Source organism: Bidens hawaiensis, unplaced genomic scaffold, assembly GCF_021521415.1.
Source record: "Bidens hawaiensis isolate Kalapana, Puna unplaced genomic scaffold, B.hawaiensis_p1.1 tig00016042_1, whole genome shotgun sequence".
In the NCBI taxonomy this organism is placed as follows: domain Eukaryota; kingdom Viridiplantae; phylum Streptophyta; class Magnoliopsida; order Asterales; family Asteraceae; genus Bidens; species Bidens hawaiensis.
The window spans coordinates 135,500-207,588 of NW_027492455.1; the positions used below are offsets into that span (position 1 = coordinate 135,500).

At 38.2% G+C, this 72,089-nt stretch overlaps 5 protein-coding genes across 7 annotated transcripts; 2 read left to right on the top strand and 3 right to left on the bottom strand.

Moving 5' to 3' along the window:
- Positions 1 to 6,349: 6,349 nt before the first annotated feature.
- LOC143550483 (uncharacterized) lies at positions 6,350 to 12,963 on the top strand. 2 transcript variants are annotated; one of them, XM_077041124.1, is made up of 9 exons: positions 6,350 to 6,680; positions 8,205 to 8,248; positions 8,427 to 8,544; positions 8,637 to 8,757; positions 8,837 to 9,640; positions 9,736 to 10,003; positions 10,129 to 10,293; positions 10,834 to 11,292; positions 12,316 to 12,963. In XM_077041124.1, the coding sequence occupies exons 1-9, from the start codon at positions 6,491 to 6,493 to the stop codon at positions 12,637 to 12,639; spliced, it is 2,493 nt and encodes an 830-aa protein (XP_076897239.1). In that variant the 5' UTR covers positions 6,350 to 6,490; the 3' UTR covers positions 12,640 to 12,963. The 2 variants fall into 2 exon arrangements, with proteins under 2 accessions (XP_076897239.1, XP_076897238.1); XM_077041123.1 differs by having other exon boundaries at positions 6,351 to 6,680; positions 10,126 to 10,293.
- Positions 12,964 to 13,449: 486 nt separating this feature from the next.
- Positions 13,450 to 16,042, bottom strand: LOC143550465 (coatomer subunit zeta-1-like). Of its 2 annotated transcripts, none has more exons than XM_077041102.1 (7): positions 15,946 to 16,042; positions 14,634 to 14,793; positions 14,348 to 14,495; positions 14,159 to 14,236; positions 13,976 to 14,060; positions 13,834 to 13,889; positions 13,450 to 13,696 (listed from the first exon to the last, which is right to left on the bottom strand). In XM_077041102.1, exons 1-7 carry the CDS (start codon positions 15,946 to 15,948, stop codon positions 13,690 to 13,692), a joined length of 537 nt encoding a protein of 178 aa, XP_076897217.1. In that variant the 5' UTR covers positions 15,949 to 16,042; the 3' UTR covers positions 13,450 to 13,689. The 2 variants fall into 2 exon arrangements, with proteins under 2 accessions (XP_076897217.1, XP_076897219.1); XM_077041104.1 differs by having other exon boundaries at positions 14,634 to 14,790; positions 15,946 to 16,038.
- A 10,969-nt stretch (positions 16,043 to 27,011) lies between these two features.
- On the top strand, positions 27,012 to 35,280 carry LOC143550484 (protein BIIDXI-like). The gene is made up of 3 exons (XM_077041125.1): positions 27,012 to 27,186; positions 31,388 to 31,882; positions 34,566 to 35,280. The coding sequence occupies exons 1-3, from the start codon at positions 27,117 to 27,119 to the stop codon at positions 35,153 to 35,155; spliced, it is 1,155 nt and encodes a 384-aa protein (XP_076897240.1). The 5' UTR covers positions 27,012 to 27,116; the 3' UTR covers positions 35,156 to 35,280.
- Positions 35,281 to 36,498: 1,218 nt separating this feature from the next.
- Positions 36,499 to 42,164, bottom strand: LOC143550486 (la-related protein 6A-like). The gene is made up of 10 exons (XM_077041126.1): positions 41,890 to 42,164; positions 39,597 to 39,678; positions 38,389 to 38,483; positions 38,174 to 38,245; positions 37,966 to 38,045; positions 37,748 to 37,880; positions 37,419 to 37,484; positions 37,220 to 37,345; positions 36,991 to 37,096; positions 36,499 to 36,884 (listed from the first exon to the last, which is right to left on the bottom strand). Exons 1-10 carry the CDS (start codon positions 42,088 to 42,090, stop codon positions 36,763 to 36,765), a joined length of 1,083 nt encoding a protein of 360 aa, XP_076897241.1. The 5' UTR covers positions 42,091 to 42,164; the 3' UTR covers positions 36,499 to 36,762.
- A 27,949-nt stretch (positions 42,165 to 70,113) lies between these two features.
- On the bottom strand, positions 70,114 to 71,817 carry LOC143550454 (cytochrome P450 710A11-like). Its single transcript, XM_077041094.1, has one exon. The coding sequence runs from the start codon at positions 71,551 to 71,553 to the stop codon at positions 70,114 to 70,116; it is 1,440 nt and encodes a 479-aa protein (XP_076897209.1). The 5' UTR covers positions 71,554 to 71,817.
- Positions 71,818 to 72,089: the final 272 nt, after the last annotated feature.

Below are 72,089 nucleotides of genomic sequence, written 5' to 3' on the forward strand. Positions count from 1 at the left end.
TTAATGAAATTCTCATTCTTGCACAAATAAACCATCGAAATATAGTGAAATTGTTAGGTTGCTGCTTGGATTATAAAGTCCCCTTATTAGTATACGAGTATTTGGCCAATGACACTCTCTCACAGCATCTTCATGATGGGATAGTACTTGCGAAATTTTCATGGAAAGATCGTATAAGAATCGCAAGGGACATTAAGCCGGGAAACATCTTACTAGATCAAAAACTACAAAGCCGTGGTAGCTGATTTTGGACTTTCAAGGTTAGTACCTCTTAGCAGAAGCCATCTAACTCCTAAAGTTGAAGGCACATTTGGTTACTTAGATCCTGAGTACTTCCAATCGGGAAAACTTACCGCAAAAAGTGATGTTTATTCCTTTGGTGTGGTCCTTATTGAACTCTTAACCAGGAAAAAGTCTATTTCTTCAAGTGACTGGGGTGAAGGCTTTGTGCCAAGATTTAAATATTTGGTGAATCATAACCGGTTTGTTGAAATTTTGGACAATCAAGTTGTGCAAGAGGCTATGATGGAAGATGTAGTTCTAGTCACTAAGCTTGCCAAGAGATGCATGAAAACGAATAGCAAAAAAAGACCAAGCATGGAAGAAGTGGTCGCGTATTTGGACAAGTTAAGACTGGAACAACTAGAATAAGTGCATCATATAATATGATCTCACAGATAGTTAATTATAGTACATAACTACATCTCAATACTTCTAATATGTGATGGTGTACCCATACTGTTGATGATGAGAGACACATTAGGCTTGGCTACTTGAATTCTAAATTGAATAGTCCCAGGTTTGACAAAATGAAACATTTAGATTCAAAAACATCCTTTTAGGAGCGGTTTGTAGCTCCCTTGGGAGCGGCTTTAAACCACTTCTAAGGGGATTGCTCCTAAAGGGTGTATCCCTCTTTAGGAGCGGTTTTATAACCACTTATAATACGCTTCTAAAACCCTTTAAAAAAACAAAAAAAAATGATGGAAACTGGCCGGAATCCTAGCCACCATCATCGGAGTTTCCAAATATTTGTAGGATATTCTTGTGAGAGTTAAAAAAGAAATGAATGCCTCTTTCATTTGGTTGCTCCGGTAGGTGTTCTCAAGCCCCATCTTTAATGGTCTTTTCTCAACACCTTCATACTTGGCTGGAACCCTAGCCGCCATCACCACTACCTGGTCCATTGTATCAAATCTTAGTGACCGCCACTTGGGCCTCAGTTTTTTTAGATAGATATGTGTAGGGTTGTAAACGATCTGAACGTATAGTGAACGTACGATGAAACGTTCTGCAACAAGTTTTCATTTATGTTAGTTCGTTTAATAAATGAACGAACATGAACAAAAAAAATTCAGTCTGGTAAGCTTAATAAATGAACATAAACAGAGGTCGCATTCGTTCAATAGTGTTCGTGAATATTTGGTAATATATTTGTTTAAGTCTGCCTGGTTAGTCCGTCCAGTTATGTTCGTTTACGTGGCGTCTAGTTAGGTTCATGTATTCACTTTATTATTAATATTTTTTATTTATTTGTTTTAGTGTGTAGACTGTTATGTTCTTATTACTATGTGAACTAATAAATTATGTTTGGCTATTTTGGGTGTAATTCCGTATTTGTGGTTCAATTTGCGTGAATTTATGATTATTATTCTAGAAATTACATTTAATCGTTTATGCTCATTTGTCTTTTAGTGTCATTTCTATCACACATTCACACCCTCGGGACAAGACGCAATTGCCCATGGCCCGTAACACTAATTTAAGTGGCAATAAATATTATTTCATATTAGAAAAAACAATTCATTACATTCCCAGAAGTCAAAACAAAACAAATAATCCAACTTAAGCAACCAAAATAAGTTCTATGTCTGTTAAATATCCTAGAAGTTCATCTAAGCGTTCTAATCATGAGCATCTTTAGCCTGTAGCATATATAAAATAACTTGTCAACACAAAGTTAGTGAGCAATCATAGGTTTAATATTATATAACATGTAAAAAAACGTTACGATTCATATATCACAAGACCAAAATACAACATAATGTAAATGCATAAAAACAACTAAAAACTTTCGTTCATTCTTTTATAGTCAATCTACTAGGAAGTGTAGGTTCGTCTCAAGGATTGTCCCACTATAGTGTTTGTGTTTGAGTATCCGTCATCAACAACTTGAAAATAGCATTTAATCATATAGCATGTAGGCATGAACAAATACATAGAGATCAACACTTACTAATATTGTCATGAATTGTATTTGAAGAATATGAAATAAACGATTTTGTAATGTAAATACAAGCTACACCCCAATTATATTTAAAAGCATAAAGGCCATGAAATACTCATTTGGAAAATGCGTATAGAAGTGATGAAACAAACTATGAGCTTAATCGAGTAGATTGACTTGGCTTGGTTCAACAACAAATCCTAGATTAAATAATCTAAGTCTTAGAAAACATTCAAAGGAAAAACAGTGAATATGGAAAACTATAGGTTCGGTTATTAAATAGGGGTTTAAACAAAACTAAAAAAACAAAGTTAGTTTAACGTGTGGTAATACTCAAAGTTCGGCTTTTATTATGAAATTTGGTTAAAATAGTTATTGATAAATTTTAGATTGCTTACTTTAATTACAATAATATTATTTGGATGAAAAAGTTAGGCTACATTAAAGATGCTTAAACGATAAAACCGCAATTTGAAAGAACATAAGCCCTAGTTTTAAGATTGGCTAAATTGGATGTTCAAACTCCCCTCAAATCACTGGAATTGATAGACGGATTTTGATTCATATATGTAAACAAAGAACAACAATTAAAAATTACCTTGAAGATTTAGAGAAATATGAAGAAGAAAACTCGATTTGACTTTTGGAAGTCAACTAGCAAGAACACCAAACGCAAAGCTTGAATTCGTGAAAGTGGGGAAGAATTGAGAGTGAAGAACAGTTGAACATGGCTTGTGATGTGGTCATATACAAGAATTTGTTTCATGATCGAATCATATCGTTTAATTTGAAAGATCTGTTCGAAATTCAAACTTGGAAGGAGATAATCTTAACGGATTAAATGGTAAACTTGAGAAAAAAGATAAATGATTTGCGTTAGAAAAGAATCTAGAAACATCCTAAGTCGGCAAAAATCAAAATCTTATCGAGTTTGGAAAGGATTTAGATAATAACTTGGAGTCTTGTCCAAGTTTCGCGTTCAGATGTATGTGGCGTGTATTGCGAAGACTAAAGGGAGTGGCCTTCGTGTGTCGCCACCCAATTATGTTTGCGACTGTTCTCGATGTCGACTGCACATCGCGAAGATCATCACAGGAGTTCGTCACGTAGCGCGGCCCAATTGAAGACAGCTGCAAGCCCTAACATTTTCATTCGTTGCCCATTAGGGTCGTTTACAATATTAGTATCAGTTTGCGTCCATTTACAATATTAACGAACCAACATGTACAAACTCAATTCAATTCTTTAATAAACAAACACAGACACAAATTTCCGTTCATTAGAGCATTCATAAATCATCCATTTATCCAACAAAAACTTAACGGGCAAACAAAAACAATGTATCACCCGATTCAGTTCAATTCAATTCGTTTATAACCCTACAGAGAGACATATATCATATATACTATATATAATACATGAGACATGGGCAAATTAAGACACCTACTTTTTAAGTATTTGCAACTTGTAAAGCATAATATACACCTTCTATAGCATGTAAGATAGAGACAAACTTTTCCATTAGAAACTATGGATGGAAATAGTTATAACATTGTCCCTCAACTTTATTCAACTTTTGTAAATTTAAGAAATTGTTGCAACTTTGAACCTTCATCTTTACCCATATACCTTTTGATCTTAATTGTAACCAACTTCCCACCAACGATTTTCAACGAGCGTAACTTTTTCATACGGTTAATATATATATTTTTTTTAAATTGCACCAACAAAATGAGCATTTTATCGTCTTTAATTTGGGTATGGTATGACAATAGTTTTTTTCAATTTAAAAAATTAACATGTTACGTATGGGCGTTTACAATTCGGTTTTAACGGTCTCTAAGTTAAACTATGAGACAAACCGTTGGTTTGATTTTTTATTATTGAAAACCAAAACTGAATCTTCGAAGGTTTAAACTGAATCGTTACTAATGGTTTGGTTTCACGCATGAGCTTCATTAATAAGTTTGAAGTCTGGTTCGGTTTTATATGGCCTATTTATGGTATAAATTGTAAACCGAAATGTTTGCTATGGGTTGAACATTCAGAAACCTGCTAAACAAAAGTGGTGTTTGGTTTAAACGTTTTCAAGGTTTCAAACGAACCTTGAACATCCGTAATTGTTACATAATTACTAGGATTTTTGTTTCCCGCCGCTTCGTGCGAGCACCCGTCTAGTATATATATAAAACAAATTATAATGATCCCATCTAATAAAATTTAACCTAATCCATGACACACCTCAGTTTGGTAACAAAATTTAAAATCCAAAATATAATCCCATCAAATAAAAATTTACCAAAAGTAACAAAAAATCAAAAACCAAACCACAATAATAATAATAATTACATGGAAGATGTAGAGAAATATGAAGAAGAAAGCTCGGTTTGACTTTTGAAGGTCAACTATGCAAGAACACCAAAACAAAGCTTGAATTCGTGAAAGTGTGGAAGAATTGAGAGTGAAGGACAATTGAACGGAGGCTTATGATGTGGTTATATACAAGAATTTCGTTCGTGATTAAATCGTATCGTTTAATTTGAAAGATTTATTCAAAATTCAAACTTGGAAGGAAATAATCACATTTGACGAGTTAAATGGAAAACTTGAGGAAAAAGAAAGTGAGATGCGTTAGAAAAGAATCTAGAAACATTCTAAGTCGACAAAAATCAAAATCTTATCGAGTTTGGAAAGGATTTGGATAATAACTTGGAGTCTCGTCCAAGTTTCACGTTCAGATGTATGTGTCGTGTATCGCGAAGACTAAAGGGAGTGGTCTTCGTGTGTCACTACCCAATTATGTTTGCGGTTGTTCTTGGTGTTGGTCGTGTATCTCAAAGATCATCAGAGGAGTTCATTGCGTAGCGCCAGCTGATTGAATATTGGTGCAAATCCTAACATTTCCGCGCATCGCGAAATGTTGGGTTAAGATTACGAGTGTAGTGCGAATGATAGAATTCTTAAGAATTTTTTAAGATTTGACAACTTTGGCCCCTAAACTTTGATTACGTGCAATATAAGATATAAACTATTTGAAATGGTATCTGTGATCAAGTTGTACCCATACAATAACATAAATAAATATACACCATAACTGAATAATGCAAACTTTGTTAATTAGGAGAAATCCGAGTTACATTACCAGTCGGATAAAAGAAATGGGAAAAATGACAAATGTCACAGTTTCCGTTCGTTTACCCATTAGGGTCATTTATATTTGTTTATCCATTAATGTCAGTTATCTCCTGTTAGTATCCAGTTACATCCACTAGTTTTCATTAGTATTTGTTTGTGTTTGTTTACAATATTAACAAACCAACATGTACAAGCTCAGTTCAATTCCTTAATGAACGAACACAGGCACAAATTTCCATTCACTAGAGCGTTCGTTAACCATCTGTTCGTCCAACAAAAACTTAACGAACAAACATAAACAATGTCTCACCCAGTTCAGTTCAATTAGTTTCCTTTACAACCCTAGAGAGAGACATATCATATATATTAAACAAATTATAATGATCCTATTTTATAAAATTTAACCTAATTAGAGGTGCGCAAATAAACCGGTTAACCGAACCTACCCGAAATTCGAACCGAAACCGAACCAATTTGAAACCGATTATGCATAAACCGGTTTGAAATCGTAGGTTCGAAACCGGTTTGTAATTTTCTCCACCAAAACCAGTTCCAACCCGGTTAACCGAACCGAAACCAGCCAAAAACAGAGCAAAAACCGGTCAAAACCCTAACCGAACCGATCAAAACCCGAACCAAAACCGATCGTACATAGTCAAAAAAACAGTTTTAACCCAAACTAAGACCGATCATAAATTGGTTTTGACTTTTGTTGACCAAACCAAACCAATTTTGAATTTTAAACCGATTTGTGCACCTTTGAACCTAATCCAAGAAACCCCTCAATTTGGTAACAAATTTTAAAAATCCAAAATATAACCCCATAAAATAAAACTTCACCAAAAGTAACAAAAATCGAAAACCAAACCACAATAATAATATTATAAAAAGCAAAGAGAAGTGGGCGAGTGGGAGGGTTTGGTTTATAATAACTTTATATTATTGTTTCGAAACCTTCTTCTTCTTCTTCTTTATATCTGGTCGCCTCCTTCCAACTGCAAACACACACAAATTCACTCACCGATTAATATTAATATTATTATTATTATTATTATTATTATTACCCAGTAACTGAATCGCCTGTGTTAGAGTTTAGATCTGACAGTATTAATAATAATAATAACAACGATGGGTAGCAGAGGCGGCGGTGGTAATAATAATATTAATGAAGGAGTTAACGGAATACCGACGGCTTCTAGGAAGATGGTACAGAGTCTTAAGGAGATTGTTAATGGAGTTTCGGATGCTGAGATCTATGCTGCGTTAAAGGATTGTAATATGGACCCTAACGAAGCTGTTAACCGTCTGTTGTCTCAAGGTTTAATTTTTAACGGGTTTTTTTAGGTTAAAAGATGTAATTGGTTTTATGTTGTGTGTGTTTTATGTTTTGTTTTGTGTAAATTTGAAAAGGGTTAGGTTAAAAATTATAGCTTTGTGGTGGTACTGTTCTTTTTTTAATTATATGTTGTGTGTATTTATGTTTTGGTTGTGAAAATTTGGAAAAGATTAGGTTAAAAGTTATAGTTTTGTTAATTTGTTATTATATGTTATGTGTTATTATGTTTTGATTGTGCAAATTTGAAATATATTAGGTTAAAAGTTATAGTTTTGTGGTGTATATACTGTTAATTTGTTAAATATATTTTATGTGTTTTTATGTTTTGATTGTGCAAATATTAAAAAGATTAGGTTAAAAGTTATAGTTTTGTGGTGATGTTGTTAATTTGTTAATTATATGTTATGTGTTGTTATGGTTTGGTTGTGCAAATTTGAAAAAGATTAGGTTAAAAAGTTATAGCTTTGTGGTGATACTGTTAATTTGTTAATTTTATGTTATGTGTTATGTTTTGGTTGTGCAAATTTGAAAAAGATTGGGTTAAAAGTTATAGTTTTGTGGTGTATATATACTGTTAATTTGTTAATTATATGTTATGTGTTATGTTTTGATTGTGCAAATTTGAAAAGGGTTAGGTTAAAAGTTATTAGTTTTGTGGTGTATATACTGTTAATTTGTTAATTATATGTTATTGTGTTCTTATGTTTTGGTTGTGAAAACTTGGAAAAAGGTTAGGCTAAAAGTTATAGTTTTTTGTGGTGATGCTGTTAATTTATTAATTATGCGTTTTATGTTTTGGTTGTGAAAACTTGGAAAAAGGTTAGGTTAAAAGTTATAGTTTTTTGTGGTGATGCTGTTAATTTATTAATTATGTGTTGTTATGTTTTGGTTGTGAAAATTTGAAAAAAGGTTAGGTTAAAAGTTATAGTTTGCACATTTGAAAAAAAAAGGTTAAAAGTTATAGTTTTGTGGTGTATATATACTGTTAATTTGTTAATTATATGTTATGTGTTCTTATAATTTGTTAATTATACGTTATGTGTTTTTATGTTTTGATTTGTGCACATTTGAAAAAAAAAGGTTAAAAGTTATAGTATTGTGGTGTATATACTGTTAATTTGTTAATTATATGTTATGTGTTCTTATGTTTTGATTTGTGCACATTTGAAAAAAACATTAGGTTAAAAGTTATAGTTTTTGTGGTGATACTGTTATTATTAATTATATGTTATTTTTTGATTGTGAAATTTTGAAGGAAAAAAAAATAGGTTAAAAGTTATAGTTTTGTAGTGATTAATTTTTTATGTATATGTTATAGAAGAACATGATACTGTTGATTAATTTTTTGGATTCAAGTTGATTTGTTTTGTGTTTAAAGAGGCTGATGCTGTTATTGTACATGAACAATGAAGGATTCTGGTTTGTTTCTAGGTTTTGTAATATTATAATATTTACAATTTCAAAATATGTTCTTTGGATATAAAGTTTTTATTTTTTTTCCCGTAGATCCATTTCACGAGGTGAAGAGCAAGCGAGAGAAGAAAAAAGAGGTGTGTTTGCTTGAACGATAACTAAACTTGTCTTTATCTGCCTTGCTGTTTGCATTAATACTTTTTGTAATCTGCTTATGTAAATCTTTTACTGCGCTCATCGTCTATGCAAGTTCGTTATTTTGGTGTTCTATGACTTACTGAATGAGTATTTTATTTCTTCTTTTACTTGCATCAGTTTAAGGATACTACAGAATCTAGGCCTCGTGGTGGCGGTAGCACTTCAAACCGTGGTGCTAGAAGTGGTACAGATCGCTATTCTGGGCGTGGTGGTTCATCACAGTTTAACTCTTCTGGTATGTATATAAGTATTATGTTTTGTAAAATCAAACATTTTATTGGTTCTATGCGAAATTTATTAATTTTTATTCATTGCATTTTTTTAAAGAATCTGGTGGTTTACATGGAAAGTCCAAGAGGGAAAATGGTTCAAGTTCTTACACAAGATCTTCTGCACCAGCTTATGGAGGTGCACCGACTAATACAAACCGAACCCCTCAAACTTACAGGTATTTCAATATTACAGAAAATTAGTTGGATTTTATGTGTTTTGCGTAAAGGTTTAATTTTTTCACTTGTTAACTGCAGTGGGTCTGCTAGCTATGAAAATAAAGCACCAACTTTCAGTGTAACTGATGGTGCTGCAACGGGCTCACGACCACCATCTTCCGGTTTCCAATCTGCTTGGTTGGGTGCACCTGGTCAAAAGTCGATGGCTGACATTGTGAAAATGGGTAAACCACAAAACAAGGTTTATAGCGCCCCGGTTCCTCCTCAGCCACCATCAACACATTATGAGCCAAATTCTTGGGAGGACAATACTTATAAAGCTCCAGAGACGTATCAAGAACATGTTGATGACTGGCCCGTTATGGAGCATCCACAAACAGTTGTCGTACAATCTGTCGTGGGGCCTGGGACCGAGTCTCATGTTGAGCCTGAGAATGTGGATTACGAAAGAAACGAGCAGTACGTTGAGTCTCGGACGGAAGAAGTTGAAGCGGAAGATGAACATGTTTATGAAGAACACGAGGATACATCTGAGAGTGCACCTCTTCATGACGATACGTATAATGATTCCTTTGAGCATAATGAAGAACAGTTTACGCATCCAGTTGATGAAGTTGATGCTTCGGTGAGTGCAAACATGCAGCAACTAAATATTCAAGAAGAAAGACAGTATGATGAACCGGAAGAGGATACCCCGTCTGTAGTGATTCCAAACCATCTGCAAGTTCAGACTGCTGATTGCTCACACTTGAGTTTCGGGAGCTTCGGTTCCACCATGAATCCCGGGTTTCCCGGATCTTTCGGATCTCGACAGTTGGAAAACAAACCAGAAGAAACACTTGCTGAGCCCGAGTCTTCATCTGTCGGGCCGTCTGAAATTAGGTACAACCTTAATCTTATATTACAGGTGTCACAATCGATGCGTTTATTGGTTTTTTTATAATTTCTAAAACTTTTTTTTAAAACTATTTTTGCAGAAGTTCCGAGTATTATGGTAATGAGTCAATGATAACGCCAGAAAACAATGCGGTCCACCAGGCGGGGCCAAATTCTGGGAGTTATGATTTGCCTTCTGCTTCACAAGCAGAGGTGTTGAAACAAGAAAATGCTGAGGTGGCACATGGGAATCAATATAGTTTTCCTTCACCGACACCTGGATCTGGTTATTCGTTTGACAGTACCCATTTATTGAATCCCGGTTTTCCTCAGACTCAGAATCCCGCAGCTCCCTTCTCGAATGTTATGGTACAGTTACAGTTACATTAGCAATAGTTATATATTTTATATATTTTTTGTAATAGCATATGTTCTTTTCTTGTACTTAATTTATTAACTTTTTCAGCTGAATCTGTTTATGATTTTTACAGCAGGCTGCATATACAAACTCGTTACCAAACACATTGTTAGCAGCAAATGATCATCCTGCTAGAGAATCTGATCTGGCATATTCACAGTTTCCTATTAGTCAGTCGATGGCCACTAAATATGGTAACTCGGTCCCGTCCATCAGCGGTTCAACTATTTCTATGGCAGAGGTATTGTACTGAATTTAACTTGCTGTCATTCATTTGTATGAATAATTAGGGGTGCAAACGAGCCGAGCCCGAGCTCGACTAGGCTCGAGCTTGGCTCGTTTCGAGCTCTATTTTTAAAGCTCGAGCTCGGTTCGTTTATCATTTATTAATTATTTTTTTATATAATTATATCTATGTTATATATATTTTTCTATTATAGTTTTATTTATAAAAGAATTTATGTTATTTAGTTATTTTTATTTATTTTTTCATAAAATTATATTTATTAATTAATAATTATTAGATATATATTTTAAAAAAAATTATATAAACGGCAGGCTCGTTTAGGCTCGCGAGCCGGCTTGAGCTCGATAAGTGAAGCTCGGGCTCGGGCTTGTTTATTAAACGAGCTTATTTTTAGGCTCGAGCTCGGGCCGATCAAGCTTTTTAACGAGCCGATCTCGAGCAGCTTGGCTCATTTTCACCCCTATGAATAATCAATTAAAATACTTTTGGTAGTTAAAGTTGTAGAATTTACGATTACGTTCATTGTTATTGCAGGCTTTAAAGACTGGTGTGTTCTCATCATCTCAACCAACACAACAGACTTCACCTGGCAACACAATTGCAACCGGGCCCGCTCTTCCACAACACCTCGCTATGCACCCGTACTCTCAACACACGCTTCCGTTGGGTCCATTTGCAAACATGATAGGCTATCCATTCTTACCTCAAAGTTACACATACATGCCGTCAGGATTCCAGCAAGCGTTTGCTGGAAACAGCACTTATCATCAACAGTTGGCTGCTGTTCTTCCTCAATACAAGAACAGTGTTTCTGTCAGCAGTCTGTCTCAATCTGCAGCGGTTCCATCTGGTTATGGCTCGTTTGGTAATTCTACTGTGATTCCTGGAAACTATCAAGTTAATCAACCTGCGGGCCCTTCAGGGTCGACTTTGAATTATGATGTGTTGAATGCCCATTACAAAGATAACAGTCAGTTGCTCTCACTTCAGCAGGTATTTTATGATTTTATCTTTTCCCGTTTATCTGAAATAAACAAGAATATGAAAGTAAACAGTCGAAAGTTTTTGAAAGTGTCTAATTTCATATATGCTTTTACAAATTTAAAAATTTTCATATATACCCAATCAAAACTAAAAATATCATATACACTGAACTTTGGTGAATCTTTACTTAATGACCATTCTACCTCTTATTTTTATTATCTTTGTTTTATACCGTATTTTTATTTGGATTTTGATCGACATCGAAGATATATTTAAAAAAAACATTGTTTGCGGGTAAAAAATATAAAAAAGAAAAAAAATGTTTTCAAATAGTTAAAAATATTAAGCTAAAAATGGATAAATTAAAATTTTGAAGTTAAAGATGGGCATATATGAAATGTTATAGTTTCAGAAAAATTAAGTGTAACATGGCATACATGATATTTTTAGTTTTATATGAGCTTTTATATGAAATAAGGTTTACTTTTAGTTGTAGGTTTTAGTAATTTTAAAATGTTATTCTTTTTTTTACACTTTATTCTTGGTGTTTTAACTTTTGCTATAAAAAGTATTTCCACCTTCTTTTTGTTTTTTTAATCCCTTGATAAAATTACAAGTCTTACCCTCAAAGTTATAGTTTTAATAAAAACTAAACTAGATGTTGAATCTATAGTTTTTTGGTTGTGCATATAGGTTACTTTTAATATAAATCATATATAAAACTTAATTGTAATAATGTCTTGAAGCTCATATAGTTTATTTACTTATTTATAATACGAAATATATATACAACTTAATTTTAATACTGTCTTGAGGCGTATGAGACTTAGACCTTGAGAGTCAACGGAAAATGTTTCGAGGCTCGTTTCCGCTTTTTAAACCTTGGGTATATCTGATATTTTAACTACTTTGTAAGGGCATATATGGTATTTTTAGTTTTCCATGGGTATATATGATACTTTCAAGTCAAGTTTTTTCTCAAATTTTGTTTATTAATCTGTTAAATTTACTCACGCAACGTTTTTTCCTCAGAACGAGAACCCAGTAACATGGGTTCATGGAGCTGGTTCAAGACAAATGCCCGGTGTTCAAGCCAGCACGTATTACGGTTTCCAGGGTCAAAACCAGCAGCCAAGTGGGTTCAGGCAAGGTCAACCACAGCAGCAACAGCAGCTGTCGTCACAGAACTATGGCGGGGCCAGTCTTAACTACCCAAATTACTATCATTCCCAAGCGGGAATATCTCAGGAGCATCAACTGCAGCAAAACACCAGGGACGGGTCTCTTGTCGGTGGGTCTCAAGGGCAACCGAAACCTCAGCAGCAGACACAACAGCTATGGCAAAACAGCTACTAATGGGTTCATGCCTGACTCGGGTTTTTCAGGGTCTTGTAATGAGTTTGAAAGTGGCAATGAAATAATGGAATGATAAAAGCTTGGCTTTAGCTGCTGCTGCCCTGTGCCTTGAGAGGTTGTATTCTACAGTTTCTACTACCAGTGTTTTGTGGTTTCAGTTCTAAGTTAGTTTGATGTAGGAACATGCGTGCGTGCGTGCGTGCTAATTTTTTGTTAGTTTGACTTTTATAAATCGTTCTGTCGTTTTCTCTGTTTCTTTCGTTGGTGTTAATTCCTCGTTCGTTATCAAGTAATTTATAGTTTTTTCGGTTTTAGTCTAGTTTAGTACTACTGTCTTTTTCAAATTAAAAAAAAAACAATTTTCGCTTTCTGGTTACTGGCTAACCATGGCTGGTTAGCTTGATTTATGATTAAGCTTATCTAAATTAAGATAAACCTGTACAAATTAAAGTCTAAAATCTTATAAACTTGAAACAGTTATATAGTTCTCACAGTTTTCTACTTAAAATGGTTAAATAATGTATTTTCCAACTGTATTTGGCACCCATTACCCGCCTATGCTCTTTACTCGCAAGTCTGTACGCATGGTTTTCTATTTAAAATTTGCTTTTATATTGAACACGCTGACAAAAATGGCGTAAGTAGCAAAATAATAGTAATACGATAAAGTGACGATATTGATGATTTTCGCAATTTAATCCCCTTCCAAATGAACTAGTTACAAAAAGCCTCAAACCTTGAAGAAAAACTAAAACAGGAAAGAACAATAACTCCAAAAGAATATTCAAAATACACAATCTTTTCTCACTATAGAAGACATAATATTCAAATTCAGAAAACAGTAAATTAAACAAAAACCAACTTTAATGAAAACCCATATAAAGTTGATGAGAATGATCTATAAGAAACACAACAAGAATAAAATATGCCATTTCATGTCTGATTTTTAATAAACCACTGCATTCAATGTCCAAATTGTTCTCCATTTAGCTGCGGAATCTAATTTGAAATCAAGAAACTCGGCTTGCTTAACTTCAAACTGTAGCATCATCATACACTGAAATTAAAAAATTCAATTAATCATACACTGAAATTAAAAAATTCAATTCAAGGGCAGAATCTTTTAAAGCTTTCTTTCAGTTATAAACAAAAAAAGATCAACTTTTTTCTCTGATTAATTTTAAAGTTCATTACTTGAGAAGAGATCTTGTAAGATGCTCCCGTGCAGTTGCCAATGCTTGGCTTATCGTCTGCAAAAATAAATTCACAATAACGAAGCATGAAAAAAAAAAAAATTTAATATTTTTGGGTTAGGCAGGGATGGGAGTTAGCTTACCTGCTCAGAGAGAGGAGCTCCGGAATCTACACTGTGGCTTGCAACCTTACCAGCAATGACATTTGCATCGGTTTCCAGGATGATTCTGCAAATTACAGTAGATAGATGTTAATATAGTAATACATTAGTTAAAAATTAATAATGATTAAACTACGTAATGAAGATAGTTAAGATGTAGCTTACCCGCCATCAACAATTTCATCAAGGCACAATAAAATGAGATCCAAATTTTCAAGTGCCTCTTTCTTATCCACATTGCCTCTGAAACATATGATGGATTGAGAATATTATTGACATTCCACATGATAAATAAATATATAAAGCTGATGAAGTAACATGATAAGTAAATGTATAAATATCATTTCAAACTACCTAAGCAGTAGACCAACTGCATCAAAGAAACCCTGAAGAACAGTAGATATAATGAGCTCATTTTCGTCATCACCGCCAGTAACAAAGAAGTGAAGATCTTGAGCAAACTTGTAAATAACAATGTTGTTCTCAAACATTGCTATCTCAGCTGCACATTAGTCCAACCCAAACATTACATGCCAGTTAAGATAACTAAACAAGTTCTTCGTTTGTGAATGAATGGCATTTGATCATATCAATCCAATATCAAACTAGCAGAGGGATTCAAAGGGAATTTATGGCATACCTTCTGTGCGTGCATTTGTCTTCTGAGTTTTGGTAAACACGGCCTTTTCAAACGCTTCCTTAGAACTATTAGTTGGCCAGTCATCTGAATAGTACTTCACAGCTACACGATTGCCCTCTGAATCCAGTAGTAAAATGTTCTTCACTGAAGGGCAAGACTCCTACACAACAAAGGCACCAACACATAAATACATTAAAAACTTCATTACTCAACTATTTATTCTGATCAGTAATCACCTATTATGCAGTTCATAAATGGCTAGCAAAACTAATCTAATGGCCTTACATATAAATGGAGAAATGCTTAGTCTATGAACATATCACATTGATGCTCGAACCACTAAAAGCCAGAAACTATGTTAAAACAATGCCTTCAAAGTTCCATCTTTTGCAACATAAATAAATCAAAACTTCATTACTCATAACAACTTATTCTGATCAGTGATCACCTATAATACTAAGAACTCAGGCAGCAGATAAATACCGCTCACAGATGGCTAGCACAAACCAAAAAATGTTCTTTTTTCCTACACTTAATGCATTTTACTTCAACGTACCGGTCCTACATATAGATGGAGAAATGCCCCGAATCTAAACACAAATCACAACTATTCCCAAGTATAACTAATAGTTTCAACAATTACTTCAAAGTTCTATCTTTCGCATCAACCAAATATGTAAGCAGATCATTACTTCCCTACACATAAACCCTAGTAAATGATCATGTCCAATCATCACAAAATTAAACCAGATCTTAAACTTGCTTTGACAATGCCCCGCTATTTCAATCCAACCAACTCAATAACCTATGTATATACATTCTTTTACATCGAACTAGAAGGCAAACGAGCAACAAGCTGCACCTCATTATATATAGGGTTTGGATCATAATTACTCTACTTGATTCTCACGTTTAGCACGCTAATTTCATTTGTACGTTAACCTTCCCCTGTATGTGTGTATATATATATTACACTTTCATCCACTGTTATTGTAGATTTGCAATCAACACTCTAAAAACCCCTAATTCACCATAATCATCAACAAACTAAACCTCTAACTTCAACAATAACACCTACATTCATCCAGATCTGAGACCTGTAACCCTAAATACCCTCATAACCTATAACTAACAACCAGCCGATCACAAAACCTAAACATCAATTCCAAATTACAGATCGAAAAACAAAATTGAAGCTCCAGATAACAAATTACATTACCGATCGCTAAATTTTCTAACTGGATCTGATTGAGCAGAAATATGATATGAATTGAAATTGATTTATTAACTGGATCTGATTTGTTCAACTTACCATTGGATTAGATAGAAGAGATTTTGGCGTCAAGATTTGTTCGTGCAGATTCAGAGGAATTCTCGACTTATTATTATTATTATTATGAACACAACGAAGAGTATTTGTAGGTGGAGAATTTATAGAATGGCCACCGTATTTTATGTATTTTACAATTTCATACAAATTATCGGTTATTAACGGGTGTATTAGAAACCGGTTGGGAACCGATGGTTAGGAACGGGTTATATATGTTTGTATTAGCACTGATTATAAACCGGTTAGTTTTATTAGATTGGTAACTGATTACTACTTACTAACGTTAACATTATATTTCAAACATTATGAATTTATGATTGTTAATTTGTTTTCTAGTGGTTGTATAGCTGTTAGAAACTGGGTATTGGCTATTTTGATATTTTAAGTTAGTATAAATAGGTGTTGGATGTTTAGGTTTTATAACACCGCCTCTCAGTTTCTCAAATACTTTCTAAGATGTAAAATCGCTCATCTCGGTCAAGTCTCAACCTAATTGAACTAATGGCAAACGCAAAACATTGTTTTTTGGGCTGTTCGACCAATGGCAAATGATGGACAACACCAAAACGACTCGTTGTAAAAGTTGTTGAGTCTTCCTCAAGGCGACGTACAACACCACCTTGCGAGCTTGTTTGGCAAAACATAGCAAGGAGGTGAGACGGAGTCCATACGATGACAAAAATAATGATGATTATATACCACAATAAATTGTGTTGTCGTTTTTGTTTGTTTATCTTTGTCTGTTATTATACATTATATATGTGTGTGTGTGTGTGTGTGTGTGTGTGTGTGTGTGTGTGTGTTTGTTTCTTAACCTAACCGGTTTTCAAGGTTATAGATTTCAAACATAAAAACTGGTTAACCGACTAAGTTATTAACCTAACCGGTTTTCATGGTTACAACTTTCATGCATAGAAACTGGCTAAAATTCGTAACCAATTTTGACAGCTTGACAAAGACATGTTTCGGTTTGTAACTAATCTATACTATATATAATACACCAAACATGGGTAAATTAAGACACCCATTTTTAAGTAATTTACAACACTTAAAGCATGAGATGCATGTGTTAGTAAGGGTAAACATGTCTTTTAAACACAATCCATTTAACTTACAAGTTTGGTCCCTCATCTTTAACCATATTATGTTTTTAATTTAACTTGTAAACTAACTTCCCACCCATGATTTTTAAACGACTATAGCTGTAACACCCCAACCCGGAGTGGGCTGACGTGTCACTATTTACAGTAATCAGAAACATAAGACATAATTCCATTTACTTAAAAGTCAGAGTTACAAGCCAGTAGTCCACAACATTAAGGTCCAAATACATGTTATTTAAACATTTCACGTATAACTAGCAACTTCAGATATCATCCTACTATTTTATTTCACTCTCTCCATCTCGTCCAGAGTAACCTGTGAACCTGTATGAGGAAAAGTTTACGGAATGAGCCGAATGCCCAGTACGGAATAATAGGCTCAAAATAACAACGACAACTGTAATTAACAACATAAGTTATAGCATGATCACTAATATAACAGTAACAGAAACATAATAAGTAATACGATACGATATAGAGCAATTTAAAGAAACAAATCGCATCTTACAGATGTACCCGTGAGTCAGACAGAAACATATAATACGTGATGATATACAGGTAGCTACTCCTGTATATCAATCACACGAAATGGCGCGGGTTGGCATACCCACAACCATTTCCCGTAGCAAAAACCATAGCATTTCTAGGATCGATCCATACGCCTCCTAATAGCTATGGGCCACACCTGTCCTTAAGAGACGCCGTGAACTAATCTCTCCGTCACGGTAGGAGCACATGTTGTTTATGCCACAACAACACGCTCGTGGGACACTCCACGAGAAGCTAGAACTCAGGGTAACAGAGCACAATCAATCATAACATATATTTAATAAACCGTAAATAGTAACCATAACATTCGAATTAGTATCGGAACATGCGATAATGAGTACAATATCACAATAGATCTATCGCATGCTATCAAGTCAAGTAATAAATCGCAATCGGAACATGAATCGAACGGGCGACCAAATGAATCGAGTTGTCAAAGAACGTTAGAAGTTCCAAAGGTGTTTATATATGATATCAACAGGGTTTATAACAAATGAATATAATAACAATAAGGAGGGGGTTAGGATCCGTACCTTGAACGAAGAGACTTGTTTCTTTTAGTGATGACCTACAAATAAATTTGTGATATTTAAGATTTATTTTTCTAACTTTTGACATTATATGATCACGTGTGTAAATCCCGTAACGTAACTTCCTAAGGCTTCAAAATGTACTGTTATTGTTTTGATGTAAGTTAAATAATTTACATAATACTTTACTCTTATTTCCCAACCACACTTTGTATAAAAATGAGATTCCTTGTTTGTAATTTATAAACTCAGCATCTGTTTTAAAAATAATAAATTGGATTTTTCTTTTTTCTTTTTTTTACATGTTAGTATTAAGATTATAAATGTTTTAAGTTTATATAGTTTAGTAATTAAAGATTTGGGTGACTTATACGTAAATGGTCTTGAATGTTAACTATAAAGTTGATAACATAAGTATAGGACAAAAGTAGTGTTGGATCAATAGGTTTACAAAAGGGAATTTATTTATAAATCTTATTTTACATTTGAGACTACATATTCGTATCTTACGGACTTATGTTACCGACCTTTTCTTTCTTCTTTTACTTTTATTCCAAGTTGAAGAATGGCCTCCTCTCTATATTTATTTATTTATATCTTATTTTCTTATAATCATATTCTAACTAGTATGTAGCATTCAAGATTAACTTCTAGAGTTGGTACGTTGGTTACCTTAGCCGGAAATAGGAACCGATATTGGTTGTCGTGCGGTAAGTACCAAGGTTGAAAGAAATTTTGTTTTTTTTAACATATTCACGTATCTATACTTTAATATATTTTCTTATTATTCTTGATTAATTTATTTTTTTATAAACATGTATATATATATACATACATATATTACATCTTTATTTTATGTACTCAAAAATATTATTATCAAACATAATTTTTTATTTTTCCGGTTATTACAATAGCCTTTTCATACGCTAATATTTTTATAAACAAATTGCACCATAAAAACGAGCATTTTATTATCTTTAATTTGGATATGATATTGTTGGATTTTTTTTTTCATTTTAAATAAATTAATATGTTACGTAAGGGTGCTCAGTGTCGGTTTTGATGGTTTTTAAGTTAACTTGTGAGTCCAACCGTTAATACTGATTTTTTGTCGTCCAAAACCAAACTCAACCATTGAAAGTTGAAACCAAATCGTTACTAACGCCCTGGTTCCAGTTTGGTTTCACAGTTTAAACTTTAATAATAAATTTAGTAAAAAATAATTAATAATTTAAATGTACCATCAATTTTAACTAAAAACCAACATAATATGATACTTGAGATGATCATAAATATAACATAATAATTTTAGCCACATAAATAGTAAATATTAATGAAAGATCTAGGACGCGAAATAATAAAAACAAAAATTACAAAATGAATCATATTGCAATTAGGTTAATTTACAGTCTACTCTGGTTTCATATGGTCGGTTGTCGGTTTATGAACCAACCGTTCACTACGTTTTGAAAACTTTGAAACCAACCAGCAAACCGAAAGTAAAAAAGAAAAAAAAAGAAAGAATTCAAACCAATGACCGATTTAAACAATTTCAAGGTTTTAACCGAACCATAACCACTTATATGTGTTCATGATTAACAGGTTCAAACACCCGCTGCATCGCGCGGGCACCCGTCTAGTATTACTAAAACCGATTAACCGGTATTTGCATTTTGCACCACTAACCAAAAAGGTCCATTAACCTTGTTCCGGGCTTCTTGGGTTTTTATCGTTTATTTGGGCCTAATGGTGGGTTATTGGATTCTTTGGAACCTATGATACCTACCTTAACTCTGTTGGTGTCGCATATGATCTCTAGGAATCATTTTCATTATTGGTATATGTCGCATAATAAGCATTCTTATCGTGCGTGTGCTATATATAAATGTGTACTCCTAAACAAATGTTTAGGAAAATGATCCAAGTCGATCATCAACTTAAAGTCCAAACTAGTTTCTAAATAAGAAACAACGAGGATCGCTGATGGAATGCAATAAAACCTTAAAAAGAAGAAAGGGTGTGTATAAATAAATGACAATGTTCTATTGGCATTACTGATGGATAGAACTTTCATAAAACTGTATGTTGCTGGTACACACCATAAAAGGGTAAGTCTAGATGCGGTCGTTTTTGTGGGAACTTTTTACCGATGAATATTTGTTAGCAAATAGCAATCCATCCCTAATTTGAAGATAAACTTACTAGGATGTAAGATGTAGAGCTAAACTTGGCTGATGTGAATGTGATGTTTGATTTCTAATATTTATGTTTTGTTTTGAAACTTTTATATTAAAAAGTTTAGGTTTTAACTAGTGTGATCATTAAACCTAACAAGACTGAGCATGAAAAGTGAAAAATAAGTGGTAACAAGAATTGGTGATTTTCGGTACCTGTATCAAGAATTAGTGATTTTCGGGATCGGTATTGTCGGTACCGGTACGGTAGCAGGTCATCCCAAGTATGGACTTGTGCTAGAAATGTATTTAAACTTCTCCACTGGTTTTGGACCCTTGGTCCAACGCCGAATGTTTGAATCCAAGTAAAGAAGGCCTAAACTAGTGTTCCTTAAGGGCCGAAGGTACAAAGCCCAAATAACCGATCTAAAACCTTGGTACACACATGTAACACATTGGCACACATCAAATGAACTACAATGAAGTATCTTTAAAGATTTAGCGATAACTAACAGAACAAGACTAAGTATATATTTACTGAAACTAAAAACTTTAAAATATTACAATAATAAAATAATAGAATTTTAATGTTTATTTGTCTTTGCTTAAATAAAAATATATATTAATGAATTTAGTTTATTTATATAACCTACATATGTGTAAGTCATGCGTAAGTTATATTATTTACATATAATCTATGCGTTTTCACATAAACATACACCATTAAATTTTAAAATTATGAGAAACTAATTAGAAAGAAAATTTGATTTTTGTTTGTTCTATTGATTAAAAAAATCTAGTGTTAACCTTACCTTGGAGCATTCGCAATAGGCTCCCCATTGTCAACCCAATAAATAATACTTCTTTTGTATAACTAAAAACAATTATTTCTCAGATTTAGCATTCATTTTCTAAAAACATAAAACATAAAGTAAGTTTGTGAGTTCTCTTAAATTACAGGGACGGGATAACAATGATTATCCTATTATGAATGCTCTTAAAGTTATATTTTTTTATATTCCGTGTCTTTTAAAAATAGAAAAAAAATACATTTCAATAAATAAAATATATAAATATTATAACATGGCACCACAACAATACAAAATGGACTAAATTGTCAACAGATTTAATTTACTAGAACAATATTTGTAGTCAAAGAAGTCAAATTCAAACAAAATGTTCACTTTAAGATTCCTTTTAAATCTCTCCATCAAAACTATAAATAAATGGTCACATGGCTTACATATAAAAAGAAAAAAAAAATGTCAAAAGAGTAATTTGCAGATTTAAACAAAAGGAGGAAGTTTTTAGAATGAAAGTGACTATAGGTTAAAAAGAGTTAGAACAAGTGAGGTTGGAAGATGATAAATCCAAAGTAGCATTGTTGACATATTACTTTATCGGTAACATGTTCTTGAACAAATATTTTTCATGTAATATTGCCGAACGCGTTGATGAAAATTAAATTTTGTTCAAAAGAAAAGTTCCATCAAAAATCGTATAAGGAAGTTTTAATAAGTTAATAACTATAGCGTGGTCCCTCTAAAAAACAACATATAATGATGATTTTTAATTTTTTATGTACTTTTTAATTAAAAGCGAGATGACCAGGCATTAAATAAGATTTGGAGTGTAAAATGGTGAAGATGTACAAAAGAAAAATACACAAAAAAACCATAGAAATAATGAAAAAAAATTGAGTATGTTATAAATCATAGTGAATAGATAGGTGAAACACATTTTATTCCTATCCAATTAACAATACAATGCACATATATATACTTGTACTAGTTGTAACTTACGTTGAATCATAATTAAGAGAATGATGGTACATTATGTATGTACATTATAATCATTCATAACACCCATTATGATAATTCATAACAAGGTGAAATTAAATTTGATAATTTCTCTATTTTAATTGGATCTTTTTGTTGAATATATGAATGATGTTACGCATTCTCACCAATTGAAAACTTAGGTTCTTCGTGGCCAATTGTGGGTATTTTCTTTCTGTTGATGAGTAGACCCGTACTCGAACCGATACCCGTATGGTGGTATAAATCTTAACCTGCAAACAAATCTAGTGTATATTTGGGATCCAAAACTTGGTTATGGCGTGTTGTGATACTTGGGTCTCGTGGTTCAAAACTGATTCTCGAACATCCCTAGAGTTAACGCCACATATGATGTAAAGCTTGACTAGTGGTCAATGCTAAAAGCTTATTTGGATGTTTTTTTTTTCGTTTTTGTACCAAATTAGGATTGAAAGATAATACTCATGTTGTCATGTTCCGTATGCTCATGTTAAACTTCAGTATAATACTTGTTGAATTGCAAATTCATTATAAAAGCAAATTTTAAAAATTATAATAAGGTAAAGAGAGTGGTCGCTCAAGGTACCCATTTCCTCATCAATTCTATAATTCTATATCATTTACCTCATATACTATATGTAAAACCACGTAAATAATATACAACCTCCCCCCCCCCTTTATAATTGGGATGCCGCCCACGATTTGTGGTACCCCATAGCATCATAAACCCATGGTGGCGTTCTTCACCATGGTGTACCAACCCGTGTTTGATTTACTACGTGTGCCCCTCTCCCTAATAGTTTAATATGATTCATAGCGATTTAAATTACAAATTAAGTTATGCACACGTATTTTAGGTGGTCAATTTATGAATTTAACAATTACATGAAATTTACTTAGTTAATTCTTTGTTATATATTCCAATTTCTTACATCTTAATTGAAGTTAAATTATATTGAATCATTCAAGGTCTTGCAAGTTACAATAATGTGGTCAAAATTACTATTAACACTTTTCACTATAAAATTAAAAAAGTTACAAAATATCAATATCCAAAACTATATCATTTAAATATTTAATGACCATAACATTGGCCATGATATTAATCTCAATATACATGGTGACACTTGGGATGCTCAAGGTGGGGACGGAAAAAGATAGGCCTACATAAAAACATAACCCATGTCGGGTCGGGTCAGGGCCCACAAATGTAAAAAGAACCAATAAAAGTCACGTACACTTTATCACTATCGAAACACTGGGACCCGTTTCCCAAAACACGGTATCCGGATAACTTTACGAGTTAACGCGTTTAATTCCTTACTTCCGGACATCCGGTTATCAAAGCATTACATTTGGTCTTTAATTCCTGATAATATTATATGGCCGAATATATACTTTTTTTTATTTTAATTCTTTGTTATTAAAATATAATCGTAATTAATAATATAAGGTTACTTACGCAATGTATTTAGTATCTCCTCTAAAAGAACACTTAAATACAAGGGTACACGATGAAATGAAAAAAAAGCAATTATTCCTAATACGCGTTGGTGTTTGTGAAATGCGAGAAACAAAACTCAGTTCGGATCAATCGACTACAAGAAGACATCAAAGGGTTCTCGCTCATATGGGTGAAGAATAGAGGGAAAATGGCGTATTCACTTTGAAATGTGTGATTAACTCTATGGAGGCTAGCTACTTGCTAGTCTCTTATGTTTTAATAAAATGGTCATTCAAAAAAAAAATTTAGCATCACTTCTCTTTAAACCAGTTATTTACTCTTGTGTTGTTTCTAAATCTAGTCATAGAAAAAAAGACCTCCAACGTATGATTGCAACGTGACTAACGGTTGTTCTTGTGGTGTCCTGGACATGTTTGCTAACCCAAGACGGTCTTACCACTTATCCAACATTGTTATCAATATCCTTATATTCTTTGTATTAACGTTAACGTTACAAGAAGTTTCCCGTTCTACTTAGTTCAAAATAAATAGATAATTAAGCAAATGTTTTGGAACATATTTGAGTGAAATTATTAAAAATGAACAAATGCCTTGATAAGTTTTCTTTGTTGATAGTTATAAGTAATTTTTGCACTATAAAACCTCATTAAGTAATTTACATGTTTAACTAATTTATTTTTATTTTTCTTTTTTTAAATGTAAGTATCGCAAATCTTGACAATGAGGTTGCATCATTCACTATCTTTTCGAGCTTGAATTGAAAACAATTGTATATTGATCTTTATTTTAGTCACTAAACTCAATAACTTTATCTAAGTTTAGTAAGGACGAACTCCATAAGCTATTGCCAAAAGTTATAGAATTTGTTCGATCTTTGTATTTGTAATGTAAATGATCATATTTCATCATTTTGTATATAAAGATAACGTAACACTGTTAAATCAAAATAACCCAAAAAGAAAATGTATAGAAAGATAAGTCATAAGTTAAGAGGAATTATTAATTTTCATTAAATACACACTAGACGACACACCGCATACCACCATGTGAAGGCATCTCCGTTGGCAACTTATCACAAGGCCTTAATTTTCATGTTTTGAAAACTTAAATCACATTCTGGAAAAAAAAATATAAAAAATTAACTCATTTCATTTTTACCCCTTCTACAATGTTACTTTTACTTACTTTTGGTTACTTAAATCAATTAAAAATCTGCAAATTAAAATATGTATTTTCAAAATACTTAATAAAATAGATATTATCAAAGAGGGTAAAAGTTTAAGCAAAATTACACATTAACAAATTTAAAGTTATTATTGAAGATTAAAAAAAATCTCATACATCACAACCTTTTGGGTTGACCATCAGATTATACGATACGGGCACCGCACCGCATTGCTGCCTACCGGTGATGATGTGGTTGACACGAAAGTCACATTGTGGCGCCGGATACAATAATTTGCGTAGATATGTCCACGCAACGGCAAGGCCCTAAAGAGGAGAAAAGACCATGTGGTGCAGCTCAGTTGTAAAGAGCGGTAGTGGTGGCAAGCGACAACCATATCGGTGTTGTAGTGAGGGACATGAAACATTGCTCATCGTTCTGTGGTTTTCATACTGCTCAATCTAAACGAAGACGATATGATAAATAATGCCACCATCTTGTAGCTGCATTGCGTCACAATTCTTTCAATCATATTCAATCGAATAACTTTTGTTAAATCCCCGATAAAATAAGAGTATCTGTTAGAAATGATCCAATTCTCCAAATATGCAACATGTTAAAAAAGTTACTATTTGTGTAATTTCCTTATAAAAAATATAAATAATGTTACTAATAAATAAAAGGGGGTACAACTTTGACGTGACAGAAATACCAAAGTCAAAAAGTCGTCAATATGGACGCTCTGATTGGAGCCACAAGACCGTGCAAACCCCTTTCCCTGTACCAAATTACAAATTAACAAAAGATAACATTAGAGAAGAAACCAAGTAACTTTTCTTACTGTGTAAATGAGTCGAGCCGAGCATGGACGTATTTTTAAGCTTGATGCCACGGAGCAGTCTTTTGGACTGCGTGTAATGTTTAAAGGTACACCAATTCATCCGTTTATGATTAGGGTTTGTTGGTTTCGTCTTGTCTTAGACTCATCGGACAATCGTCAATAGCCCGCTTTCAGCGATGTGTTCGTCGTGCAAACACAACTAGACATATGTATACATCCTTTCTTGATGAGGTAGTGTCCGATGAAGTCCGAGACGAGCCCAACAAACCCAAGCATTAGGCACAATCATATAATTCGTTCTTCAAATATTTATTCTGTGACATTAAGCTCAAGTTCTGTTGGGTATTTTTTACTATTATTTAATTTATAAACTTTGATAAAAAAAAATTAAACGCGTCTTAGCTCGGTTTTTATTTATCATTCAATACCTTAAATGAACCAAAGTTTACGTCAAGTTCAAGTGTACAATGTGAAATTAATATATAGAATTCTAAAAGAGTTAAAACTTTAAAATACACTATGCTCGTTAAGTTTTAACTTTCAATAGCCCTAAACAAGCTTTCCATACATGGTTTAAGCTCGTACTCGATAACTAAACGAGCTTTATATGTAGCTCGACTTAGACCCATTTAAAGTTTTTTATCAATCCAATCTCAAATAGCTCATAATCAGTTCAGCTCGTCTCGTCTTGTTTGCACCCGTACTCAATCCACATTAATAAATAATGGGAAAATTCCCAAAATAGCCCATTTATAGTTAGTGTTTTCAAGTTTATCCCTCATAATTCAAATTTCCAATTTTATCCCTTTGGTATCTCGTCGCCGACGACATGATAGCGAACACTGACGATGCGTTACCGAAACAAATATGATAACGACACGTGGCACAAGTTGGCCGGAATAGGTCGCCGCGACATGTTATATAACATGACGTCGGGACCCTACGTTAGTGATAACATGACGCCGAGACCCTACGTTAGTGATAACGCTGAAACGACATGTTTGGTTATATAACATGACGTCGAGAGCCTACGTCAGTGATAACGCATCGCTGCTACCATACGTTAGCAACATAACGCATTGTCAACCCTATGTTAAACGGATCGGTAACGCATTGTCGGTGTTCATTATCATGTCGTCGGCGACGAGATAACAAAGAGATAAAATTGAAAACTTGAATTATGGGGGATAAACTTGGAAACACTAACTATAAATGGACTATTTTGGGAATTTTCCCATAAATATTATATAAACATTTAATATTAATAATATAGTAAATTATTAAAGTAGACATCACACACTCATACCACCAAACAAACAAGTTGCTGGAATCTTGGTTAAAAAGCCACTACCCTACACTACACCACACTCTGCTTCTTATTATTCCCACTCCCTCTGTTCTGTTTCTAGAGAGAGAAACATCTACTTTTAGAGAGAGAAAGTTACATTTTTATTACAAACACCAGATAATTATAATAATAACAATGGCTTCAACCTCTCTAACAATCAAATGGCTTCCACTATTATTATGCCTTATTATCTTCTTGCTATAACTCCTACTTTCGCTGCAGAAGAAGACGGTTCGTACTCAATACTCATTGCTTTCATTTGAGATCTGTTTTTGTTCAATGTATTAATAATATGAGCTGAGTAATTTGAGATCAAAGTAAAAGAGAATGTGTCTTCAGTTACTGATCATTTCACACACTTTATTTTAACGGAAGTTAATTTAGTAAATAGTAAATACTTATCGCTCACGGAAATACGGTAATTGTAGTGGTATTGTACACAGTCAGTTGCTGTTGTACTACACTGTACAAGTCATAATGCACCCAAACCGACTTCTTTCGGTCTATATATATCCGCATTTTACACATTTTAGCAGATATTTTATTAGAAAAAGGTAATTATGTTTATTTATTACCTTTTCTATGTAAAAATGTGTGCTGTCATTTTATTTTAAAGTTTTGATCTTGTGCTAGGTTAGCTTCGAGCTTTATTTCTAATTATTTAACTACTTTAATGTTTTACTAGTTATTCCTGTATTACGGGTTTTTTTTACATTATTCGTTTATAATATAATTAGAATTTGATGATTAGAGAGTTTTACAAATAAACTAGATGTTATAAACCGGTTTAAAAGCTATCTGGGTTTGGTGAGACCAGTAACCCGCTTATTTTTTACTATAAAATTGATTATTCATTGACATTAATTTTTAGCATATTTCTATTTTATAGCCTTGTTTAAGTTTGTGTACATGTTTAGTCAAGCTCGATACATGAAGTCCGAGCTAAAAGCTTGTTTTAATTTTTAAAAGAGCTATATTAAAATCTCAAACTCGCTAAGCGAACTGGTTTCAAGTAGTACATAAGCGGCTCGGCTACATCCCTAAAAGTAATTATTATAAACCCAATTTAAAATGTATATAATAATCTCTATGGTAGTGTTTGGTATGAAGTAATGAGAGTTGAAATGAAATGACTTATTCCAAATGAATGAAAGAAAACATGTTTGGTTACCATTCATTAATGGAATGAATAATTCCTAATGAATACAAACCCTTCCATATATAACATTTTTCATTCCTTAGCAAAAGGTGGTTTTTCTTTCATTCCTTCTTGGAATGAAATGGAAAATGATCAATAATAATAATAATAATGATGATGATAATGATGATGATGATAATAATAATAATAAAAATAATTATTATTTTTGTTATTATTATTACTCCTACTATTATTATTGCTATTTATCATCATTATTATTTTATTATAATATAAATTTTTTTAAATTATAATTGTTATTATACTTTTATTACTATATCGTATTATCTTATAACCGTTTTATTAATTGATAAAAAATATTATAATTGAATAGTTTACTATTTAATTAAAAAAAATTAATAAAGTGATGATTCATTTCATTCCTATGTGGTAACCAAACAAGACATTGGAATAGTAATGATTTATTTAATTCCTTTGTTCATTCCATTCCTTTGTCCATTTCATTCTCTCGTTCATTCCATTACCACATACCAAACAGACCCTATATATCTGGGTCTTGCTCATGGGTTGAGTGGGACCCAAAAACTTAATTTAAATTTTCTTAATTGTCGATGAGTATTTTAAATGGGATACTAGTTAAATTCATAACATCATAATACACTCGTCTTTTACTTCCGGGAAAATCCTCGCATACAAATTTGATATGAGGCGGAAAATCACATGATTTTAAAAAAGTGACTGAATTTGAAACGAAATATATAATAAAGATGAGTGTAATTAATATTAATAATTACACTATTTGCATAGCTATTTTTGTTAGGAATTTTGTACTCGATAATCCCAGTATAGGCTTTTCTTTCCTCAAGTCACCATCTCAACAACCTTCAACAAATTATGATTTGTAACAACATTTTATGATGTTTACCATTTATGTTGAATATAATTAAACATTTCTTTATAAATTATAATTCTTCTAGTTTCTCTCTCTATATATTTAATCACATAGATTTGTTTTTTATTGGTTCAAGTTATTAGTAAGGGTGTGCGTGGTACGGTTATTGACTAAAATCAAACCAAAAACCAAACTTTCGGTTTTATGTTTTTTTTAAAACCCTTCGATTTCGGTTTTTGTGGTTTTCGGTTTTGGATGCGGTTTTTTCGGTTTTGCTAATTGAGCCAAAACGTTTAGGGCAAAAAAACACTTGAACCAAAATATTAAAATTGGGCATGATATTTTTCTTCTCTTTAAACTAATGACTAATAGAATATTGAATATTTGGGCTTTAAATATTAAAAGCTAAGAAAAGATATATTTAAAATCAAAAATAAAAATCAAACTAAATGTACTAGTATTATTAGTTATTAACCATATGCAGCAACCAAATATATTTGTTATTAACCATATGATAAACTAAACAAATGGTCGTCGGTATATTTTGTTTTAATGGTTACGGTTAAGATATTATGGCCATTTCAATTTTTTGGTTATTTCGGTTCGGTTCGGTTTTTTCGGTTCTTAACAAAATACAAAAGCGAACCAAAACCAAATTTCGGTTTTTACTAAAGTTCAAAACCAAACTGTCGGTTTCTAATTCGGTTCGGTTTTTTGGTTTTATCGGTTTCGATTCGGTTTTTTGGTTTTGTGTGCACCCCTTGTTATTGGTGTAAAAACCATCATTCATAATTTTTAGTATTCTTAAGTGGGTTGTGTTCAATTGTTCACTGTTAAAAAAATATCCACCTTTGACTCTGGTAATATTAATTGTAGTTGAAGCAATCTCATGATTGCTTTGATATGAAAGTTAATATTCTGGATTTTATCTAGCAATGCCAATTAATTCATTTTGGCAAAATACATTTATTACTGAATAGACCCATAATCAATTCAATTAAAATGAAAAAAAATCAGATATATTCAAATTAAAATCATTCATATCATAAATTACATATACTTAGCTAACAATTTAATCCCTAAGTATATTGATCTGTCACATTTATCAACCTCTTATAATGGTTCTATACATATTTTGGATAAATTCAAGATTTTATTTTTACTTATGAATTATTAACTATTTCTTTTTACAAAAAGTAAAGGATGCAAATTTCTATAAAGATAAAGAAATATTTGGCTGAATGATTGTTTTTAGTGGACTGTAGTGTTGTGTTTTGCCGCGAAAATTTGGTGGGAAACACATAAAAGGCTATATTAAAATGTATGGGCACTAATGGGTATTACTCATGTATTGGTCAATCATGTACTGCCACCTTAATTCTACCCTTAATTACCCACAAAGCAGAAACTTACAGGAAACACCTACCACAAGTACCCAAAAACTTTATTAATACATTTAATTCTTCAATGGCCAATAATGAATCAATGTTGTGTGTCAAACCTTTGACATGAAATGAAGCCATACACTTTACTCACATGAGATGAGGTGGTGTTGCAATGTGGTTTGAAAGTCATACACCCTACCCATATGAGTACCCCTTCCCCTCAGGCTATATAAAAATGTATTAAAAAAAGTATCAAGAAGAATATGTAATAAAAATTTATAAGATATGTACCTGATAAAAAGTTAGTGTTAAGACTGTTAGTATAAAATATAAACGGACAATCGAGTAACTATTATTACGCTATAGCTTTTAAATTAAAGTTATTACTATTATTACTATTATTATTATTATTATTATACCATGTGTAGTCATAAAGCCCCACCACCAGACGTTATGCACTACGTGGCGTCCAGTCATAGTTATGATTTTTTACAAAAATAAGGTGTGATCATAAAGCCTCACCTCCAGGCGTTAAGCGCCACGTGGCGTCCGGTCACTATTAATATTTTTTGTTTTTTTTAAATAATAATTCATTTTAATAATTAAATATAAAATTAAAAAACTACATTAAAATTAAAAAAATACATTAAACTCACAAAGAAAAACTATATTAAAATAGAAAAAAATATAACAATAATAATAATAAGATTAAATGTTGTATTTTTGGTAGAGAAGTAGTAGAAAGAAAATGTGTAAAAAAAATGAGGTTTGGGTTTGTTTTTATAGTTTAGTTTAGTTAATATTTTAAAAAGTTTTTTTTATATCCAACGGTAATATAACGGATATATTTTTGATTTTGAGTCATTTCCCGCGTTATATAGAAAACGGCGGAAAAAAGTGGGGGGTGCCCCCGGCGTTTTGGCCCGAAACGACGTGCATAATGCCCGACTACGGGTAGTCTTATTATTATGCTATAACAAGCTACATTGACTTTTGTAGGCTTACTAGCCAACGGTAACTTCGAAACCGCCCCAACCGGAGGGTTCACCGACGACGGAGCCACCGACAGCCCCGACGTCCCAAGCTGGAAACTCAACGGAACAGTGGAGCTAGTAGCATCAGGTCAAAAACAAGGCGGAATGATATTAATCGTGCCAGAGGGTAGACACGCAGTGAGGCTAGGAAACGATGCTCAAATAAGTCAACAAGTCAAACTCGAAAAAGGCGAGATTTACTCGATCACGTTCAGTGCATCTCGCACGTGTGCGCAGCTAGAGTCGTTAAATGTGTCGGTCCCACCCGCGTCACAAACCATTGATTTACAAACTTTGTACAGTGTACAAAGTTGGGACACTTATGCATGGGCTTTTCAAGCTGACCAAGAAGATGCTAATGTTGTTTTCACTAATCCTGGCATGGAAGATGACCCCACGTGCGGGCCCATTATTGACGATATCGCTATTAAAAAGCTTTTCGTACCCACCAAACCAAAAGGTTCGTTTCATACTTGTAGAACTCATTAGGCGCTAGTCAGGGAGTTTTATATATATTTTTCAAAATAAGTATAACTTTTCAAATACTTCAAAAATTTTGTCCAAATGTGACCGAATTTTGACCAATTTTGATCGATTATCACCCAATTTTGACTGAATTTGACTGGTTACCGATTATTACAACACTGCTTTCACTCCAACAATTAATATATTAATGAGTGAACTGCGGTTTTCGTCCCTATGGTTTGTCCAAATTTGTGGTTTTAGTCCAATAGTTTCAAATTTGCGATTTTCGTCCATGTGATTTCATTTCACTTGCAATTAAACCCGACCCCACTAACCCCGTTAAGTCTGGTCATTAAAGCCATCAGCGTGCCCTTCACATGATGGGTAGTTTTGTCCTTTTTCACCCAAATACACTCATCCCCTCACGTGAGAATGCTTGCGAATTAAGACGGGGTTTTATTTAGGGAGAAAAATGACAAAACTGCCCCTCACGTGTGTAACATCCCGAAATTTCTAAAGTAATAATTAATATATTATTTTGTCGGGTGAAATAAACGAGTTAGTGGAACAGCATAATATGAAGACTTAGTAGGATAATTAGATGGGATTGGATATGGACCAAAAGGAAATATGGGCCTTCGGTCCATGGGCTTGAGGGAGTATAAATACCCCCTTAAACCCCAATCATTTTCATTCCATCCATTTATCCATCCTAATCTCTACACACACCCAAAACACGCACGACCCGAACCAAGATCCAAAGCGAGGACCCGAGCTTGTTGGTGCTAGATCGTCGTGACGAACCAAAGCAACAAGACCAGCTCGTGTTCGTAGTTCGACTCATTTACGGTACGTTTATATCGAGAACTTGTTCGTTTAGGTTTGGATTAGTATAGAAATGATAGATCTGTGTTTGTATGGTAAAAACGAATCCAACAAAGCTAAACTTACTGCAAATGGTTATGATTTGATGGGTTAATCGATTGATAAAAAGAACCCGTAACCTATATGCCTAAATCGCACCCTTTAAACATCGATGTTAGGTCGATTTGATGGTTGGGGTTTGTAGGCGCTGGTCAGACGATTCCGTGGATACCTAAATCGAGTTATTTGGTTAAGAAACGAAGGATTTAAGAGCGAACAGTACCTGCAGCTGATGAACTTCGCCTGCAAGCTAAGTTCGCCTGATGAACTTCGCCTGCAAAGCTAAGTTCGCCTGATGACAACTTCGCCTAAAGCTAAGTTCGCCTGATGACAACTTCGCCTAAAGCTAAGTTCGCCTAAGGTTTAACTTCGCCTAAAGTTAAGTTCGCTTAGAAAATAAATTAAAAACCTAATGGAAAATGTGTTAAGACAGTTAATGTAAATAAAATTTTTCCAAGCTGACCTGGCAGCTCGACCCCAGCCAGGGGCTCTGCCCCTTGGACCCTGCTAGGGGCTGCCGCCCCTAGACCCCGCTGCCAGGGGCGCTGCCCCCGGACCTCCGTTCGTTGTGGGTCATATAAAGATAGAAATACAACATGAGTAGTAGTAGTTAATTGATACGTATAAATATTATACAGTTAGCCGTGCATAACAGAAGAAAGGGATAACTATTAACGGAGAGCGTAACAGGATTCAGGTGAGTTTCTAGCCCCATTTCCTTGTTATGTTTTCGGGGCTGTGTGCATACTCGATGTGAAGTGTGAATACACTTACCTTGAGTGGTAAGTGTATGCTATAGATGTTATACGAGGTAGCTATTATATAATACTTGTTGGTGCGTGAACGATCTTCGGATATTGCACGCATCGCCAAGGATAGTGATTGCCAAGTGGTTATTAGTGTGTATGAATGCTATGATGTGACTTGCTTATTATGTAAATGATACGAAGCGTGTTGTAGACAAGTAGAGGTAGAGCGTGTTAGAAGTGGCAAGAGTGTAGTAAAAGTGTTAGTGGCATGACGATAGTACGTGGTAGGGTAAGCCTATACGTGACTACGTCATTAAAGTGGCAAAGTGGCATAACGTTATAAGTTATTAAAGTGGCAAAGTGGCAAGGTGGTAGGTGTAAATAAGAGGCTAAGTGGTAAGGTAAGCAGGTTAGATAGTGGACTACGTGTCTTCGGATACGTATATGATGCATGTAGTGGTTGTATGATAAGTTGCTTGATTTACTAGAACTCACTCAGCGTAGCTGACTTTTAGTATGCACGCAGGTGATCAGACCAAAGAACTAGCATGAGGATGGCACATGGCATGGATTGAACGGCTGGCATCTTAAGATGGAAGAAAAGATGTTTTAAATATAATGATTTGTTTTATAATATCAAAGAAGAGATTGAATGTTTTGTAACGAATGCTTCAAGTAAACGTTTCCGCGAAAGTTTTAATGAACTCTGATTTGTAAGAACTGTGTTTATGAGTAAATCCGACGCTAAAGTAAGGCTACCGGGTTCGGGGCCTTACAACGTGGGGCACGCTGACGGGTTTAACGACCAGACTTAGTGGGGTTAATGCGATCGGGTTTAATTGCAAGTGAAATGAAACCACATGGACGAAAATCGCAAATTTGAAACTATTGGACTGAAATTGCAGATTTGGACAAACCACAAGGACGAATTTCTCAGTTTACTCTATATTAAAATAGATTTGTATAAACAATTTCAAAATTATATTAATTTTTTCATGATTACAGATAATGCAGTATTGAATGGTGACTTTGAAGAAGGTCCATGGATGTTTAGAAATGCTTCCTTGGGAGTCTTACTTCCAACTAACCTCGACGAAGAAACGTCATCTTTACCCGGTTGGATAGTCGAGTCAAACCGGGCAGTTCGTTACATCGACTCCTACCACTTCTCGGTTCCCGGAGGCAAACGCGCCGTCGAATTACTCTCAGGTAAAGAAGGAATTATCTCACAAATGGTCCCAACAAAACCAAACAAACCGTATACCATGTCGTTTTCACTCGGTCATGCTAGTGACTCGTGCAAGCAACCGCTAGCGGTCATGGCGTTCGCGGATGACCAAGCGGAGAACGTGCACTACACGCCTAATGCTAATTCGACTTTTCAAACTGCTAATGTTAACTTCACGCCTAAGGCTGAGAGGACGAGGGTGGCGTTTTATAGTGTGTATTATAACACGAGGAGTGATGATATGAGCTTGTTGTGTGGGCCTGTGGTGGATGACATTCGGGTTGTGGTTTCGGGTGGTGTTAGAAGTGTGACGATGTCGGGTTTAGGATTTGGGTTTATGGTTTTGGTTATGATGTTTATGGTTTAGTGGGAGTAGAGTTTTACTGGCTAAGGAGTAACTTATTGTGGTGATTTTCATATGGCAACTTGTACTATTAGTGAAGTTACGTTATTAACTAACGGAAGTACGGAAGGAAATACTTACTATTATTATTATTATGATCTTATATGTTACCTTTATAAAATCTTATAGGCTGTGACAACTAAACTTGTTATCTAAATGACTAAATCAAAACATCAGATTATTATGTATAAAGAAAAACAAGAGACGTTCATAAAAACAGTGAGAACCGTAATTGTATGTAGTGTTTGATAACAAATAATAAATGAGTGTGGTAAATGAAGTAAATGCTTTTACAAGACAACACTTGTGTATCGTCTAACTAAGAATAAATTATCTTTACCTGAACACAAAAAAAGTCCAGTTTAATCTTTGAACATTCTTAATTAAAATCTAACAAATAAGTCAATATATAGCCGCCGATGAGTTTGTGATGAAGTGGTTAGGGAGAGACTTGCTGTTTCATGTAATCCATGTTCGATTGATGCCCCCAATTTAGTTTAGGCGGTACCGGAGGATGATGGGAGACTAGGCGCGTAAATGACGTTCACTAGTTGAATCCTTGAACTGAACGAATTTTATCTCACTGTATTGTCATGTCTTCGGGTGAGTGTTCACGAGCGTTGGTCTTAGGTGAGGGTTCTCCCCAGATTCAAAGACGGGTATATCTCGACGAAGTGAATTTAGCAAGTAGCCAATTTAAACGGAATATTTATCATACAAAAGTTTTATATGAATAATCTAAAGACTTATGAGATGTTTGGGGTTTCTTATTTTACCTCCTTATAGCTTATAATTTATAGGTTTACAAGTTATTAAGTTTTTTAGAAAGTTAGGTTTTGTGAGTGTATAAATCATAAGTCACAACTTTATAACTTGTAACTTATAAGGTAAAATAAAGAATCCCAAACACCCCCTTAAAATAAAACTTAGAAATTGACCTTAACTTTTATAGTTCTATTATAACAAAATAATATATTTTATTTGTTTAAAGACTTTCTGAATCAAACTAAACTTTGGGGAAAAGTTGTAATGACACATAGAATTACAGAGTCGTCAATTTTAATAAATTTTTATTATTACCTAGTAATCCTACTTCCAATATACATTTTTATCCACCATGAGACTCTCTCACAACTTAAGCAACATTATGCACACACCATTATATCATTAAATATGTTGGCAAAATCAACCCAACATGTATAACCGCAGGTCACTGCTTTTTCGCAGTAAGACAACATGCCAAACACAGTTGCTCTTTACTACCTAATCTCAATGATTAGCAGAGTATTGGTTGTTTCTCTCCCGAGTTTACCGGTAAAACTAAAAGGTTCACAGTTAAAAAAAACATGTATAAACCCATAATTCACAAAATGTTGACAATACAACCCACATAACACCACATCATAAACTTAAGTGACCATATGTTATACACAGCAACACACAAAAGTAAATTAATCCACAGTCATTTAAATTTGCAGATAGACTACACATTTTGTGAGGCCACAGTCCAGATTTTGATTGCATACTTGGTGCATAAAAAGATAAAAACCTGGACAAACGCAAGTCGACTTCTATACGTTAACAGCAACCCGTCCACGCCCCATTGTGAATCCCCTTGTACCGTCGGGCATTCTTGGTCCAGGGGGCGGCTTAGAAATTTCATGCCCATGGTTATGGATCGGTGTACCATGACCTATATTTGTTTATGCAAACATGTTTGTTATCATGTCCCAAATAATGTTAATAATTTGTGACCATGAATGTCAAACCAAACAAATATTAGTAAATGATAATCTTACCCATGCCACTAGGTCCTTGATGCTTCGGTTTCCTAGAACGTCTACTGTTTTGACCTCGGTGTCCATTTTTATCCATCGCTTGATGCTCCCCAATATGTGGTGCATGCTAATCAACAAATGTTAGGAAACACCATTAAGGTTCGGGTAAACACAATTAGCACGGTAACAATATAAAACATGTTTTGGCCCGTTACCGAACCCACCCATTTTGCCATTTCTAAAATAATACCTCATCATCGGGTGTATCGTCATGGTGCTCACTTGATTGTTGGTTTTCTTTGTCCCCGGGTGAATCTACATGGACATTGTGTTTCTTCTCGGAATCATGTCCTTTTTTCTTCTGTGTATTCTTGACCTAAACATAAGATATTATTAGCAAAAATTGTACTTATCTATCATGAGAGAAAACCGTGAAAAGAGTGAGTTACCCTGCGCTTGAGAAGCTTGACCCGCATGCCATGTCGCCAGTCCTGCTCATTGTTTAAAGTAGCAACCTGACGATATCATATCCGGCAATAGATCAGCTTATAAAGAAACGTGTCAAAGAGGTTGAGCGGATCAAACAGGTCGAAAGCATGTATTTCTAATGCTTATAAACCTCTTTAAATCATTTTATTCAAAATGTTATATCATTATGAAATAATATGAATTTCGTTATCATAATTGACACATTACTTGTTTACAAAAGTGTGCAAATAACTTGAATATTCAACCTCTCATAGAAAAGATGTCACTGAAAAAAGAAAGTCAAACTTACCGCTTTCTCAGCTGCCTCAACAGTCTCATATTCCACACTAGCATACAGCTTACCACTCAGAAGCTTCTCCTCAATACTACATTTCCTTGTATCTTTTGCAGCATTTTCTTCATGAATAGCAATCTTCTTGATACTAAACAAAAATTTATTATGAGAATTGACACAAGAAAAGTTTGATAAAACAAGATACTAAAATAAGAGATGAAAAAGTGACATACGTTCCCGCATGGCAAAATATCTTCTTCATATTCTCTATTGTGTGATCCTCTGGAAGATTCTCTACCAAAACCGTGCATAGCTGGCACAAACAAAAGAACTTTTTTAAATACTCTTTTTTTAAATTCATATTACAAAATGAATATTTAATAATAAGATAAGAAAACTGAACTCTATATCTCTTATATCACTAGCAAAAGAAGAGTATACCTCTGGATCCAAAAATTCAGTCAATGGGAAAGGGTGAATACGCTTAACCTTCTTTTCATTGGAACTTAAGGCCTGCAGCCATCAACACAAGCTCTAGTAACTTAAATATATTATACAGTTTAAAAATACATAACAAAAACTATAGCACAAAATTCACGCTAAATCAGCACAACAGAGTAAACACTTAGTCTGAAGTGATGAGTTATGTAACTTACCAGAAGAGATGATTCCTTGAGTGCAGCCACAATGAGAGATTTGTGATGTGTCAGCTTCTTCATTCTCTTAAAAGTTGCAATAACTGCTATAGGAACTGCAACAAAAAAAACGTATGTAACTTCGTTGAAGATTATTTGTCATATTTAGTCAACAAGCTTGTTTCAAGAAAACTAACAGATCCAATTTTATAACACAAGATGCCTATTACCTTCATGTTTTTTTAAAATATGTCACGACCTCAATCTATTAGTTCACTGGTTAATTTCCCAATTTTAAAATTGTTTTTTGCCGATTCGATTGCTATGATTTGTTGTTTATTTTTGTAAATTTTCAGGTTAAATGTTCTTGAAGATGAACATTTTGTGCCTAACTATTGTATTAAAGTCGTTAAATTTCTCAATTTGTGGTGTGATATGCTGGTGATTGTTGTTCTGATCTATTTTTTTATATTTAATTTTTTGGGGTACAAATTTTATTGTTCATGTTTACTTCAAGCATGAGAAAAATCACAACAGAATCTGCATCTGTTTTGACTTTGCTGCATTATAATTTCTTGAAAACTCAGTCAATGTTTTTTGATCCTATATAATAAGAATCTATTGCAGTTGTCCAATAAAAATTAGTACTTCGCTTTTACTTATTTAAACGGCTGTTGCAATTGTCTGTCCAATTAGATTAAAAGCTGCTGCAGTCTGTCCAACTAGATTCTATGTTTTAGTTTGTTCTAATCTAGATAACTTATTTAATAGCTGTTGCCTTTGTCTGTCCAAACAGCTGTTGCATTTGTCTGATTTGATTGTTGTTACGTTCTTGGTTTACAACTATTTTATGAGTATTCTTAAGCTAAGCATTAATAAGGTCAAAAATGTCATGTGTAATTAATTTAAAAAGTAATTGAATAAGAATAGGTGCGGCTAGGGCCTTTGTGTTGTGCCACGGTTTCTGGGACCCAAAGTGCCTTGAAGCACCGAGAACCTTTTAAAACCGACACTGCATCTAATTTTTTGGACCTTAGGACTTTTGCACCAAAAAAATGGTTCGTGAGTGTATTTCAAAAGCCATTGTCGTACCTAAGAGCCAGATGCTTACCTCAATGTAATTCGATCTATTTATAATATATTATAACATGTGATGCATCAAACATGAAATCTCAATACACCCAGAGTAAAAAAATGTTAAAAGGAGAATTAAATGCTGGATTACTTACCATAGCCTTCCTCGTCCTTCGTGAGATACTTCAACAAAAACTTGTCCGTTCTCAAATTTTCATCACTCAGATAGTATTCCACCTTGATAAAAAAACACATGTCTCTTTAAATTATATGATTTAACAAGCTTTATTAAATAACAAAAACACTTACTGGACAAAAAACTGGTAAGTTCCATAACAGGGTAATTTTAGACAAATAAAGATAAATGTATTCTTTGTAAGTTACTTCCTTTCACCAAACCAATAAAAGAAGCATATGCACATGTTAAATCTACCAAAAACATTATATCATCACTCGTGCTTACCACCTTGCCAGTAAAAATAATAAAAATGTTACAGTTAAACACAAACATGCACCTACATAATCAAAAAATGGAAAAAATATATATAAATAATTAGGTTCCATTTACTAGGTTGTTTCCAAGTTTCAAACTAGACCAAACTGTTAAAACTTTCACCAGACCACAATAGTAGCCTAATTAAGTAAATACATCCATACACAAACAAATAACTATCATCTAGTTTCATTCATGAATCTACAAGCTAAACTGCGATAAATAGTATACGATCAATTTGGAATCAGAAAGTTACTAAATTAGCATGACACCAGAATTCCAATAATTGTAAAGAACTAATGATCTTCTATATAGCATTACCTAAAAAGAGCCCTGTATAGATTCCATATATGCGAGTAGCATAAAGTTGATACCCGATTTCCATATGCCGAAATCATTCCATTCCACGTTTCAATTTTCTAACTAATTAACATAAAAAAGCTAATTCCATATTAATGCGTCCAATTTATTGAAATTCGATAGTCATCAATATGGTTTACCTACAAAGTTACCTCTAATGTAACTATATGTCCTATAACAACCATTAGAAATCGTCCAATGTTAAACCTCTAATCAGATAAACAACAGAGCCATAATATACATACTTTCATAATCCCCTCTACTAACTAGTTCCAATAAAAAATCTACATCACGACGCAGAGTTCCAATTTGAAAATCATTATACTAAAGATAAAGCAATGTGACTTTTTAAGAAGACTGAAATCAAAAAACTAATTTTTTAAGTATCAATTTACTGCATCTCCTTTTTATCTCGTCTAAAATCAACTGGATAAAGTAAATGATATGCTGATTCTAGTAAATAGTAACGCGTTTGCCCTAAAAATGCAAAATAAAGCCGCGTTATTCCATAAATAATTTCCACTACCATGTGCATATAAATCTTATAAAACACTAATCTATACATCACATCTTTTAGGTCCTTTCTTATGATTGCCATCATATACCATATGATTTACAGATTACAGTGCTTTTTAAACCTAAGTTTAACAAAAACAAAAACACCTGACATAAAATTTAATATATCACTGCAATACATAAGTACACAGATCAACACACCTGCTACCACAAATTAACAAATTAAGGATAGCAGAAACAAAAACCTGGCTAATTATATAAATTCTAATTGATCGAATTATCAACACAGCGTCTAACACATAGGGGTGCAAACAAACCGAGCTGCTCGCAAGCTACTCGTGATCGGCTCATTAAAAAGCTCGATCGAGCCGAGCCCAAGCTCGAGCCTAAAAGTAAGCTTGTTTTATAAACGAGCCCAAGCTTCGCTTATCGAGCTCAAGCCTGTCATTTATATAACTTTTTAAAATAATTATTAATTAATATACATAATTTTATGAAAAAAAAAATAAAAATAACTAATAATATGTACTTTTTATACATAAAATTATAATAGAAAAAATATATAAAAATAAATAATTATATAAAAAATAATTGATAAATATTAAACAAGCCGACGAGCTCGAGCTTAAAAATCTGCTCACGAGATGAGCTTGAGCTTTGAAAATAGAGCTCGAAACGAGCCAAGCTTAAGCTCGAGCTCTGTGTAAGTTAAACAAGCCGAGCTCGAGCCTTGTCGAGCTTGGGCTCGGCTCGGCTCGTTTGCTCCCCTAAATTAGTCACAGACTCACAAAAGTGCATCCTAAAACCCTAGGTTTACGGTCAAAACCACATAACCGCATATATCATATCGAAATTCAATCGCATTTACCTACCTGTGCTCTGCCTACAGACTTCTATAGTTCTATATATCATTTGCAATACAAAACCTAACTAATTAAGCTACGATCAAATCAATCGAATTATCAACACAACCTATTAACACATATAGTCACAAAAGTGCATCCTAAAACCCTAGGTCAACGGTCAAACTCACATAACCGCATAATTTACTTAATTAGTAAACAAATTCAATCGTATACCTGCTTGATGATCTTATCACGAAGCTCATCAGTTAGAACAGGAGTACCGGTGACCGAAAGATGAAGTTGATCGGATTCCTGAGGCGGCGGCTCATCAGAAGGATGATCCGTGATCGAATCAACGGTGGAGATATCAGGATCAACGCGAATTAGTTGTTGTTGTTGTTGTTGTTCAGATTCTACTCCACCGACACCTTCCATTTGAAGATAGGAGAAGAGAAGAGAAGAGAAGACTTGAGGCTTCTGTTTGCTTCTTCTTCTTCTTCTCCTGAGTCTCGAGTCCTCAAATGGTGGGAAAACTGTATATATATATATATGTAGTTGGGGGTTTCTAGAGTATTGAATCCACTGAGTGACTTGGTTGACGGGAAGCGGTTCGCGTGTTGCGGTTTGATGCGGCTTTTGGTTAAAACCAAATCGAAAATCAAAACATTGGTTTTTGGAGTTTTTGAAACTGTTCGGTTTTTGTCATTTGAGCTTAAAATTTTATGCTGAAAGTTGGTAAAAAATAATTAATTTAGGTATATAAAAAAACAAAAATTTAGGAATTCGGTTCGGTTTTTCGTTTTTTTACATGCAAAACCAAAACCGAACCGTTAACGCGGTTTTTACAAAAACATAAAACCAAATCGTCGATGGAAACCACCGCGTGCCTTTCGATGACGGTCGGGTTTTAGGTCAATCGTTTGGTTTGACCCAGATAATGTTAATAATTTGTGACCAAGATTGACCCACATAATGTTAATAATTTAGTCTCGAATCTTTAAACGGTGTGAAAAGTGTGTATATGTAGTTGGGGTTTCTAGAGTGGAAGCCACCGCGTGCCTTTCGGTGACGGTTTGGTGTTTAGGTCAAACCGTTAGTAATGGTTTTTAATAACTACATGACTAAAAGCAAACCATGTAAAACTATACCTGAACCATGATAAACTATTACTAGCGGTTTGGTTTAATAGTGCGTGTTTTGTAATAGATCGCCTTTAAATTAAAGACTATAAAGTGATCTAACTATAGCGGATTCATACAAAAACAAAGTGTTGTCGGTCTGGAAAATGTTAAAACATAAATGGAAACAAAAATGATTAGTGAGAGAAATATTTGTGTCATAAAAAAAGTTTCCATAAAAATAATAAAAAAATCATAATTCAAAATATAAATAAAAGACTAAAAAAAATTTAAAAAAAAAAACTAAGATGTTTCTCCTGTCTTTCTTTAAAAAAAAGACGAAAAAGACACAAATTCAAGAAAAAAGACACAATAAATCACAAAATAAAACACAATGTCGAGTAAAATATAACACTTAACAATGTTGAGTAATATAACACAATATCAATAGTACGTTGCATTGTGTGTATATATGTTTGAATGTGTGTAACCTTGTGTATATGTATATACATATTAATATGTTTTCAGATGAAACATCATCGATCATACTACTAAACACATGTATAATTATGTCATAAAGTTATGCACTTCTTACTCTCTTGATGGATCAACAAAACCCACAACCTAAATGCACCAACCCGGTTCTTGATTCATTTTTAAAATATATAGTATATTAGTTTTAAGTTGAAGAGGTATGTACCCGCCTCAACACCGAGCGAGGCGGGTCAACCCACAAGATATAGACAAAAGGCTTGAAATCAAGACATTATGAAGGCACAAAGCCAAAACCTATGCGCATGGCGCATATCACATATGCTCATGCATCACATGCTCAGGCATCACATGCTCAGGCATCACATATGCTCAGGCATCACATATGCTCACGCATCACATATGCTCACGCATATCACATCTGCGCGTGGCGCATCCGCGCGTGGCGCATATCACATGCTTGTGCATATCACATCTGCGCATGAAACATCTGCGCGTGAGAATAAAGAGAAGACCTCGCGCATCCTCAGGATAGGCGCATATCACACATGCACATAATCAACCTCGTCCTTATCCAAATCAGGATTAGGGCAACCTTGATTGTGCACGTCAGACAACCTTCCAGAAGGTATCTTTTTAAGGAATAAGAATATGCTGATGTTGACAGCTGCCAATGAAAGGTGGACAACTCAGCAAAACCCATGTGCTACCACGTGATTATAACCAATGAAAAAGCACCAGGTGTCCCAAGGACACGTGGCGCAAAGCAATTGGATGAGGCCAACAAGGCCCTAATTGGGTCTGAGCCCAATCATTGGAAACCCTAGCACTATAAATACCACATCAACTCCACAAGGAGACACACAACCAATTACAGAGTATTCAGCTATATTAAGCAATACACTCCATTTTCCTTACTCTCATATTATTATCTTCTCCTACAAACTCTTATTCTCACACCGGAGGGTTACCCCAAAGAGGACCCCTCTGTCCCTTTCTGAGGGGTAAGTTTACGGTGCTGTTCATTTTGTAGGTGGAAGAACCCAGATCCCAGGGAACCATCGGTGAAGTAGCATAATCACACCCGAGGAAAGTAGATCGTCTACCAGTGAGTCGATCCACGTTTCTTCATTGGCGCCATCCACTGTTACAACGGCAACAAGATCTCATCAGATCTCTACAAAAACAAATTTTCACCATGGTTTCTGGCGTTCGTAACGTTGATCAAGTTCTGGAGGATATTGAACGTGAGGATGTTAATGAGGGACAGCAGTTTCTGAGGGTGCCGCGTGATTCTACGCGCACCACCAGTAACCGTCCCTTCATCACAACTCCTCATGGCTAGACTGAAACTCCTCCAGACGATCTCACGTTACAAAATCTTACCGGCGCGAAACAAAAAGGACCAATGGGTCCAGAAGATGAAACCAATGACCCCAAAGAATGGCTCATAAACGAGCAACGACGTCTAATGGACAAGTACAATGAGCTGGTCAAACACAAAAAGTCAGCCGACTTAACACAAAGGCTAGCGTTTGACAAGCAAAACGTTCATGGAACAAAAAGGGCGCGCGCGCCGGAAGAGGGTCATTCTGTTCACACTGCACACACTGAGTTTAGTGATGAAGAAGTGCACAGCATGAGGAAGACGCGAGATACTCATGCAGGAGGCTCACAGCTCCGCGTGCACGTGAACATGGCGCCTGGAGCCAGAGCCGATCTGGATCTGCACATACCGTACAGCCCACCAGTTAGAGGGCAAGTGGACGTAACCACACCGTACAGGCCAGCCATCTTGGTGAAACATTCAAAATTCACTGAGCGCATCGCGAAGGCCCCCATTCAGCACAAAACCAAGATGCCAAGTGGTTTGGGCAAATATGACGGCACAACAGATCCAGACGATTTCTTACAAGGTTTTTACAACACTGGAAACCTAGAAAGCTGGACGATGCCAACATGGTGTCACATGTTTGCTCGCTGCCTCACGGGCGCGGCGCGTGTCTGGTTCGAGAGCTTGCCGACTGGGCAAATCGATGGGTTCGAGGAACTATTGGAAAAGTTCCAAGCCCACTTCGTACAGCAGCGCAGACACACGCGCGACCCTGATGACATCATGCACTGCGTACGCAGGAATGATGAAACGATTGAAGACTACATAACTCATTTCAATCAGGAGTCTCTGGCAATCGGAGGTATCACTGAGCAACTCTTGCGCGTGGCCTTTATACAAGGCGCGCGCAGTGATCAACTCCGCCGAGCTCTCGTAAGCAGAGATGGCATGCCAACCACTTGGGCCAAACTAATGGAAGCATCGCGAGTCTTCGCGAGAAATGAAAAACAAATTGCCCAAGATAGGGCAAGAGAAAGAGCGCATCAAGCTGAGACACCGCGCAGCAACGAAAGAAGGGGCAAACAGAACTCTGTATGGTCCAGGTTGCAACCAACCAGTTTTTCTCCCGCAGAAAAGCAGGCGCAACCAAGCTCACCCCAGCCCCAAAAAGACGTTCGTAATCGCGGGGAGGGTGACAAGAGGGAAGGCGGCAGAGATCCTAACAGACCTCTGCCAAGAATATGGACTCCCCTCACTAAAACGCCTTCACAAGTGTTAAGCACTGAGAATGTCCAGTTCAAAAGCCCCAAGCCACTACACTACAAGGGACCATCAGACAGTGGCAAGTACTGTGAGTTTCACAAGTCCACAGGACACAACACTGATGCATGCCACCACTTGAAGGATGCAATTGAAAAAGATGTGAAATCAGGCAAGCTGGCTCACCTGGTGAGAAACTCAAGACCAGAAAATGAACAACCAGAAGGAGCCTCAGCCAGCAAAAAGTACAAAAGAATCTGTGTAGCCGAGGGAGGAAGGCAAGGGCAAATATCAAGAAAGAGAAGCGCGCAAACCCAAGGAGATTGGCGCGAGCAACAAGTAATCTTCCCAAGAATCAGGGGAGGCCCTTCCATCAGCAGTCCTCTTGTCATCACTACACACATTGCTCATTATGAAGTGTCAAAAGTCCTGGTGGACACTGGCAGCGAATCAGACATCATGTATGAGCAATGTTTCAGGAAACTGGATCCGGCAGACCAAGCAAGGCTTGAAATTGTGAATGCACCAATCTCTGGTGTTTTAAATGAAATCATTCATCCCCTAGGTCAAATACAATTTGAACTAACCATGGGGGATGAAAAACACAAGCGAGCCGAAGTTGTCAACTTCTTGGTCTTGCCCACCACTTCTTGCCACAATATGATCTTGGGTAGGGGAACGATTGCCCAATTCAACGCCATACCGTCGCCAGCGCACGGCGCATTGGGGTTCCCAACACCAACAGGTGTAACTTTTGTATACCGAGATCATTTGTGTGCAGTGACAAGTACTCCGCGGGAAGGGAGAATGAAACCTCCAATGGCAGACAACGCGCCAGAGGAATGGATTCTCAACCCAAAATTCCCGGAGCAGACAATCACAATTGGCGCTACGATATCAGACGACACGAGGTTGAGAATGAAAAGATTGCTCACAGCATATATGTCGGTCTTCGCGTGGCAACACTCTGATATGACTGGGGTTCCGCTAGACCTGGCGCAACATTCTCTCAACACGTTCAAGTCTGTAGAGCCAATTGTTCAAAAGAAGAGAGTCATGGGGGATGAGAAGGCGAGGGCCATGAATGAACAGGTTAAGGATCTATTGCGCGCAAACATCATCCGCCCGATACGATACCAGACATGGGTAGCCAATCCTGTGATGGTAAAGAAAAGTAACGGGTCATGGAGGATGTGCATTGACTTCAAGGACCTCAACAAAGCATGCCCAAAAGATTGTTACCCCCTCCCAAACATCGACGCAAAGGTGGACTCCGTGGCGCCATTCAAGCTCAAATGTTTCCTGGATGCCTACAAGGGCTATCACCAGATTCAAATGGCACCACAAGACGAGGACAAAACCGCCTTCAGAACCGACAAGGGTGTTTTTTGTTACACAAAAATGCCCTTTGGTTTGAAGAATGCGGGAGCCACCTACCAAAGACTTATGGATGCTGTTTTCAACGAGCAAATTGGAAGAAACCTAGAAGTCTATGTGGATGATTTGGTGATCAAAAGCAGGGAGGAAAAACAAATGCTCAAAGACATCGAAGAAACACTTGGGCACCTAAAGGAAGTTAACATGAAGCTCAATCCGAGCAAATGCACTTTCGGCGTACAAGAGGGAAAATTTCTAGGTATAATGGTCACCAAGGATGGTTTCAAGGTGAACCCTGAGAAGGTGGAGGCCATCCTTGACATGCCCTCGCCATCCACCATGAAAGAAGTCCAGAAGCTGAATGGTAGATTGGTTTCAATCAACAGGTTTCTAGCGAACCATGCAAGCAAATCTACCCCATTTGTCAACACATTGAGGAATTGCTTAAAGAAAAGCCAATTCAAATGGACTCCTGAGGCCGAGCAAGCTTTCAGTGAGATAAAAGAATGTTTGATAAATCTGCCCGCGCTCACAGCTCCACTTCCTGGTGAAACTTTGACATTGTACCTATCAGCAGGAGAGCGCGCCATCGGCGCAGTATTGTTGGTGGATCGCAAGGGAATCCAAACGCCAATATACTATGTGAGTCGGGTGCTGACAGATCCTGAGACGCGCTACTCCATCATGGAAAAGTTAGTTTTGTCACTAACACACGCGTCGCGCAAGCTTCATAGATATTTCAATGGTCATCCCATTGAAGTACTGACTGGTTACAACATCCAGCAAGTCTTGCGGCGCCCCGCGCTCTCGGGAAGGCTAACAAAATGGGCGCTGGAATTAGGAGAGCACACGATCGCCTATAAGCCCCGTCCAGCAATAAAGGGACAAGTCTTGGCTGATTTCATTGCCGAAGTCCCCGAAGGAAAAATTGAAGAGGCTCAGCGCGAGGTAGACCCTCCGCGAGCCAATGATGAAGAAAATGTGTGGAGATTATTCACCGACGGAGCTTCAAACAACGAAGGGTCCGGCGCAGGCCTCAAACTGGTGGATCCAGAGAATCATGAATATACTTACGCCATCAGGTTGGACTTCAAGAGCACCAACAATGAAGCTGAGTATGAAGCCCTGCTGGCTGGCCTGCGCATCGCGCACAAATTCGGAGTTAAAAAGCTAGAGGCCCATGTTGATTCATACTTGGTAGCAGCACAGGTCAATGGCCTTTATGATGCCAAGGAGAACACCATGCCTCTGTATCTAGAGCAGGCGAAAAAGCTCATCGAGCAATTTGACTGCTTCAGAATCATTCATATTCCGCGCAGTGAAAACAAATCTGCCGACGCGCTGAGCAAGATGGCATCAACCAGCTTCGATCACTTTGGCAAAGATGTCAGAGTAGAAGTAATGAGCAACCCGTCGGTGGGAGCGAAGTCTGTCCTTGTAACTCATACAACCCCTTCATCATGGATAACTCCAATAATGGAATTCTTGAAGGAGGGAAGAGTACCAGACGATCGCGCACAGGCGAGGAAGATAAGACACAAGTCGCAGAACTATGAACTGCTTGATGGTACACTATATCGATGCTCTTATCTTGGACCGCTCATGAAATGCCTTGATGCTGAGGAAGCAAGCTATGTGATTAGAGAGATACACGAAGGAATCTGTGGAATACATGCTGGTCCGCGCATGGTTGTTACCAAGGCAATGAGCGCAGGTTACTATTGGCCAGGCATGTACTTGGACGCTTTAAAAGAGATCCAAAAATGCAAAGCATGTCAGAGCTATGCGCCAAACACCATGCGGCCAAAGAACAACTTGATTCCGGTGACCTCCGCATGGCCTTTCCACAAATGGGCAATCGATATTGTGGGTCCCCTACCGCAAGCGCAAGGGCGAGTAAAATTTTTGGTAGTGGCAGTAGACTATTTTACAAAATGGGTTGAAGCCAAGCCACTAGCAAAAATCACAGCCGAAGCGATGAAGCAGTTTATCTGGAGCCACATCATATGCCGTTTTGGCTTGCCCATGGAAATTGTGAGCGATAATGGCAAACAATTCACTGACAAGAAGATATCCAGCTGGCTCAAGGAGTTGCGCATCAACCAAATTTTCACTTCAGTATACCACCCTCAGGGGAATGGCCAAGTGGAACGCGCGAACCAAAGCTTGCTGAATGGGCTGAAGAAAAGGTTAGAGGGAGAATCCCATTCTTGGGTTGACGAGCTACCTAATGTCCTGTGGGCGCACAGGACATTAAGCAAAACCAGCAATGGCGAATCCCCGTTCAGCCTAACCTATGGAACGGAGGCAATGATTCCAGCAGAAATTGGATGCCCATCCCATAGAGTGCTCATGATGAGCAAGATTGATAACGAGCGCGAAAGAAGGTTGGATCTCAACTTACTTGAAGGGCGCAGAGAGACGGCTATCATCAGTGAAGCCAGATACAAGAAAAAATTGGAAAAATATTACAATCAGCGCGTGAAAGAGTGCCACTTCAAGAAAAATGATTTTGTCCTTCGAAACAATGAAGCTAGCCGCGCGATTCCCCCGGGAAAAATGTCCCCCAACTGGGAGGGACCTTATCAAGTCTCCGAAGAATTGGGAAAAGGCGCATACGCTTTAAAAGATTTGAATGGAAAGAAGATCCCGCGCGCATGGAACGCGGCACAGCTTAGAAAATGTTTCATGTAAAAAAAAAAAAAAATGTCAAGTTTGTAATCAAGGCTTTTTAAGCCATTATGAATAATGATACGCGCTATCTTCTCTTAATGAGGATTCTATTACCTTTTGCATACATGTTTCACACTTCCCTTTATTAATTTTGAGCAATATGACAACATTGTATTGACATCAAAACAAAATAAAACGAAGTAAAACATACATGCGCGAGCTTCAAGCTCAAACGCGTTAACGAGTCTTAACTCTAAAACGTTAGGGCCTTAGCCCAATAATATGAGCCTTAGCTCAGGGCCTTAGCCCAGTAATGTGAGCCTTAGCTCAAATCACTCACAACATCCATCCTACATGCTGCGCAGCCTGACCATAAAAATACCTAAGCACAACTAAGGCAAAGCAAATGCCAAAACATAGTTGTTAAGGTCTCAGGTTGAGGTCGCGCATGAAATTGTAATGGATATCTGAGTAACACATACTGACACGTAAAGGCTAAAAAACTCATAGTTCCCTATAATAAATGCGAGATAACGTCGCGCAAAAGAGGAATAATGAAAACGCCAAGGCACGTGTCAACATAATCAAGATATGGCAAAATCACTTACAATATGACAAGGATTAAGTATAATAATTTCCTTACAACCTTGTTCTTATTTCAACGTGCAAGCATATCTTATATTCAACAAGCAAACATGCAATATAAAGAGATGAATGGGGAATGCGCAAGATGCGAAGAAGGGAAAAACAAAATTTCATTCCAAAGCATTGAAATTTACAAGTTTACAAGATGATGAGATACAAACTACAAATAAAAATAAAAAACATGAATGGCTTCTCAAGTCTCCACGTCGACGTCAGCCTCTTCATAGTCCTCATCACCGCCCTCAGCATCTGGCGCAGCCCGCTCCTCGTCATCTCCAAACTGACCATAGTCAAGTTGTTCGTCCTGAATGGAGTCTTCTATCACAATAGTGTCAGGAGCGGATCCTTTGGCCACGCCAGAGCCGCTAGCAGGGCCAGCATTCCCCGCGCCATCATCGCTGCCACCAGCCCCTTCGCACTCGTCAAGTAATTTCGTTAGCGCGCCGAGATCGGGCTGGTCAGCAAGCGCGGATATCTGCAAATCATAAAGAAAAATATGAGTACAAAAAGACTTGGAAAATAAGTCAAGGTAATCTCATTAAGGTTAAAATACCTGCGCAAGGATGGGAATGGGAGTATTCATATACTTCTCCCCCATCGCGGCCATGTCCGCGCAGGCAACGTCGCTCTGATAAGGGTAGTCGGATGGGTTCTACTTCAACATGCCATATTCATAGCCATCCTTAAACCCTTCAGCTCGACCCACCAAGCGCGCGGCAGCGTTGCAATCCATCACAAGGGCCTGAAACTCGTCTGAGTATTTCATCGCGTAAGCGCAACGAGTCATACCCTGTGAGATTAGCCATTGGCGATCCTGCGCGAGGGAAGCAACAGACGTCTCAAGAGCAGGAATCTGAGAGTTTAACAACTCAACAGTTTCCTTAGTCTGTTTCAGCTCCTCTTTGTCGGACGCTGCTGCCGCCAGGGCTTCTTCCTTTTCCGCTCGCGCAAGCTCGAGTGCTTCCTGGTTAGACGCTGCCGTCGCCAAGGCTTCATCTTTCTCGGCCTGCGCGGCCGCCAGCTCCTTCTTCAGGCGCGCAACCTCACTCTCCAGTGATGATTTGTCAGTTATAGACTGGACGAGAGCTTGGTCACGCGCCTCCGCATCAAGCTCCAAGTCGCGCACTCTACGCGCATACTTGGCTGCGTCCGTCTCGGCCGCCTGTAGCTTCTCCCGCGCAGCCTGTAGCTCATGCCCGCGCTTCACGAACGCGGTGTTGGCACTTGCTCTGTTCTCATTGAGCTCTGCTTGGAGCTTCTCAGCTCTCTCTCGAGCATCAGAAAGATGCCAAGCAGACACTTTAGCCTCTTGCTTGGCTTCCGCAAGAGCATCACGTACCTTTACGTAATCATAGCGAAGCTCTTGGGAGGCAGCAAAGAAAGCCGACCCAGCAAACAGATGATCGTTGAGCAAGTCATCGCGAGCGCGGCCCTCCTGAAACCTCCTTTCAGCTGGAGGCACAGATTGAGCCCAGAAGTCCTCACACACACCCATGGACTGAAATGAGCTGTCCTCAGTAATGTTCCATCTCGGGCGATAAATGTGATCGGCTTCCTGCAAACACAAAGTAATGATCTAAGTCATCAAAACACTAATATGGAAGTCCGCGCAGCGGAGCAAAAACGAACCTATACCTCCGGGGATGAAGCAGAAAAGTCAGCGCCAGCCCCACGAGAAGGCTGCGCCGGAAAATCTCGTGGCGCTGCAGGGCTGGCGCGGCCGCCGTCGGAGTCTTCAACTTCAAACTCCTCATCCTCCTCTGAAACAGGCCTTTTCTCCTGCGACCTAGAACCAAAATCAGTCTCGCGAGGAGGGCTGTGCGCAGGAGGAGGTGAGGGAGGTCTCGACGCCGCCAGGTCGGCGCGTAAAACGGCCTCCTGCTCCTTAGTAATCCCGATGAGGGGAGATTCAGTGCTTGCAGGAGCAGGAGCAGAACCAACGGCGCTGGCACCGGCGCCAGGAGTGCCGCCAGCAGCTTGTACGCTAGCAATGACTCCTATGAAAAAATCAACAAAAAGAAATGGTTCACGACTTGATCTAAAAGAAAAAAGTCAGAAAATAATAGCGCAATACATACCTTGGCGCAACTCCGTTCGCGAGGCAAACATCGCCATGAAGTCCATTCTCCCCTTTTTTGAGGGTAAAACAGGGGACTTCGAAGCGACCTCCGGCGCAGGCTCGGCACCTTGTTGCGCCTGAGGTTGGTCCACCAAGGTCGCCGGCTCTACAAACATTTAAGTGAGCAAGGATTCATTAGTAATTCTATCAGAATCGCGCTCGTAGAACCATAAAGGATAGGCAAAGTATACATGTCGGAGAGGAAACGGCAGGCGCAACGCCGCTTCCCTTTTCCGCCGCGCGAAGGGAGGATGTAGCGGCACCATACCTCGTATGGACAGGAGGTCTGCCCACTTTTTGAGGCAGGGAAGACAAGGAAAACTTGGTGGTAAACACCTGGGTCTTCTCAAGTCCCTTCGCCTGAGTAGGAGGATCCTGAACAACAGGGGCATCATCTTTCTTCTGTTTCTTACTGGCCCCTGCGCCAGTTTTTCCTTTAGCTTTACGCTTTAGTTGGGGTGCATCCTCTTCCTCCTCCTCTTCCGCGAGCTCCAGCTCGTAGTTCTCAAGCGCGTCTACAATACACGCAACAGAAGTGTTAGCAAAATTTGGTATTATAAAGGCAAATGCATAAGTACAAAGGCTTACCAGGCGCATCGCTGTCAAAGAGAAATCCCAGATCAACAGGGATGAACATGTCATCGAAGCGATCGGGGAAGCCAACCTCCCCAGCGCCCAGCGCGACGGAGCCACCCTCCATATGCTCATCATAGGCGGCGTGGACATACTCCTTGCTGACTGCACAAAACAAATCAAATGATATCAGCAAAAAGAATTATATTCGCGCAGAAGTAATGCAATGAGATTAACTTACACAAGCCGTCAACTTGGATAACGGGCTCAGTCGCGCTGTCAGCCCACCTCCTGCTCATACCAACCCCCACCAGCGCCTCCTCGCAAATGTTCTTGGCGGGGGATGGTTCGGCAGTCAACTTTTTTACCCAGGCGCCAGTTGGGTTCTTGAAGACACCCACATCCGCAGGCGCAGAAGAGATCGCGCGCATGGTCATGCGGATGGGGATCACACCAGCCTTAATGTAAAAAAATCTCTCAGACCAGTCATGAAGGCTCTTGAATGAAACAGTGCAGCACTTGACCTTCTGACTGCGAGGAATAAATGAGAACCAAGAATCTTGGATCTTGGGCTTATAAAAAAACTGAAAGCGCCGAGGGGTGGGCTCCTCGCGCTGAGATTTGCACATGAACTCAAAATTAGTCATGCGCACGAGTCCAAACGGATGGACATGGGATATATGAATCCCATAAAACCTAAGCACCGCACCCACAAACCTTGTCATCGGGAGACGAAGGTTGCAGTGGGTGAAAAAATGGCAATAAAGGGAAATATAGCCGGTAGGCGGGTCCGCCGCCGTTTGCCCGGCCGCCGGCAACATGCAGCCATACTCAGGGAGAAAACCCTGAGAGGCGATAAGGCTGTCAAAATCGGCCTGCCTCAGTTTGCAGGGGATCTCATCCCACTTCTTCACTGCCTTGGTCCTCCCTACCTCCTCCGATGAGGCCTCAGCAGCCCTTTTCCCCTTGCCGGTCTTCTTCAACGTAGACATCACTAACGATTTCACACGGCAATGGATGGGGGAGATTGTGTTGTCTGAGCTATCAGACATACAACTGTAAAAACGGACAAATGATGTTTCTGAAGAACAGAGATCTGGAAGCAGAAAGGCAATCGGGATAGAATGAAAGGGAAAAAGCTCTGAATAAACAAGAAGATGAAGGATAAAAAATTCAAAGGGGCTGGCTTTTATAGGCCCAGGAGAGAGAAAAATTGGTGCTGATCGGACTTCACGCGCCCCCACTCGCAGGTGTAAGCCAACGCGAGCGCGATACGTGTCCCTGACATTGTGTGAGGGGACACGAAAAGAAACTATACAGGTGCTGCCAGAGTTCACGCGCAACCACTCGCAGGAACGGACCAACGCGAGCGCGACACGTGTCCCTGACACTATGTGAGGGGACACGAAAGGCAACTGTAGCACCTCGAGCACACGAAAGGTCTGACACGTCTCCATCACTGACGCATGTCAGCAACAACCAACCACGTACAGGGACGATTCGTTTTCAACAAAAAGGATAGAATTTCGCGCAACGATGAATAATAAGAAGAAAAAGACAAACCCCTACTAAAAGAGCAAACTATTAAGTCTAATATCTATCTTACCTCGCTCGCGCGAGACAAGACACACATTAGACTGGTGGGGCTTGAAGAGGTATGTACCCGCCTCAACACCGAGCGAGGCGGGTCAACCCACAAGATATAGACAAGAGGCGTGAAATCAAGACATTATGAAGGCACAAAGCCAAAACCTATGCGCATGGCGCATATCACATATGCTCACGCATATCACATATGCTCATGCATCACATGCTCAGGCATCACATGCTCAGGCATCACATATGCTCAGGCATCACATATGCTCACACATCACATCTGCGCGTGGCGCATCCGCGCGTGGCGCATATCACATGCTTGTGCATATCACATCTGCGCATGAAACATCTGCGCGTGAGAATAAAGAGAAGACCTCGCGCATCCTCAGGATAGGCGCATATCACACATGCACATAATCAACCTCGTCCTTATCCAAATCAGGATTAGGGTAACCTTGATTGTGCACGTCAGACAACCTTCCAGAAGGTATCTTTTTAAGGAATAAGAATATGCTGATGTTGACAGCTGCCAATGAAAGGTGGACAACTCAGCAAAACCCATGTGCTACCACGTGATTATAACCAATGAAAAAGCACCAGGTGTCCCAAGGACACGTGGCGCAAAGCAATTGGAGGAGGCCAACAAGGCCCTAATTGGGTCTGAGCCCAATCATTGGAAACCCTAGCACTATAAATACCACATCAACTCCACAAGGAGACACACAACCAATTACAGAGTATTCAGCTATATTAAGCAATACACTCCATTTTCCTTACTCTCATATTATTATCTTCTCCTACAAACTCTTATTCTCACACCGGAGGGTTACCCCAAAGAGGACCCCTCTGTCCCTTTCTGAGGGGTAAGTTTACGGTGCTGTTCATTTTGTAGGTGGAAGAACCCAGATCCCAGGGAACCATCGGTGAAGTAGCATAATCACACCCGAGGAAAGTAGATCGTCTACCAGTGAGTCGATCCACGTTTCTTCATTGGCGCCATCCACTGTTACAACGGCAACAAGATCTCATCAGATCTCTACAAAAACAAATTTTCACCATGGTTTCTGGCGTTCGTAACGTTGATCAAGTTCTGGAGGATATTGAACGTGAGGATGTTAATGAGGGACAGTAGTTTCTGAGGGTGCCGCGTGATTCTACGCGCACCACCAGTAACCGTCCCTTCATCACAACTCCTCATGGCCAGACTGAAACTCCTCCAGACGATCTCACGTTACAAAATCTTACCGGCGCGAAACAAAAAGGACCAATGGGTCCAGAAGATGAAACCAATGACCCCAAAGAATGGCTCATAAACGAGCAACGACGTCTAATGGACAAGTACAATGAGCTGGTCAAACACAAAAAGTCAGCCGACTTAACACAAAGGCTAGCGTTTGACAAGCAAAACGTTCATGGAACAAAAAGGGCGCGCGCGCCGGAAGAGGGTCATTCTGTTCACACTGCACACACTGAGTTTAGTGATGAAGAAGTGCACAGCATGAGGAAGACGCGAGATACTCATGCAGGAGGCTCACAGCTCCGCGCGCACGTGAACATGGCGCCTGGAGCCAGAGCCGATCTGGATCTGCACATACCGTACAGCCCACCAGTTAGAGGGCAAGTGGACGTAACCACACCGTACAGGCCAGCCATCTTGGTGAAACATTCAAAATTCACTGAGCGCATCGCGAAGGCCCCCATTCAGCACAAAACCAAGATGCCAAGTGGTTTGGGCAAATATGACGGCACAACAGATCCAGACGATTTCTTACAAGGTTTTTACAACACTGGAAACCTAGAAAGCTGGACGATGCCAACATGGTGTCACATGTTTGCTCGCTGCCTCACGGGCGCGGCGCGTGTCTGGTTTGAGAGCTTGCCGACTGGGCAAATCGATGGGTTCGAGGAACTATTGGAAAAGTTCCAAGCCCACTTCGTACAGCAGCGCAGACACACGCGCGACCCTGATGACATCATGCACTGCGTGCGCAGGAATGATGAAACGATTGAAGACTACATAACTCATTTCAATCAGGAGTCTCTGGCAATCGGAGGTATCACTGAGCAACTCTTGCGCGTGGCCATTATACAAGGCGCGCGCAGTGATCAACTCCGCCGAGCTCTCGTAAGCAGAGATGGCATGCCAACCACTTGGGCCAAACTAATGGAAGCATCGCGAGTCTTCGCGAGAAATGAAAAACAAATTGCCCAAGATAGGGCAAGAGAAAGAGCGCATCAAGCTGAGACACCGCGCAGCAACGAAAGAAGGGGCAAACAGAACTCTGTATGGTCCAGGTTGCAACCAACCAGTTTTTCTCCCGCAGAAAAGCAGGCGCAACCAAGCTCACCCCAGCCCCAAAAAGACGTTCGTAATCGCGGGGAGGGTGACAAGAGGGAAGGCGGCAGAGATCCTAACAGACCTCTGCCAAGAATATGGACTCCCCTCACTAAAACGCCTTCACAAGTGTTAAGCACTGAGAATGTCCAGTTCAAAAGCCCCAAGCCACTACACTACAAGGGACCATCAGACAGTGGCAAGTACTGTGAGTTTCACAAGTCCACAGGACACAACACTGATGCATGCCACCACTTGAAGGATGCAATTGAAAAAGATGTGAAATCAGGCAAGCTGGCTCACCTGGTGAGAAACTCAAGACCAGAAAATGAACAACCAGAAGGAGCCTCAGCCAGCAAAAAGTACAAAAGAATCTGTGTAGCCGAGGGAGGAAGGCAAGGGCAAATATCAAGAAAGAGAAGCGCGCAAACCCAAGGAGATTGGCGCGAGCAACAAGTAATCTTCCCAAGAATCAGGGGAGGCCCTTCCATCAGCAGTCCTCTTGTCATCACTACACACATTGCTCATTATGAAGTGTCAAAAGTCCTGGTGGACACTGGCAGCGAATCAGACATCATGTATGAGCAATGTTTCAGGAAACTGGATCCGGCAGACCAAGCAAGGCTTGAAATTGTGAATGCACCAATCTCTGGTGTTTTAAATGAAATCATTCATCCCCTAGGTCAAATACAATTTGAACTAACCATGGGGGATGAAAAACACAAGCGAGCCGAAGTTGTCAACTTCTTGGTCTTGCCCACCACTTCTTGCCACAATATGATCTTGGGTAGGGGAACGATTGCCCAATTCAACGCCATACCGTCGCCAGCGCACGGCGCATTGGGGTTCCCAACACCAACAGGTGTAACTTTTGTATACCGAGATCATTTGTGTGCAGTGACAAGTACTCCGCGGGAAGGGAGAATGAAACCTCCAATGGCAGACAACGCGCCAGAGGAATGGATTCTCAACCCAAAATTCCCGGAGCAGACAATCACAATTGGCGCTACGATATCAGACGACACGAGGTTGAGAATGAAAAGATTGCTCACAGCATATATGTCGGTCTTCGCGTGGCAACACTCTGATATGACTGGGGTTCCGCTAGACCTGGCGCAACATTCTCTCAACACGTTCAAGTCTGTAGAGCCAATTGTTCAAAAGAAGAGAGTCATGGGGGATGAGAAGGCGAGGGCCATGAATGAACAGGTTAAGGATCTATTGCGCGCAAACATCATCCGCCCGATACGATACCAGACATGGGTAGCCAATCCTGTGATGGTAAAGAAAAGTAACGGGTCATGGAGGATGTGCATTGACTTCAAGGACCTCAACAAAGCATGCCCAAAAGATTGTTACCCCCTCCCAAACATCGACGCAAAGGTGGACTCCGTGGCGCCATTCAAGCTCAAATGTTTCCTGGATGCCTACAAGGGCTATCACCAGATTCAAATGGCACCACAAGACGAGGACAAAACCGCCTTCAGAACCGACAAGGGTGTTTTTTGTTACACAAAAATGCCCTTTGGTTTGAAGAATGCGGGAGCCACCTACCAAAGACTTATGGATGCTGTTTTCAACGAGCAAATTGGAAGAAACCTAGAAGTCTATGTGGATGATTTGGTGATCAAAAGCAGGGAGGAAAAACAAATGCTCAAAGACATCGAAGAAACACTTGGGCACCTAAAGGAAGTTAACATGAAGCTCAATCCGAGCAAATGCACTTTCGGCGTACAAGAGGGAAAATTTCTAGGTATAATGGTCACCAAGGATGGTTTCAAGGTGAACCCTGAGAAGGTGGAGGCCATCCTTGACATGCCCTCGCCATCCACCATGAAAGAAGTCCAGAAGCTGAATGGTAGATTGGTTTCAATCAACAGGTTTCTAGCGAACCATGCAAGCAAATCTACCCCATTTGTCAACACATTGAGGAATTGCTTAAAGAAAAGCCAATTCAAATGGACTCCTGAGGCCGAGCAAGCTTTCAGTGAGATAAAAGAATGTTTGATAAATCTGCCCGCGCTCACAGCTCCACTTCCTGGTGAAACTTTGACATTGTACCTATCAGCAGGAGAGCGCGCCATCGGCGCAGTATTGTTGGTGGATCGCAAGGGAATCCAAACGCCAATATACTATGTGAGTCGGGTGCTGACAGATCCTGAGACGCGCTACTCCATCATGGAAAAGTTAGTTTTGTCACTAACACACGCGTCGCGCAAGCTTCATAGATATTTCAATGGTCATCCCATTGAAGTACTGACTGGTTACAACATCCAGCAAGTCTTGCGGCGCCCCGCGCTCTCGGGAAGGCTAACAAAATGGGCGCTGGAATTAGGAGAGCACACGATCGCCTATAAGCCCCGTCCAGCAATAAAGGGACAAGTCTTGGCTGATTTCATTGCCGAAGTCCCCGAAGGAAAAATTGAAGAGGCTCAGCGCGAGGTAGACCCTCCGCGAGCCAATGATGAAGAAAATGTGTGGAGATTATTCACCGACGGAGCTTCAAACAACGAAGGGTCCGGCGCAGGCCTCAAACTGGTGGATCCAGAGAATCATGAATATACTTACGCCATCAGGTTGGACTTCAAGAGCACCAACAATGAAGCTGAGTATGAAGCCCTGCTGGCTGGCCTGCGCATCGCGCACAAATTCGGAGTTAAAAAGCTAGAGGCCCATGTTGATTCATACTTGGTAGCAGCACAGGTCAATGGCCTTTATGATGCCAAGGAGAACACCATGCCTCTGTATCTAGAGCAGGCGAAAAAGCTCATCGAGCAATTTGACTGCTTCAGAATCATTCATATTCCGCGCAGTGAAAACAAATCTGCCGACGCGCTGAGCAAGATGGCATCAACCAGCTTCGATCACTTTGGCAAAGATGTCAGAGTAGAAGTAATGAGCAACCCGTCGGTGGGAGCGAAGTCTGTCCTTGTAACTCATACAACCCCTTCATCATGGATAACTCCAATAATGGAATTCTTGAAGGAGGGAAGAGTACCAGACGATCGCGCACAGGCGAGGAAGATAAGACACAAGTCGCAGAACTATGAACTGCTTGATGGTACACTATATCGATGCTCTTATCTTGGACCGCTCATGAAATGCCTTGATGCTGAGGAAGCAAGCTATGTGATTAGAGAGATACACGAAGGAATCTGTGGAATACATGCTGGTCCGCGCATGGTTGTTACCAAGGCAATGAGCGCAGGTTACTATTGGCCAGGCATGTACTTGGACGCTTTAAAAGAGATCCAAAAATGCAAAGCATGTCAGAGCTATGCGCCAAACACCATGCGGCCAAAGAACAACTTGATTCCGGTGACCTCCGCATGGCCTTTCCACAAATGGGCAATCGATATTGTGGGTCCCCTACCGCAAGCGCAAGGGCGAGTAAAATTTTTGGTAGTGGCAGTAGACTATTTTACAAAATGGGTTGAAGCCAAGCCACTAGCAAAAATCACAGCCGAAGCGATGAAGCAGTTTATCTGGAGCCACATCATATGCCGTTTTGGCTTGCCCATGGAAATTGTGAGCGATAATGGCAAACAATTCACTGACAAGAAGATATCCAGCTGGCTCAAGGAGTTGCGCATCAACCAAATTTTCACTTCAGTATACCACCCTCAGGGGAATGGCCAAGTGGAACGCGCGAACCAAAGCTTGCTGAATGGGCTGAAGAAAAGGTTAGAGGGAGAATCCCATTCTTGGGTTGACGAGCTACCTAATGTCCTGTGGGCGCACAGGACATTAAGCAAAACCAGCAATGGCGAATCCCCGTTCAGCCTAACCTATGGAACGGAGGCAATGATTCCAGCAGAAATTGGATGCCCATCCCATAGAGTGCTCATGATGAGCAAGATTGATAACGAGCGCGAAAGAAGGTTGGATCTCAACTTACTTGAAGGGCGCAGAGAGACGGCTATCATCAGTGAAGCCAGATACAAGAAAAAATTGGAAAAATATTACAATCAGCGCGTGAAAGAGTGCCACTTCAAGAAAAATGATTTTGTCCTTCGAAACAATGAAGCTAGCCGCGCGATTCCCCCGGGAAAAATGTCCCCCAACTGGGAGGGACCTTATCAAGTCTCCGAAGAATTGGGAAAAGGCGCAAACGCTTTAAAAGATTTGAATGGAAAGAAGATCCCGCGCGCATGGAACGCGGCACAGCTTAGAAAATGTTTCATGTAAAAAAAAAAAAAAATGTCAAGTTTGTAATCAAGGCTTTTTAAGCCATTATGAATAATGATACGCGCTATCTTCTCTTAATGAGGATTCTATTACCTTTTGCATACATGTTTCACACTTCCCTTTATTAATTTTGAGCAATATGACAACATTGTATTGACATCAAAACAAAATAAAACGAAGTAAAACATACATGCGCGAGCTTCAAGCTCAAACGCGTTAACGAGTCTTAACTCTAAAACGTTAGGGCCTTAGCCCAATAATATGAGCCTTAGCTCAGGGCCTTAGCCCAGTAATGTGAGCCTTAGCTCAAATCACTCACAACATCCATCCTACATGCTGCGCAGCCTGACCATAAAAATACCTAAGCACAACTAAGGCAAAGCAAATGCCAAAACATAGTTGTTAAGGTCTCAGGTTGAGGTCGCGCATGAAATTGTAATGGATATCTGAGTAACACATACTGACACGTAAAGGCTAAAAAACTCATAGTTCCCTATAATAAATGCGAGATAACGTCGCGCAAAAGAGGAATAATGAAAACGCCAAGGCACGTGTCAACATAATCAAGATATGGCAAAATCACTTACAATATGACAAGGATTAAGTATAATAATTTCCTTACAACCTTGTTCTTATTTCAACGTGCAAGCATATCTTATGAAGAAACGTGGATCGACTCGTCCTTATGAAGAAACGTGCAAGAATGGTATCCATGTCGATCCCGGTAAGGTAGAGGCCATCAAAAACTGGGAAGCACCTAAGACTCCGACTGAGGTGCGACAATTCCTAGGACTGGCCGGCTACTACCGGTGTTTTATCGAGGGATTTTCAAAGATTGCTCAACCCCTCACCGCTTTGACTCACAAGGGTACTAAGTACAATTGGGGTGACGCGCAAGAATCCGCTTTCCAACTGTTGAAAACCAAACTCTGTAGCGCCCCTATTCTAGCCCTCCCCGAGGGTACAGAGAATTTTGAGGTACATTGTAACGCATCGATACAAGGTCTCGGTTGCGTGCTGATGCAACTCGAGAAGGTTATAGCCTATGCCTCTCGACAACTACGGATTCACGAGAAGAACTACTCGACCCATGACTTAGAACTTGGAGCTGTGGTGTTTGCCCTTAAGATATGGAGGCATTACTTGTACGGTACCAAGTTTACCATTTACACCGACCACAAGAGTCTCCAACATATCTACGATCAGAAGGAGCTGAACATGCGACAGCGTCGTTGGGTCGAGCTGCTTAAGGATTATGATTGTGCCATCAAGTACCACCCTGGAAAGGCCAATGTGGTGGCCGACGCTCTCAGCAGAAAAGAAAACGATAAATCCAGGCGAGTGCGAGCATTGCAACTCACGATTGATGCCAACTTACCCGATCAGATTCGCGATGCGTAACTCGAAGCCTTGAAAGATGATAATCTTCCATCAGAACTCATGCGGGGCATGAACAAGCAACTTGAAACCAAATCGGACGGGGTCCGATATTTCGAGAACCGGATTTGGGTTCCACGATACGGAGAGTTGAGAACTCTAGTGATGGACGAAGCTCACAAGTCCCGATATTCTATCCACCCCGGCTCAGATAAAATGTACCATGACTTAAAGGCACATTACTGGTGGCCAAACATGAAAGCCGACATTGCCACCTACGTGAGCAAATGCTTGACTTGTGCAAGAGTCAAAATAGAATATCAGAAACCTTCTAGCCTGCTACAGCAACCGGAACTTCCAATGTGGAAATGGGAACACATTTCAATGGATTTTATCACGGGATTACCTAAAACACCGACGGGATGCGATACCATCTGGGTGATCGTTGACCAATTGACTAAGTCGGCACACTTCTTAGCGATTAAGGAATCGGACAAAATGGAAAGATTGACTCGCGTCTACATGAAGGAAGTAGTGTCTAGACACGGAGTGCCTGTCTCAATCATTTCTGATCGAGATTCTCGTTTCACTTCGCACTTTTGGAAGTCACTACAAAGCGCACTAGGTACCCGCCTGGATATGAGCACCGCATACCATCCTCAGACGGATGGGCAAAGTGAACGCACCATTCAGACCTTGGAGGACATGTTGCGTGCATGCGTGTTGGATTTCGGAAAAAGTTGGGAACCCCACTTACCCTTAGTAGAATTTTCGTATAATAACAGCTACCACGCAAGTATTAAAGCAGCGCCGTTTGAAGCGCTGTACGGACGGAAGTGTCGATCACCTCTCTGCTGGGCAGAGGTGGGTGACAGCCAAATCACTGGTCCAGAATTGGTACTCGAAACCTCTGAAAAGATTGTTCAAATCCGAAACTGCATGGCAGCAGCACGAGATCGCCAAAAGAGTTACGCCGACAAGCGCCGAAAGCCTCTCGAATTTCAAGTGAACGACCAAGTATTACTCAAAGTCTCACCTTGGAAAGGTGTGGTTCGCTTTGGGAAGCGAAACAAACTCAACCCACGATACGTTGGTCCTTACCGGATAACAGAACGCTTTGGTCCGGTGGCGTACCGACTGGACTTACCAGCAGAACTCAGTGGCGTACACAATATATTCCACGTATCCAATTTGAAGAAATGCCTTTCCGATGAAACCCAAGCAGTTCCTTTGGACGAATTGCAAGTTGATGAACAGTTACGCTTCATTGAAGAACCAGTCGAAGTTTTGGATTGGGAAACCAAAACACTCAAGCACAGCAAAATTCCAATTGTTAAGGTTCGTTGGAACTCGAGACGTGGACCGGAGTTCACGTGGGAACGCGAGGATCAAATGATGAAAAAGTATCCTCACCTTTTTGAAGGGCTGACCAAACACCGAAAACCGCGAAACCCGGCAAACCGTCAGAAATCACCGGAGGTATGAATTAAATTTCGGGACGAAATTTCTTTCTACTAGGGGATGATATGACAAACTGAAAATTTTTCTTACTTTTTCAGACACTCATCACGACTTGACTCAAATTTTCGGGACGAAAATTCTTTAACATGGGAATGATGTGACACTCGTCAATTTCAGGTTAACTCCGTTAACTCAAACTCCGTCAATTCAAACATAAGATCACTAAAACTATAACGCACATCTCATTACATTTAAACTAAGGGTTTAAATGACGCTTGACAATTACTACATGCGTAGTCTTTCGGGAATTGCACCGAACGCAAACGAGTTGACGCAAATCATTGGTGAATAAACGAAAAAACTCAAAACAATAATTATGTGATAATTATGTGTTAGACATATGTGATACTTGATTGTATTATGTGTGATGCTAGACAAGAAACAAGAACTAGTTAAAATAAGCTAGAAAAGTACAAACTAGAAATTGAGGGACTAAAGTGTAACATCTTATTATTATTAATATTAAAACCCTAATCTCCCTCTCTCCCTCACAAACCCGATCGCCCCCCCCCCCCCCCACTTGGCTCCCTTGGCTGCCGTCGACATACACACACACACATACAATCAATTTCAAGTTTTTTGTTGAAGATTAAGGTGCTAGGAAGGTATAAACAACTATTCTATGCATCCTTTATGCTTAATTTTGATTTTGAATGGGTTAATCCAAAACCCTAGATTCCGAAAATTATATATATGGTGCTCATATGCTTTGTTTTGATTAGATGATGTTTAATTATGTATTGATGGTTGATTTGATAACTAGAATCGATGTTATTGCATGTTAATCGTTTGTTTCTTTGATTTTGAGTTCAAGTAAAACCCTAATCATGTATGTGGTGTGTAATTGATGTGCATGGATAGTGATTATGGTGTCTAGAATGTCATATGAACGGATTGTGGTCTATAGATGGTTAATATGTTGAGTTGGGATGCAAACTGTTTCTGGACAGATTGTGTTGTTGATGTTCAATTGAATGTAACTAAATGTTAATGTGGAAATTGGTCGAGGTTATTAACACTACAAGGTGCTATGTTGAGTCTAGTTTCTAAGGAATATAAATTTGCAATTTTTGGACGTGTAAAAGTTAACTTTTATGATTTTACAAAAACGTTGTGCAAATCTGAATTGTGAGACCTGCTGTTAGGTTGTTTTGTAAATATTATATCTCGTGAACTACATGACCAAATGGGTTGGTTCCACTTCTGGAAGTTAACTTGTTGAGTTAAGAACCAAACCCAATTGGTCTTGCATTGATTAGATTTTTCATTTAACAGGAATTTCAAATAACATTCTGTTGTGCATGAATTTGACTGTTATGAGTTTGCTGTAATGTTTTGATCATTGTGAGAAATCTATGTGGAATAAAAATATAATAAAATATGTTCTGGAAACCTAACACATGTGTGCTTTTGTGACGATTTTTGGTGAATTAATTGAGATACTATGATCTGTTGAATAGGGTAGTCTTTCAAGTAGAATTCTGTCGTAACGAAATTAGTTGCTGAACTTTGTGAAAATGCATGAAACGTGCTTGTTACTGGATAACTGTTATGTTTTGACCAAATTGCCCTTGCGGGGAATAATTACTAGATGATTGTTATGTTTTGACCAAATTGCCCTTGCGGGGAATATTTGCTAAATATGTACACCATTAACACTTAACACGTAAATAGTTGTTCACACACGTAACGTATCACAAATGTGCTTGTTAAATCACACACGAGTCACAAACGAAACACGAAACGTATTTTGTGCATAGGTATTATGTGCCGAGTCTAGAGACTCGATAATAGTTCCAACTCTTAGAAAATCTCCTTGTTGTTATAGAACGCTAGTGAGAGTTTTCTGCGACACGCATCACTTGGGTGACTTGTTTTTGGGAATTCTTCGCAAACAGTGAGTTTCACTTACCCCTTTTAAACTCTTTAAACGCTTTTCACTTGGGGGAGATAACATACTCCGAAAACGCTTTTAGATTTTGTTAGTAAATTATATATCACTTGTAAAGGCTAAGTGGCAAACGAAACAATTGAAGTCCTACACATCGAACCGTTTAGTATTGGAAAATAGCGAGTCACTGTTGAGTAGTACTACTGGGTTTGACAAACCCCACCCAACGCTAAGCTCGATTGGAGGTCGAGTGGGTGTAATTTTGGCTAACACATTACCATGGTCGGGATAGACCTGGTGGCAAGGCACATGATAAACAGTCAGCTTCGGTGTCGAACACTTAGTAATACTTGTTGTATAGGCTAGCTACCTATCGATATATAATTGATTTAACACTATCTGGTAACGCAAAACGCTAAACGCAAAACGCTGAACGCAAAACGCAAAACGCTAAACGCGAAACGCTGAACGCAAAACGCTAAACGCTTTATTTTATATAAACTTGTGAACTCACCAACCTAGTGTTGACACTTTTAGTATGTTATTCTCAGGTAGCCGAGGCGGGCGCGCGGTATAGGATCATGCATTGTTTTGAACACTATTGATTTTTGCAAACTTGTTTAAAACTGTTACTATGTGGGTTTTTAAGTCGTCCTGCGTGGCGCAACACTTGGCTTATATATTTACGCTTCTGCACTTATTTTCATCAATGTTTTTATGGTTTGATTATAACTAATGATTCCGATCCTGTTAGTTCACACCCTCTAACGGTAAAACTCCGTTAGTGGATTTTGAGGGTGTGACAGTATGTTCGGTAAAACTAGCTGGTAGCTGTAGTTTTTTATATATATTTAGATGTTTGACAGAGCAGCTGAAGCTTTTAATAAAATGTATAAAATTACTAAAATAGGCATAACTAAAAACAATAATAGTAAATATATTTATTTTGAAAGGTTATTTAAGTAAATTAAAATACTAAAAGCTTGTAGCTCTTTTTAAACGCTACTAGTAGAAGCTTTAAACTTTAAATTTTTTCTCCCGACATAAAAACTCAAGCTCCTTAAACCAAACAAAGCTTTTAATTAGGGGTGCGCATTTTGTGAAACCCGACCCGAACCGAGTAATACCCGAGACCGACCCGAACCCGAAATCACTGCAAAACAAAGACCGAACTGTGGACCATATATAAATGGTCGGTCATCGGTCCAACCTCATTCGGTTATTCGGTCTTCAATCAATACCCGGAACCGTCCATCAAAGCATCAAAGTCGTTCAAGAGTACGACTATTTCATTCCAGATTCATGGCAATCATCTTCAAGAATCTAGATTTAAGGTATGTTTGATGATGAAAAAGAATTGGATGATAAAGAAAACGTGAAGAGAACCATGATGATGAAGAAAACATGAAGATTGTAGATAATGAAAAAGAAGTAAAAGATGAATAATAATACATAGAGTCTTCAATATTTCAGAGATCATATATGATGAAGATCTATGTACATGACGATAGCTAAAAATGAAAATAAATTGGAATAAAAGTAAGTTATTATATTAATTAAGTTTGTTCTTCTAGACAGACATTGGGAGATGAGAAACACATTATTGACTTTAGATACATACATTTATCGGATAGGATATATATTAAATAAATTTAATTAATTATCTTAAGAAACAATTACTTTTTTTAAGAGACAAGTTACTTGAATGTTTTATTATTATTTATTAAAAATAATAATTTAGTAATGTTTTATTTTGTGAATTTTCATGTAACATATATTATTTTAAGGCAATGTAAATAAATAGATTATTTGAAATTGTACATACAAAAATATTTTTATATATGTACTTGAAAATTAATGTCGATAAAAGCAAGTATATTAAAATTGAGATGTTGATAATAGTACCCCTACAGAAGTAATTAATATTTAATTTCACTATCATGGGTAAATGGAAAAGCAGCATCATTATTTTCTCTACTCAACAGTCTATTGGTCTATCACTAACAACATGCTTCTTCACTATCTTTTTATTATATCAACGGCGAACCGAGAACCACCGCCCGCCACCACTGTTCTCCGGATTTATTTTCCGATCATCTTGTTTTTCAACCCCTTTCTTTTGGTAAGTACTCTAAAGTCTAAATAGTGGAATTTGAAGGGGTTTTGTCCCACGTCGCATGTTTTCCGGTTTACCAAAATCGATTCTTCGGGTTTGTTTAGGTTTTCACGGCCATATACCCGAACCCGATTGGAGTAGATATTAACGACCGAATGCATTTGTATAAATATAGGGTCGGTCCGGGATCGGGTTTTTTCAGGCCGGTTCCTCGGGTTTTTTCGGTCCGACCCTAATTCTGCACAGCCCTACTTTTAATTGAGTAAGAGCTTTTTTTCTTAAAAACTTGAGCTATAAGCTCCTAAAAGCTTCATGTGAAACATACACAGAGTTATAAAGACATGTTAAAAGAACTAAAGTTAAGTTAGATTTTTTTTGAACGGCAAATTAGGATCACTCACGGACCACTGGAGTATCATTGTGTCACCGGTAGAACCACGTGATCATATCCATCTCCACTAGGCAATAATGCCTAACCACCAATTCAGCAGGAAACCCAATAAATCTTGGGAAAACCCCCTTGTGAGATTCGAACCTAGGACCTTATGGTCCCTAAGCCTTATCCCACCACCAAGATGCCACTAGGCTAGTTATGGAAAAGTCGTTCATATTAATTCTAACATTACAACACCTCACTTCTATCGTTAGTGTTTGTTATTTCCTAGAGATTAGTTTCTTACTTGCAGTAGATTGTTCATAATCAGAATTTTTAGTATGATCAAGACACATTTAAAGTAGATTCAAATATGACTCCCAGTAAATATTGTATATTGTGAGAAACTTAAAATATAAGATTATAAGCAATATATTTTGAGCTTTTGTTCATGGAGGGCAGTCGCGCACTCGGGCACGTGGTCCATCATCCATGTTTGCATATGATGTGCAACAAAAGTTGGGCAAGCCCACGAAAGGGGAATGGGCTCTTTCAATTGAAAACCTTTGTAATGTTGGGATGACCGTTAGATCAAATACGTTAGTATGGAGTCACAGGGCCGGCCCTAGGGGAGCTGGGTGGTCGACTCCCCCGGCCCGACACCTCACTGTTTCTGAAATGTTTAAAACTAATATATATACGTATTTTTATGAAAAACGATATGTATATATAATGTTTAAACTTAGTTATATAACAACTAACTTGGCCTAGCGACAATGGGTTATGCCTTCCAACAAAAAGTTGTTGATCTAGTCTCATTTAAACATGTTTTGGTCTGTTTTTATACAAAATTTTTTACACAACCAAAATTATAGCTAAGCATGTCCATTTAAAAATTAAATTGTTTAAACCCAATAAAATACTCATTTTACTTAAGGCCCAAATTTTTTTCGTCTTCGGCCCAACATATTTTACAATTCTCGGAGATGGCCAAGGTCGGCTCACTTGGTAAAGATTCATGTCTCTTAGTAGGAGATTTTGGATTCTAACCCATACAACGGATGTATATTTATAGGAGTCTTGAGAGTGTAACTATATTGTTAAATAAAGGAAAGGATCAAATACGAGAGAAATCCCATGAAACGCATATAAATCTCAAAATTTAACGTAATGTTTTTTTTACCAGGAATCGTATAAAAGCATACACAAGTGTTTAATATTTTATGTGACATGATAATTTAAAATATGCAGACTAATGTAACAAAAAAGTTTTTGACTATAATTAACATGAATTAGTGTAAATGTATGTGCAAGAACACATGTTGCTAAACCGTTAGCAACATGTTCAGCACTTATGGCCGTGCAACCGGCTTGTGGTCATATGTGACCGCAACTAATCATAACATGTTCAACACTCCCTGCTTGGTTTTGATGAAGTAAACAATCAAATGAAAATTTAGTAGTATAATTGTTATGGGTTACGTAGCCTTCGACCTACTTTGGACAATGAAGTAAACATCGCAATAAACAAAACCAGGTGATTAATTGCATACCTTTGTCCCACACATTGGTGGGCCCCCGCTCCAAACGCCAAATAATTCTTCTTATAAACCCGGTCTTCCTGTCGGTGCTCCAAAAACCGATCCGGGTCGAACCGCTCTGCCTCGACAAACCCTTGGAACGACGACTCGTAAACCGACGGAAACACGATCGTACCCTTCGGGATCGTGTAACTTTCCGTTAACGGAAAGTCCTCTCCCGCTATGTGCGGGACCAGAGTCGCGGGAGCGCGGTAGCGTATGACCTCACGCGCTACCGCCTCCGTGTACCGCATTTCCCTTAACTGGTCCGCGGTAATTAATTTACCCGAGTCAGGTGACCAGATGTCCGAAACTTCGTTTCGGACTTTTTCCAAAACCTCTGGGTGCGAATCGAGTAACGCCACCGCCCAGAGGAGTGAGGAAGTCGACGCGTCCTGTGACGCGAACAGGAAGTCAAACAAATGACCCCCGATTTCGATACTGCTAGTGTGTTTTAGTTCTTTTGGTTTGTCACTCGAGAAATGAGCTGCTAAATATGCTTCCTCCTCACGAATATTATCCTGCATCCAGAAATCAACAAGACAAGTCGGGTCCTCACCCGACTTCATCTTATTCTTACTTTCCTCAGCACAAACCCCCAATGTCTCCACGAGTCTGGAAACCGCTAGTCTCGCGTTACGAAACGCGAAACCCGGTAAATCGATAGGCAATTTCATTAACCCGACATTGAAATAATTATAATCGATTTCAAACCGCTTCCGCGCCTCACCGCTTAAATACGGTCCCACGAAAACCGTCTGACTCGTTTCCAAATTCATATCACGGCAAAGCAGCCGAAGCGGGAAAGATTTCGATCCTGATTGGGATAACTCAACCCACATCTTCAAATGCTTGAGAATAATATGTTGTTGAACTTCAGTATACGTTGAAAGAGCCTTAGGTGTAAAATTAGGCGCAATACGACGTCGTAAGTCCTTATGCTCTTGCCCCATCATATAAATCAAATTGTGTTCACCAAACAGCTTTTTACCAAACGGATGTCCGACTAAATGAAACGCGTCCGGACGGACGTTCGCGAACACTTTATGCGAAAGGTCCGTGGACAGGATAAAGATGATGAAGCGACCGATGATGTAATCAGCGGAGAATCCAAAGTTGGATGATTTCGCTCTCGCGGATTGGAGGTCCCAGAACCCGGTGGGGTCGCGGACAAGCGAAATGGCGTTGCCAATAAACGGCAACACCAGGCTCGGTCCAGGGGCCGAGCGTTTCTTTTTTAAGTAATTAAGTTGTTCACAAAAGAGTAACCATGCGAGTATTGAGAAAATGTAGGGAGCGGACCATAATAATACGGCCGTAACCGTCATCATATTATTGATGGGATTGTAAATGTTAATAATAATAATAATAATATGAGGGGTGGAAGAGGGAGGTGGGAAGGTGGTTATAATGGTGGTGGAAAAAGGTGTGGGGTTTGGATACAGCTATAAAAGGAGAGGGTTGAGGTGGCGGTTTGTGAGCTGCTTTCGTTGACGACAACGGCTATTGTGGCCGCCTTCATGTTGTCAGCAATCACGTTTTATTGGATAAATCGTTTTTCTGATTAAATGGGTTCACGAACGAGATTAGGGAGGCTAAATATAGGGAATTGGTGTGCTACTGCTATGATATTAGGCTGAGCGGTGTGGGGCTTCAACGGGGGCGCGAGCGGAGGCTAACACCACACCACCGGGGCGCTAACGGGGGCGCTAACGCGAAAAACCATGCAGGCGTGAGCCTGTTAGCGGGAGAAAAGAGAGAAAAGCTTGTCTTGATTTTAGAAAAAGAGCCGTTGGGCTCTTATTAAAAAAAAAAAAAATTTTTCCTATATAATACCCCATTTCACCCATTTTTATACCACAACTTC

Excerpts from the sequence above, each read along its gene's own strand:
- LOC143550483 (XM_077041123.1), top strand. The coding sequence starts at position 6,491 with ATGGGTAGCAGAGGCGGCGGTGGTAATAATAATATTAATGAAGGAGTT. Across the intron at positions 8,249-8,426 it reads AGCGAGAGAAGAAAAAAGAG|TTTAAGGATACTACAGAATC; the intron begins GTGTGTTTGCTT and ends TACTTGCATCAG. Across the intron at positions 9,641-9,735 it reads GTCGGGCCGTCTGAAATTAG|AAGTTCCGAGTATTATGGTA; the intron begins GTACAACCTTAA and ends CTATTTTTGCAG.
- LOC143550465 (XM_077041102.1), bottom strand. Across the intron at positions 14,496-14,633 it reads GACAAATGCACGCACAGAAG|CTGAGATAGCAATGTTTGAG; the intron begins GTATGCCATAAA and ends ACTAATGTGCAG. Across the intron at positions 14,061-14,158 it reads GATGAAATTGTTGATGGCGG|AATCATCCTGGAAACCGATG; the intron begins GTAAGCTACATC and ends TGTAATTTGCAG.
- LOC143550484 (XM_077041125.1), top strand. The coding sequence starts at position 27,117 with ATGGCTTCCACTATTATTATGCCTTATTATCTTCTTGCTATAACTCCT. Across the intron at positions 27,187-31,387 it reads TTTCGCTGCAGAAGAAGACG|GCTTACTAGCCAACGGTAAC; the intron begins GTTCGTACTCAA and ends TGACTTTTGTAG. Across the intron at positions 31,883-34,565 it reads CGTACCCACCAAACCAAAAG|ATAATGCAGTATTGAATGGT; the intron begins GTTCGTTTCATA and ends TCATGATTACAG.
- LOC143550486 (XM_077041126.1), bottom strand. The coding sequence starts at position 42,090 with ATGGAAGGTGTCGGTGGAGTAGAATCTGAACAACAACAACAACAACAA. Across the intron at positions 38,046-38,173 it reads CTGAATTTTTGGATCCAGAG|CTATGCACGGTTTTGGTAGA; the intron begins GTATACTCTTCT and ends TGTTTGTGCCAG. Across the intron at positions 36,885-36,990 it reads TCAAGGACCTAGTGGCATGG|GTCATGGTACACCGATCCAT; the intron begins GTAAGATTATCA and ends AAACAAATATAG.
- LOC143550454 (XM_077041094.1), bottom strand. The coding sequence starts at position 71,553 with ATGATGACGGTTACGGCCGTATTATTATGGTCCGCTCCCTACATTTTC.